At 35.3% G+C, this 72089-nt stretch overlaps 1 protein-coding gene across 5 annotated transcripts; it reads right to left on the bottom strand.

Annotated features, from left to right (window-relative positions):
• Positions 1–420: 420 nt before the first annotated feature.
• Positions 421–41091, bottom strand: LOC149542103 (uncharacterized). 5 transcript variants are annotated; one of them, XM_089797150.1, is made up of 5 exons: positions 40883–41085; positions 40628–40699; positions 14133–14233; positions 13486–13747; positions 421–1409 (listed from the first exon to the last, which is right to left on the bottom strand). In XM_089797150.1, the coding sequence occupies exons 3-5, from the start codon at positions 14220–14222 to the stop codon at positions 1318–1320; spliced, it is 444 nt and encodes a 147-aa protein (XP_089653276.1). In that variant the 5' UTR covers positions 14223–14233; positions 40628–40699; positions 40883–41085; the 3' UTR covers positions 421–1317. The 5 variants fall into 5 exon arrangements, with proteins under 5 accessions (XP_089653276.1, XP_089653273.1, XP_089653272.1 ...); XM_089797147.1 differs by lacking the exon at positions 421–1409 and adding an exon at positions 1690–2054 and having other exon boundaries at positions 14133–14223; positions 40883–41091; XM_089797146.1 differs by lacking the exon at positions 421–1409 and adding an exon at positions 1690–2054 and having other exon boundaries at positions 40883–41091.
• Positions 41092–72089: the final 30998 nt, after the last annotated feature.

Genomic DNA, 72089 nt, shown 5'->3' on the forward strand with positions numbered 1-72089 from the left:
AAGTTGACAAACTATAAAACAATTTTGCACTGCATTTTCATCTACATATAATCTATGAATGCTTTTATGTACTTTGGATTAAGATGATTCTTAAAATCTCAAAATTCTTAATTTTGCAATTTGATCCTCTAATATTCTTTGAGCCTAGGGATTTTCTCTGTCCTTGGATAACCTAATTGACAAATTTACTTTATTGTGCTCCCACTTTTAACAATTGAAAATACTCTATCAATTACTAGTATATTTTAAATTTCTCTTTTGCAATCCATATGCACAAAACATTGTTCAATGATTTCAATGCACTCCTAGTATAAACGTCCTAACTTGATTTTTTTCACAAATTGAAGGATAATTAATCAACCATCAACGAAGCCTTTTTTTTCCTAATAAATCAAGTACGAAATCCCACATTGCTCGTAATTATGATATAAGGTATATTATATTACATGGACCAAAATCTTTTCCAATTGAGAAAGAGTAATCAAGGGTGAATAATCTAATGGATTTTCTAATAATTGGATGAAAAATAGGAATGGCACCAATTCCACAATCATGGATATCAAGCATCAAGCGTCATAAGAATCAAAAGAGTTTTGCAGCGGTAGCAAGAGCTCTAGGTTCAAGTGAATCACTTGTTAAAATAAACAAACTTGGAACCCGTTCTCTAAAGCGTGAGACAGGCATCTATTCAATGATCCATGCAGTTCAACATTTCTTCATGACGCTAACAAATGCTTAGAGGTGGGTATGACTTAATATAAAAATACTTCATATAGTGGAAGATCCCACTATCTATCTAATATATATCCTTCGAATTGAAAGAGCGGTAGCAAAAGGTCGAGGTTCAAGAAAGTCATTCGTTGAAAAGAGAAGTGGTGGAACCCTTTCTTTAATGGTAGGATGCAGGCATCTGTTCAGTGACGATGCACTTCAAAATTCATTCCTGATGCTAAACAATGCTTAGCAGCGGATATAATTTAAATATCAAAATACTCCATTGATGAAAGATCACACACTCAACTTTCATTGAATCGTTGCTTAAATAGCAGGAAGGAAAGGAGGGAAATCATGACTTCCACCATCTACTTTAGGACAATAACAGTCTAAAATCAAAATCAATGCAAGATTACATTTACTCCTGATTTGTGAGACCCCGCAGAGATTGCACTCGGCAAGGTCCCTCTAGTAGACCTTAGAGGCGACCTTCAAAGTACCTGATTGTTCTAATGTCCACCTTTCCATTCTGAACTACTTCTCACCTGTGAGGAGTTCTTAGCTGTTGTTATTCCTTTTCTTGGTTCTTTTGTTGTTTTGCTTTCACGTTCTTTCCGTAGACACTGTTTGGTGCTTCCCCCTACTGGCCTTTGCCCTTTGTACTATTTCCAGTCCCTTAGACCCTCGATGGTCCCCTGTTGGACATTAATAAATTTACCTTATCTTATCTTAAGGCATGCACAAAATTATAAATAGTCCTCTCAAATATCAAAGCAGGTCCACACAACTACAAGGGAAAAAATACGGCATGAAGACATGCTAGTACAGATAAACACAAATGCTAGAAGTAACATTGTTTTAGCTTTATGTTTCAGGCATCAATTATAATCAATTTCTCTAAAAGCCAAGCAAATAATTGAAGGTTGCTAGCAAATAGTTCAGTTTTGTTTTAAGAGCTAAGCAGACAAAGTCATATTTTCAGATAAGATAAATCCATTAACGTAAAACAATTGTAATTCTGATATACAACCAAAATTCTGCCAACCATTTCAATGTTCTGAAGAAAGACTAAGTAATACAGATCATTGCTCGCAGCATTTCCTTTTGGTCGATGTTGTAAAGGAAGCAGCTCTAATACATGGACCTTTCCATTGGACAAAAATTAGAACCTTCAACTTAACAAATGAATTCAAATCACTTAGAATCCTTTAGAGATACCATTGCTCTAAGAACTTGTGGACTTATTACATCGGACAAACCACCTTTCTCTGAAAGCGACAAAGTTTTATCCTTCACATAGCTTTGTAATTTTTTTACATCGAAGTCCAATTTCTCCTGATCTGCATCCACCGAGCATGAAAAAGATATGATATAGCCTCTTGTGTTTCGGTTGCAAGTAATACTACTGATTTCAATAGATACAGTTGACTACAAAAAAGAAAGTGTCTACAATCATGAACTCCACTATTTTTAAACATTTGAACAGAACGGTTCTACTTTTAAGTATCACACATTAAACTCACTAGGCATACTGTACTTTTCCTATGCATTTATGGAGAAAGGCTGTCAGGACATGGCAGCCAAGGGATGATTAGTGTTTCAGGTGACCTAAAAATCTGTTTCAACATACAGGGTGTCACGTGAACCTTGGAAGAAAAAAAAATGGTGGCTTTCTATTGGTCATTGAAGTGTGCAAGAACAGGTTTCTTGATAACCGTCAACAATAGGACCAGGTCTGCTGACCGTCCTAGGGCTGTTGCCAATACAAGAATTGTTAAGGCATATGAATGAATACAATGGAGCTATGGGGCAATGGAAAGGAAAAATTAAGACACGAGAATGAAATTTGTACATTCATTCTTAAGGAAAAAGGAAGAAATTAAGACACAATAAAGAAATTAATTGAAAATTAGCAAGATAGAAAGGTTGTAACATACTAAATACAAGGAATTTCCATGTGGCTGTGAGTAAAATCAGTCAAGGAGGCTTCCTTATAGGAATTTCCAAGGATTGCGAAACTGATTTGAAGGTGAATCATCTCTGTGTGCTTCTGGTTTTTTAAAGTTTTCATCATTAAGTGATTGTATTAGCACATATAATGATTTACACAATAGGTGTGCTATGAAAGAGCAAGCATGTTGGCAAATAAAATTTTAATTATGTAATAAGATTATAAGACTCAAATGATGAACAATGAAAGCTAATACGCACAGTAAAATAACTCACAAGTAACAAATTTTGATAAATTAATAATTTAATTATAAACCAGAATAGAAGCTTCCACACTTCTTTGAAAAATCAACAGCTTTACGAAAAACTGAGTTACCCGCACGTCACTATGATGTTGAGTGATCATGAAGAAAAATTTCAAATTTTGGTGATTGTGTCCTAATATTAAATAACATTAATCACTTAATGATATAGGAATTTCCAAAGATTGTGAAACTGATTTGAAGGTGAATCATCTCTGTGTGCTTCTGGTTTTTAAGTTTTAATCATTAAGTGATTATTGTTATTTAATATTAGGACACAAACACCAAGATTTGAAAATTTCCTTCATGATCACTCAACATCATAGTGACATGCAGGTAACTCTTATTTTCTCAAAGCTGTTGATTTTTCAAAGAAGTGTGGAAGCTTCTATTCTGGTTCATAATTAAATTATTAATTTATCAAAATTTGTTACTTGTGAGTTATTTTACTGTGTATTAGCATTCATTGTTCATCATTTGAGTCTTATAATCTTATTACATTTTTTTAATTTTATTTGCCAACATGCTTGCTCTTTCATAGCACACCTATTGCGTAAATCGTTGTATGTGCTAATACAATTATCCTAGTCTTGGAGACATTTACAAGAATGTAGATGTTTCTGGATTTGATTGTGTTTGAATTTTTTAGCACCAACATTTCAAATCACACTCCTGCTCTCTTCTATCCTGATGATGAATCATGGAGTGTGATTAGAAATATTGGTGCTGAAAAATTCTCACACAATTGAATCCAAAAACATCTACACGATTGTTATGGATTGTGGAAATCTGATAGATTTAAATGGTATTTACAAGACTGTTGACAACATCCTAGGGCAGATGAAAAATGCAATTCATAATAGAGATGCTCATTTTTGGATTTTATAACCAACATATTAAGCCCCTTGAACACAGCAATAGAGCACTGTGAACATCCCACTTCATATGACAAACTATGTTCTAAATTCTGAATGGTATGCACGAAAGGATAGAAAACTAACTACTTGTAAAGATGAAGAGGTGAAAGAAAAGTTAATGAAGGCCCTCTGAAAAATGTATTTAGTTAGGAAGACAATTTTACTTCAAATATAGTAGATTGTCGTTGATTTTATAGGTCTAATATTCAACAAATCAAATGTGAAGATTGAGCTGTGTTAGCTCAATCTGAATCCTATTGGATGGTAGTCATGGCATTGCAAAGGTGCACCAAAGGATACAAAACTAACTCCTTGTAAAGATGACGAGGTGTAAGAAGGGTTAATAAAGGCCCTTTGAAAAATGTTTTTAATTAAGAAGAAAATTTTACTTCAAACATAGTAGATTGTGTTATACTTGATTTGTAATCTAACACTCAACGAACCAAAGGCAAAGATTGAACTGTATTAGCTCAATTCAAACCCTATAGGATGGTGGTCATGGCATCGCAAAGATGCACCAAAGAATAGGAAACTAACTCCTTGTAAAGATGAAAAGGTGAAAGAAGAGTTAATGACGGCCTTTTGGAAAATGTACTTAATTTTGAAGAAAATTTTACTTTAAACATAGCAGTCTGACCTTCAACAAACCAAAGGTGAAGATTTAGCTGTGGTAAAGATGAAGAGGTGAAAGAAGAGTTAATGAAGACCTTTTGGAAAATGTATTTAATTTCGATGCTTCTCTTGGTCTATCAGCATGAGTGTGTGTGTGTGTGTGTGTGTGTATATCAACTCATGAGACATGTCATCAGAGCACGTCTCCACAACGTGAAGCCATGTTCGCTCATGACAAGGCTTTTCATAACCCTAATCCTAATCGGGTTAGTTATTACTTAACCAAGTATCATTTGGCAAGTTGCTGATCTGCAGTTAATTGTTTTTTATCATTGCTCGATCCATAATATGGTTCAATATTATTGCATACGATCATTGCTTGATCTGTTCTATGAATCAATATTCATTATTAATGCATATGATCATTGCTCGATCTATGGCAAGAGAAGATACAATAATTAAGATTAGAATCTGCTGGTACAGATTACAATATACTTGGTGTTGGAAGATTGGAGAGATTGTTGCAAGATTGGTTTGACAATGATATGTTACATTTATGATTGAGTTTGTCATTGATGTCAACATAGCATGTTTGATGTCTTTTGTGGTATCTGACAGAAGAACAACGGAAAGATCAAGTTGATACAGATGGCTAGTTGAGCATGATAGCCACGCGAGGTTATGGGAGATACTTCTGAGTATCTAGCATATGCAGTTAACGTCGGAAGCAGAAAGGATAAGTCTAGAAGAAGTTATGTAAGTTATGGTGATATCTGTTCTGAAATAGAATTTACAGAGGCATGTTCTGGTAAACTTGTTATATCTCTTAGCAAAGTTGATATCTTGAGGATAAAGGTTGAGGACATGGAGAAGACATGTTGAGGATGACGTGGCCAAGCTTGTTCATCATAATTTTGAGTGTACGGAATGTTATTCAAGTTGCAAGGCGAAAGATTTGTGTTATCGCTAAGTGTAACATGTTCTTAATGTGGTCCTATAATAATTAATTGAGAAGGACTAACAGCTGACTCGAGGAATTGTTTGATGGACTTGGTATAAAGGAAGGATATTTTCCTTTATCACAGTATGGATATATGCGAATTGTGAATATTTAGAAAGCAGCAGAGAATGCGAAATGTGAAATTGAGCAAAGCAGTGCGGAAGTGAAGGAAATTTCATTGCCGAGGTTTTGTTGAGTGATCCAAGGTTTGGTATTCGGATCCGAGGTTCGTGACCTGGTCTAGAAGGTCTGACAGTGATTGGTTCGGTTGACAGGACAAAGGAAAGAACAAGGAAAGAAGAAGATAACAATAAATTATTTGTTTGAGCAGTGAGCTCTTCTTGTAATTGAAATTGCATGTTTGGGCAGTGGGCTCTTCTTGCATACATTGTACTACAACTCCTAACAGGGTTGGCACAACTCCTAGCAGGGCTGGAATCTCCTAACAGGGATTCAAAGTCTCCTAACAGGGACTCGTTGGACTAAATGTTGTAATAGACTCCTAACAAGGTTCATCCTCTAATAAGGAATATTTATATTAGTACATCATCTTGTGGGCATCATTCCTCCAGGGGTTTTCCCTCTGATCAAGGGTTTCCCTAGTCAACATATCTGGTGTAAATTGTAATTGTTTATGTGCATCTTTGTATGGTTGCTATTTGCTTTGGTTGAATGGTTAAGTTTGTTTAAAGAAGATAAGTGTTTTAATTGTTGCATAACTAATTCACCCCCCCACTCTCAGTTATCTTTGTGGACTATTGTTTCTAACAATTGGTATCAAAGCATTAGGTCCTTGAAGATAAAGTTTAACAACTTTGGGAGATCATGGCAAGAGAAGATAGTCCTAAGTCAGATAGTGGAACTTTCGACACAGAAGATAGAAACTCTTGGTGAGTTATTCGAAGAAGATATGAAGATCAAGGAAGGTATTGATCTGGTTATGAAAAAAGAAAAAGAAGGTATGAAAAAAAATTCTTGTTGGATATGTAATGAATTTGGTCATTATGCGTCTACATGCCCTAAGAGAATAAGGAAATCTAGAAAGAGTTTGATTTCTGATGAAGATGAAGAATTTAAAGCAAGTGTGGAAAGATTCTTGAATGATTGTGATAATGAACCTGAATTAGTTAAGGAAGAGGAAGTATTAGAAGAGATAGCTTTGGTAACTATTGTTGATCCAAAGGCTAACCATGAAAATGTGGAAGTTATCATTAGCAATGATTTGCAAAATTGGAATCAGATTGAAGAGCAAAGATATGATCCTAGAGCAGAAGAAAGAGTTGAGTTGAGAACCCCTGAACAGAATGGCATTGCAGAGAGAAGGAACAAGTCAGTTACATAAGTTGCAGAAGCTATGTTAGCAGAGAATGATGTATCCAAGACATTTTGGAGAGAAGCTGTGAATACAGCAGTCTACACTATGAATAGAGTGCAAGTTAGGAGGGAGACAAACAAGAAACCTTATGAACTGTGGTTTGGTCACTTGCCTACAGTTAAGTATTTCAGAATATTTGGAAGTAAATGTTACGTAAAGAGAGATGATGATATTGGTAAGTTTGATACTAGAAGTGATGAAGGACGTTTCTTGGTTATTCATTGAAAAGCAAGGCTTATAGATGTTATAATCAGAGAACTAAGACTATTATGGAAAGTGCAAATGTGAAAATTGATGAGTTCAAAATACAAGAGAGAACAGTTGATTACAATTCAGAGAATGATGTTGGTACTAAACCAAGGAATGAAGAGATATTTCTTGAGACTAACAATGATTTGTAGAATGAAGGAGAACCAAGGCAAGAACAAAGCTCAGAACCTTCAATAGAACCAAGAATTGAGATAGCAACTCCTACTTCGGGAAAGAACGTGATAAAGAATCACCCATCCGAACAGATCATCGGACGCGAAGACAAAGGTGCAATGACAAGAAGCAAAGTAAATGAAGAACTATACTTGATATCTCAAGTTGAAACAAAAAATGCAGATGAAGCATGCAAAGATGAATACTATAAACAAACCATGAAAGAGGAATTGGATCAGATAGAAAAGAATGGAACATGGGAATCGGTCCCTAGACCGACAGACAAAAATGTGATAGGAACCAAATGGGTATTCAAGAACAAGATAAATGAACAAGGAGAAGTTGTAAGAAACAAAGAAAGATTAGCATGTAAAGGTTACTCACAGCAAAAAGGAATAGATTATGAGGAGACTTATGCTCTAGTGGCTAGAATAGAAGCAGTAAGACTATTTTTAGCTTATGCAGCACAAAGAAATTCAAAGTATATCAAATGGATGTCAAGTCAGCATTTCTGAATGGAGAACTTGAAGAAGAGGTATACATTGAGCAACCTGAAGGATATCCTTTGACAGATGACAAGGATATTGTATGCAAACTAAGGAAAGCATTGTATGGATTGAAGCAAGCACCTAAAACCTGGTACACAAGGTTAGACAAGCATTTGACAAAGCTTAGATATAGCAAAGGTATGGCAGATAGCAATCTATATTGGAAAGAAATTGATGATGGTTTGATGATTTTGGTAATATTTGTTGATGACGTTATATTTAGAGGCAATGATGAAGAAAGCAAAAAGTTTGCAGAAGAAATGAAGAAAGAATTTGAAATGAGTATGATAGGAGAAATAAAATATTTCCTAAAATTGCAGATAGTACAGAATAAAGAAGGAACCTTTATTTCTCAAACTAAGTACTTAAAAGATTTACTGAAAAGGTTTGGTTTGGAAACATGTAAACCTATTGGAACACCTATGGTAACTAGACACAAGTTATCTACAAAGGATGAGACACCTACTATTGAGCAGAAGAAGTACAGAGCTATGATCGGAGGATTGCAATATCTGATTCACACAAGGCCGGATATAGTAAATGCAATTGGAATTGTTGCAAGATTCCAAGCTGATCCCAAACAAGCACATTATGCAGCAGTAAAAATGATATTTAGATATCTAAAAGGAACTTCAAAATTTGGATTATGGTATGACAGAGCTAATGACTTTACTCTAAGTGCTTATACTGATGTAGATTGGGCAAGAAGTATGGATTACAGAAAGAGCACTAGTGGAGAAGCCTTCTTTCTTGAAGGAAGATTGGTTTCTTGGTTAAGCAAGAAGCGGGATTGTACATCTCAAAGTACAGCAGAAGCAGAGAATGTTGCAACAGCAAATAATTGCAATCAAGTTATTTGGATGAAACAAATGCTAAAGGATATAAGGATAAAAATCAGTGAACCTGTTGTTATACATTGTGACAACACAAGCACAGTAAATATGTTTAGAAATCTAGTGTTGCATTCGAAGACTAAGTACATTTCTATTTAGTATCACACGTTGAGAGAAAAAGTTGCCAAAAAAAAATTAGATTAGAGTATGTAAGCACAAAAGAGCAAATTGTAAATATATTCACTAAGCCTCTTCCCAAAGAGACTTTTGAGTATTTGCGAGGTGTGCTTGGGGTTATGCCCCTTCCTACATCAGAGTAGAAGATGCAAGAATGCATCAGTCCAGGGTAACAAAGCACCATTGTTTGTCCGAACTGGATGTTGATGCTTCCTATATGGGGGAGTATCTGTGATGGACAGAGTCATCTAAGACTCTTGATTGATATTGTTATAAATAGTGTCTTTTGACACTCGAACTGAAAAAGTATCACTTGATTACAGAGTTTGATGCAAAGATATTGGTTGCAGAAACCTTTGACATTGATGTCAATGGGGCAGAAGTTTGGCATGAAAAACATTATGCTAAATCGGGAGAAGTATTATGCTAAGAAGAAAAGTTTGGCAATATGCTGAGGAATATGTTTGGCATAAACAGAATATGCGGAATAACAGTTTGGTATAGAGCACATTGAGGTATATCAATGGGGGAGAATAATTGACGAAAAAGATTTAAAGATAGACGGTCTTTTGTTGGTATTCTTGGAACTAGATGTTTTTCATCTATGTTGTCATCAATGCCAACGGGTGAGATTGTTGGAAGATTGGAGAGATTGTTGAAATATTGGTTTGATGATGATATGTTACATTCATGACTGAGTTTGTCATTGATGTCAACATAGCATGTTTGATGTCTTATGTGGTATTTGATAGAAGAAGAACGGAAAGATAAAGTTGATATGGACGGCTAGTTGAGCATGATAACCACCCGAGGTTATGGAAGATACTTCTAAGTATTTGGCATATGCAGTTAACATCGGAAGCAGAAAGGATAAGTCTAGAAGAAGTTATGTAAGTTTTGATGATATCTATTCTGAGATAGAGTTTACAGAGGCATGTTCTAGTAAACTTGTTATATCTCTTAGCAAAGTTGATATCTTGAGGATCGAGGTTGAGGACATGGAGAAGACATGTTGAGGATGACGTGGCTAAGCTTGCTCGTCATAATTTTGCGTGTACAGAAAGTTATTCAAGTTGCAAGGCGGAAGATTTGTGTTATCGCTAAGTGTAACGTGTTCTTAATGTGGTCCTATAATAATTAATTGAGGACTAACAGCCGACCCAAGGAATTGTTTAATGGACTTGGTATACAGGAAGGATATTTTCCTTTATCATGGTATGGATATATGTGAATTGTGAATATTCGGAAAGCAGCAGAGAGTGCGGAATGCAAAGTTGAGCAGAGCAATGCAGAAGTGAAGGAAACTTCATTGCCGAGGTTTTGTTGAGTGATCCGAGGTTTGGTATTCGGATCCGAAGTTCGTGCCCTGGTCTACAACGTCTGACAATGATTAGTCTAATTGATAGGACAAAGGAAAGAACAAGGAAAGAAGAAAATAACAGTAAACTATTTGATAAGTAGGAGATAATTTCCACAGCTAGTCAAATTGTGATATGAATATCAGGATTTAACTGTGTGATTTTGAGTCAAACTCGATGACCCATGTTTGAGCAGTGAGCTCTTCTTGTAGTTGAAATTGCATGTTTAGGCAGTGGGCTCTTTTTGCATACATTGTACTACAACTCCTAACAGGGTTGGCACAACTCCTAACAAGGTTGGAATCTCCTAACAAAGATTCAAAGTCTCCTAATAGGGACTCATTGTACTAAATGTTGTAATAGACTCCTAACAAGGTCCATCCTCTAACAAGGAATATTTATATTAGTACATCATCTCGTGGGCATCATTCCCACCGGAGTTTTCCCTCTAATCAAGGGTTTCCCTAGTCAACATATCTGGTGTAATTGTTTATGTGCATCTTTGTATGGTTGCTATTTACTTTGGTTGAGTGGTTAAGTTTGTTTCAAGAAGATAAGTGTTTTAATTGTTGGGCTCTTCTTGCATACATTGTACTACAACTCCTAATAGGGTTGGCACAACTCCTAACAAAGTTGGAATCTCCTAACAGAGCTTCAAAGTCTCCTAATAGGGACTCATTGTACTAAATGTTGTAATAGACTCCTAACAGGGTCCATCCTCTAACAAGGAATATTTATATTAGTACATCATCTTGTGGGCATCATTCCCACTGAGGTTTTCCCTCTCATCATTATCTTGGTGGACTCTTTCCCTCTCATCATTATCTTGGTGGACTATTGTTTCTAACACTTGGATCTGTTATGATGTATAGAGTTTCGATTAAATACAAAAATGATATTTTTATCTCCAAATTTTTTGAAATGATTATTCTTATTGAGCACAAGGAATGTGCATGTATGTATGTATGTATGTATGTCAGTTCACATAGTGGACTGACGTACATACATACATGCATATATAATCAAGTCAAACTGTCATTCTTATATCTGACCAAAGCTATAGTATGAATCAACACCAAAGATGCCACACAAACTGATGTGAAGGCAGGGAAAGGATTAAAGGTTGTTCCATTGGATGAGGCAAACCCTCATATTGGCAATAAATCAAATTCAATGTTCGATTTTAATTTAGGCAGGGATGAGGCAAAGGCATAGCAGTAGAAGATATAGTTTAGTACATTCTGTCCTTTTGTACTTGTAACATCCCATTTTGGGATTTACCTGATTTTGCCCAAAAATAACAATTCTAACATATGCAATTTATTTACGAATAGAAGTCAATAAAGAAATTACATAATTGTAATCCCACTTAGAGAAAATCCTGATTTAGGTCTTATAAACAATATTGCTTAACATCATAGCATCAATGTCAAGAATCTATGATGATACACATAGTCTTTATTGAATCAAAGTATCCTAAAATCATCAGGAATCCAATGGAAAATCTTGATAGGACACTGTGTGACTATCTTCCTCAACCAAGCCCATGGGCACAAAATGAAGCTCCAATCCATTCAGCCCCTTGGCCCACAAGTATTGCAGGACCTCCAGTCCATCCATCTCAAGGTGATGTACTTGAAGAGGGAAGAACGATACTGCTGCATTTTCCTATTTGCCAAACATTTCGCATTGATTCCAAACATGGTTGCCAATGGAAATTAGGTAAATAATTATTTATCCTATATTTGAATATTTATGTTCTTAAACTTATCTCACAATATTTATTGCTGATGATTATATTTATTTCTGCCTTTGCATCTTAATTTTCCTTTTTGTTTTTCAGATTACCCTTGATGCCTTCACCAAATTAGGCTTCCTTCTTTTATACCTTATTCTGGACAGAGTTGCAACCTTTCACTGTTATTCCTATTTTACAGAATGCAACCTTCCATCCTTAGTCGTCGTGTTAGTTCTTAATTTAATTTTAACTGAATGCTTTTTAGGTATCACTGCCAGTAGTTAATTTCATTAATTTAAATGCTTTTATTGGTTTTGGACATCTTGGCACCACCATACTCTTTTGCTATTCTTTAAAGGCTGTGATCTCAAACTCTCCGAAGCTACAATCTGTTAATGTCCATTTTAATTTTTTAATGAGGTGTGGTGAATTACAAGGCTGTGATATGAGGACTGGCATCCCTAGTTTGGCTGGGCATGACAGTAATTGTAGCTTTTTTACCTTTTCAATTTGTTGTACATGTGTATTGAAGCTAAATACTAAACTGAAATGATTATACATTGAAAGTTCGTTAATTTGTATGATAACTCATGCTATTTCTTAATATAGCTCTAAAGTTTCATAACATGGTTATATGCTGAATATGGTGAATGCCTTATTGAAATTTTCTATATTTTTTAATCTCCCCTATTTCATAATTTGCTGCCCCTGCCAACCCCTAAAAATAAGGCCTCCCATCCCTTGCCATCATGGTGCATCCTCCTGTTTCCTAACTTTCCCATCCCTAAAACTTGGTAGAACATGGTAATTTTCAAGTTTTATGTTCATTGAACTCATTGTCAAATTCAAACCTTTCACTTAAGCTTTCTAGGCAATGTCATCTATCCAAAATAGAACATCATCAACTATCAAACATGACATCATTGCAAAGTCACCTTTCCATAGATAGTTTCATATTTCAACAGTCATGTCTCTCTCCTGAGACGAGTATCATTTAATGCCCAAATCAGATGCTACTTAGGCTAAAGTGACTTGTGACCCATCAGCACATTATAATTTTTATTAAATCCATGACTATCATTAGCTACTAGAAGCTACTATACAATGAATTACTTGCCAGTTCTCTTGCTTGGAACTAACGTTGAAGGGTGAAGAGAAGAATTGAATACAGTCTATACATCTGGTAATTGCACAGGTTGGACATGCAGTGTTGATCCTACTGGTTGCTTTGACCTTCCTTTGGATCTTGTCAGTGAAATTTTCTGCAGTGACCTACATAGACTTTTGTTTGACAGAATGGAGCAAGAAAAACTACTCTATCAAAATAAGGTAATTCTAGGGCTCAATAAGACAAATGGAAGAAGATAACACTGACCTTGTTAATAAAAACTATTTAAAAAGTAGGTTAAGATGCTTTTAAGTAGGTTAAGATGCTTGCTTGAGAGTGGAGATAATATGAGTCTATAGATGTAAAAACATTTGGTAAATTCTTCTTATCAAGAATAAGAAATGGATGGAGTGCCCTTTCAGTTGTGTACCTTTCTCTAAGCTGACATGAACTGCATGAAATGGTAAGCGTGCAAAAATGTCTCCTCCAGCAAACATCATCCATGTCTTCTCAGTTGAATCATGGTCTCCACAAGTTCTGCAAATTTCCTTGACTTTAGCATCACTTCCCCCTATTTGTTTCATGAGTGATTCATAAGGAGAAGGAACACTACTTTTTGAAGTGCGAGCTTGTTTTCGTAATGCTGTTAGAGCCTCTCGGTTGCTATTCCTGGACCTGTCACACTCAACCAGCTTTTTCCAACTTGAGATAGTCAGATAAGTAAGATGTGATAGAACCAATTTTGATATAACCACATAGAAAAGTTTCATAACAATGAGATTTCAGATGTTTCTACTTTTGAAATAGCTAAACATAATATTCAAAACATTGACAATTAGAGAGCTGAAATCTGGAATGTCAATGTTATGAATCTTTTTCCATGGTTATTTGAAAAACAGATAAAAAAATTTGAGGAGAGATCTAAAATGTCAACGTCATGATTTTTTTCAACACAGTTATTCAGAAGCCTCTCTAAGTAGTATGATAACGGAAAGACCAATATCCTGAGATATGACTGCTTCACAATTGTACATGATTCAAAACCAAGCAAGTTTCAATGGCAAACATGTTATTCACCTGTTGTTTAGCCAAGAGAAGATGCTCAGCCTCAATTTCAACTTCAACAAGTCCTTGTTGCAGGCGTCTAGCTTCCTCGTTCATTTCCATACTGCAACCAACTAGAAAGAACATTTCCTAAGTTCTCCCAAATTTGGATTGTATAAAGGTATGGTTAAAAAGGTATGGTTAAAAACTTTAATCTAAGAAAAAAATTGGGTCTATCTATCCAAAACAAAAGTAACTATGTGAAGGAAAAAAACTTAAATAACTGCTTGGTTTAATTTGGTTCCATTGGTTCAACTTTCTTTTTTGAAAAGATCAAATATTTTATTAAAATTTTAAATAGTATAAATGTTACTGAAAAAACAGCACACTCTGAAGGGCCAAATTATGAAAATAAAGTAGTACAGCTCCAAAAAAATATGTCATCCAGAGTAGTGAAGAAACATAAGAAACAGAAGGGCATACATAGTTCTCAATATAAGAAACAAACATAATGATGTCACTCTCTTGAAAAGCTGATAAATGCTAGATAGATCACGAAGAGAGTAGCATTTTAAACAGAAAGAAAAATGAAATAGCAAGGGCAGGGAAGAAGGTAGACACTTGCAGTGAGCACTAACCCATTTACAATTAATGTACTGTAATGATTTAGCAAAAATGCAATTGGAGAAATTCCAGTGACTCTGTATCTATGCAGCTCTAGTTGAAGACTTTGGATGTCAAATAAATCAGATAGCAGCCCTGTTGTGATTCAAACCAGCTCTCTCAATCAATTCCATTGGCATTGCAGGAGCAGAGCTGAGCGGATGGTTTGTTGAGTCATCCAAATCAATAACTTGTGATAAGGTGGTGCTCAAACTTCAAATTTTAGGGATTTTCATGCCAGAGAAACTTGCAAATATCATGATATTTCAGATCTCAAATGCCTGCAAAATATTTTCCTCAACAATTGTTTGAAAATGTTGTTGTCTTCCATTTTGACTGGTTGCTTGACTGACATTGGCAATAGATGTTATCATCATAATTTATTTTTTCTTACATGAAGGCTGTAAACTGCAATTTTTTTGGACATTTCAATTTAATTCTCCGATGATATTGTTAAAATGATTTAGAATAACTGAGAGTGGAGGTGAATCAGTTATCCTGAGGTCCAGATATACCAATTCAACTTTTAATTACTTCAAATAATTCATAACTAATCATTAAGTAGCTCGGTCTCTATAGCAAATAATCAGCAACATAAAGAAAAGCAGTCCACTGTCCAAGTAGTAACAAACTTGACAGAATGTAAAACAATAACAGTAAAACATCTCAAATAACATTCACACAAGTATGACACCAGGATTTAACGTGGGAACCCAATTTGGGAAAAACCACCAGTAACATGCTAACAATATTTCACTCTTCTAAAGTGAGCTCTGTGAGGAGCCAACCCTATTAAAGGTTACAAAATTCATTGTTAAATGTGATCTTGTTAAAGGATTTAATCACCCTGTTAGGAGTGACCTTGGTAGAGGGCTTTAGAACATTCCATTAGAATGTCACCTTGATTAAAGGACTTTCAAATGATTGATAGGTCAACTTTGATTGAAGGATTTCAATACTGATACAATGGTTAGAAAATAACAATAGGTTGATCTAATAAATACGACTCACTTTGCAAATACAGATCACAATGTAGCTCATATGTTGATTCACTAACTGACCTCCATTATCATCATTGTCTCTAATCTGCTTGGCAATCCTTCAAGTCACACTTCACTTCTTCATAACTCTTCTCAACCTCCTGCTTAAGTTTGTCAGTCAGTGACATCAACAACTGCTCCAACCTTATTAGATTAGCCCTTATGCCTCCTTAGATAGGTAGTTCTGATCTTTTGCTGCTTAGAAATGACCATTGATCTTAGGGTTAGGTCCGATTCATCGAATCTTTCCATCTTTTTGTTTCGCCCTTTCTCTTTTAGAAACTTCTCAAAACTTCTCTTTAAATCCATGCCTAGAAATGCTCAGACATAGTTTGTTATCTTTTAAATGCTCCAGGTCATCCATCCTTATCTTCAGACCGTTTTCCATATTCCAAGAATTCAATTGTGTCGGCTGGAAATCAAGATTTCCTCATAAATTGTCAAATGTTGTCACTCGGCCAACACTGGGTTCTAACGCTCAGTCATCACCGAAATACTTGGTCGATACTAACTGTTCTATTTAGCATACTTTCTAATACTCGGTCGATACTAATGCTCGGTAGACATTGTATTCTACTCGGTTAATACTATCACTTGGTCAACTCTGGCATCACTCAGCATATACTTCTAGTTCCTTAATCTTCTGCTCTTTACTCAGTCAAGCCTATGCATTTGGTCTTCCTTTGATCACTTCTTCTAGGCTTCAATACAATTGTCTTCTCCTCTTAGGTTATGAGTAAACAATCACATTATCTTGCCAAAGTCTAACTAATCAAGTGCCCATTGTAGTTTCTCATAACTAAACCTTTTCTCTAGGTCCTTTTGTTATCTCTTCTTCTCAAATCCTTTTTATCAATCATCTTGATATGGCACTCTACTCAGATAGCAACTGTCTTACCAATAAAGTTTGACATCAATAACAACACAACAATTGTTCCAATTGTAGTTCCAACAATTTCCTGCAAGAAGACAGACTTGTTTTTAGAGCTTCCCAACCATGCTTTTTAGCATACATTCAAGGACTCCTCTTGGATTTGAGGCACATTAATAAGATCAACATCTTCAAAATCGGTATCTAAATCTTCAAACTTTGGTAAAGGACTTGTATGTTTTTACTAGCTCTTTCATTTTTGTATTCATTTTACTAATTAATTAAACTTAAACTAATGTTTTATTATATTTTTATTCACAAACCCTAGCCCTAAACTCTGAAATTAGTCTTCAATATTTAGGATTAGGGTTGTTTTTTAAGGCAATATGTTGTATTCTGTTTGATGCCTAACCATAACACTAACCCCATTTCAGAATTTAGGATAACAATCAGGGCTTTTTTATAACAATATGCTCTTTTTAAGGTTTTCCTAAATATCATAATTTTGTTTTATTCCCTAACCCTACACCCTGAAAAGGATTAGGGAATATGAAACAATCAACATCAATTGCTAATCCTAACTAAATGCTGATTTTTTAAGCAATTTAAGATTAGGGACAAATAAAAATAATGTGTTGATTTAGTATTCCCTAACGCGAACTATAAAACTTAATTTTTTCAGTTTATGACTAGGGTTTAAAATATTTATATTTACCATGTGTAAATGTGTTAGGATCAAGCAACACTGAGAAGGCGAAGGTGAATCAATGTTACAACATTTATATAAATTAAATCTTTTACCACAATTCCATGTAACCACTGAAATGATAAAGCATAAGAGTAAAACATACTCAACAAGAGAATTCATAACACCATGATTTGTTCTTGAGGAAACCCTAGCCAAGGGAAAACCCCGAAGGGGATTGAACCCACAAGATAATGCACTTCTCTGAAAATGTCCTTGTTAGAGGACCTGAACCTGTTAGGAGTCATTACATTATATTTAGTACATGAGTCCCTATTTGGAGACAAAACCTTGTTAAAGGTCTGCAACCCTTTTAGGAGTTAAGAGAATGATGCGGGAGTATCTTGGGTGTAAGCGCAATCTTGCATCACCCAAAAATATTTCTATTTTTACTTTTGCATTTTCAATAAGGGCTATCCCAGTGCAGAGTTGTTATTTGTGGAAGCTTGCTAATTTTAGTAAGTTGGTCTTATGAGCTCAGATTGTTCTAATTTTATATCTGAAGGTTCATCTTAGATGTATCAACCTACTAGATGAGTTTCATTGCCATATCATATCTATTGGTGTAGTTACTGCAGATTTTTGGCATGAATTTTGGCTATCCAAACTTCAGGCTCAACGATGAAGACCTATTAGTAAGTTGGTCTTATGAGCTCAGATTGTTCTAATTTTATATCTGAAGGTTCATCTTAGATGTATCAACCTACTAGATGAGTTTCATTGCCATATCATATCTATTGGTGTAGTTACTGCAGATTTTTGGCATGAATTTTGGCTATCCAAACTTCAGGCTCAACGATGAAGACCTAAATTGCTCCGAAATGAGGTCAAACCTCGGCTATTAGGTGCTTGCATGCTATCAACCGTTGTAGAAATAGAACTTCCATTTCCGAAAAGGGGTTATAATAGCCAATTGGGTCAACATTTTGTTAGTTGTGGTCTCTGAAAGTGGGCCATCCGAAAAATGTAATTTGTAAATTGTCTTGAGCCGATTCTATGTAATAAAGTGTAATAAAATAATATAATATGAGGTTAGTCGGCCTCAAGAGTTAGGGCTTAGTGTCCAGAACTTTCTTGGGCGGTGAAAAATGCCTATACAAGGAAGGCCCGTAGGTTGTCTAGGGCAATTCTAAGTGATAGTTGCAACTCTATCTTGCAAATTGTTGTGAGGAAGGTGCCCATGTGGGTTTGCATATTGTAAATCTGAATTCTATAATTCCACACTTGTGAAGATAATAGGAAGCCCATATTTTGTTCTCTTGAATTGTTGTTGTTTCTTTGTTTTTGTTGTGTGCTTGTGGTATTCAGGGGAGCACCCTTCATCAGAGAACAAAAGAGAGTTCACTGCTTGAGGCTGAAGGTCAAAGACACCTTCTAAACTCAATGTCCAATACACAAAAGGTTATTACATCAAAAGAGTGAACTATAAATAGCATCATAGCGCTTGATTAGTTCCTTTGAACACAATTGCTCAAATACAGCATCAAGGCTCGCACATAGCACCATAACACACTATTATATCTTCTTCTCTCCTCACATAGCAAATAGACTTTCCTTTATACCATTTTGTTTCTTTATTCCAGCTGCTCCAACTAGCCTTTACAAAATGTGTTGATACACTGACCAAAATATAATATTAATCTATGTTATCCAAGAGTTTTGTCCTTGGATGTCATCCCACTATTGCAAAGTAATTGAATTGATAAGGCAATTCAATTTATTAAGCCAAAATATTTGATCTCCATAAACTGTCCTGAAACACTGTCATACTAGACTTGTTCCACTTCGCACCACTGAAACTCACATTGTACTACATTCTAACACAAGCGACCATAATAGTAGCTCACACGCTCATATATATCATATCCTCAAAGTTGTAGCCTTGTCTAACTAATTCTTTTGTCATCATTGATCAAAATTATCCATCTGTGCTATGTATGTCTTTCCTAGACTTAGGCATTTTTCACAAGTGATCATACAATGAAATATGTTGTCATCAATGACAACATCGGATCACTTGCCAACAATCTCCCTCGTTGTCATTGATGGCAACACTTAGTGAAAAATGACTTGAGTGTCTAATGCCAAACACAAAAAGCTCTTAACACTTGATCTGTCAAAACTCTTCCTTACATCATAAACTGGACATGTTATGCTAAAACTCCTTTTATATCAATTTTCACTCTAACTCTCCCCCTTTGACATCAATGACAAAGGCAAGGTGCTATAAACTCTTAAGTATATATATACAGTTGTCAAAACTTTCATCTAGGCAAACATATCTATAGAAGCCTCAAAATGTCTGCAAAATTTACCTTTAGAGTTTGAAAGTTTGTATCCCATGACTTCTTCAAGGTCTCTACTACCTAAATTTCACCACAAGGTCTCTACTACCTAAGTCTCAAGCTATCTCTATTGCCTCAAGATTTGTTGATCTAAAAATGGCATATGACTTCAGAGTAGTCTCCTACAGCTCTAGTTCTCTCTACATGACCTCGTGTTTAGGAGTGAGACGACTCCTTAACTCGGCAAATCTCCTCTTAATTTTGTCCTCCTCATATTGAAGTGTACTAATTTTTATCCAATACCTTACACACTTCCTTATCAAAGTCTGAAACTGTTTGACTAGATGATTCATAGACCTTTGCCAGTTTTTCTAGACTATACTCATCCTCTTTGATGATTTTTTCAATATCTGCTACATAACTAGCTTGATACAGTAAATATACATTTTTCTTCCTTCAAAAATACAAGCTTTTACATTCTTAATGTGTTCATCAACTAACTTGGTGTTACTAGTCATGGAAGCACATACCTTTGAGAATCACTTAGCTTTATACTTCTGTTTACCTTGACTTTTGTTGCTTGCTCTACTGACTGAAAATGGGTATCAAAGTAATTGAGTACCTTATCCAGATTATCCACAATATCACTGCCTTGAAATGTATAAGGACTAGGCAATAGATTGTTCATGGTGTCCAATGTTTTGCTCAACACTCTTGCCTTCTTTTTAGTCTTCTTTTCTGACCTTTCCTTAGCCTTCGCAAAGTCCATCAGAGAAATCTTCATCAACTGGTATTTATCATAAGTTCCAAGATCTTCTCCTTTCTCAACACTTGCAAGTGCCTTGCTAAGGTCACTTGCCAACAATGCTTTTGCTTCAATCTTCTCTAAAATAAGGAGTCTCTAAGAGACTTTCCATTTTCTCTGTCACTTTATCAGATGCAATTTCCTTATCCGTAGGGACACTAGGTTCATCAATCTTAGGAGATTGAGAAGCCAATTGATCAGTATCATGGACTGACTCATCAAGTGTGATTACTGAAGGTTTACCTTCATTAATCACCTCCCTTATCTCTACTTCAGTCATTATGTCTTTTTTTTCTTTCTCCTTCAACTTTTCTTGCTTTTCCTCTTTTTCCTCAACCATGTCCTGCGATTCAGCCATTATTTCTCTAATCTCTTCATTTGAAATGAAGTTACCCATGAAATTATTCTTCTCTTTCCCTTCCTTAGATACATCTACTGTAATTGGTACTCCAATTACAAAGAAATCTGGTTGTTGAACTGTGCTAAAGAACTGATCCCTTATCTCTACTTCAGTCATTATGTCTTTTTTTTCTTTCTCCTTCTCCTTTTCTTGTTTTTCCTCTTGTTCCTCAACTATGTAATGAGATTCAACCATTATTTCTCTAATCTCTTCATTGGAAATGAAGTTACCCATGAAATTATTCTTCTCTCTCTTCCTTAGATGCATCTACTCTAATTGGTACTCCAATTCCAAAGAAATCTGGTTGTTGAACTGTGCTAAAGAACTGATCCCTTATCTCTACTTCAGTCATTATGTCTTCTTTTTCTTTCTCCTTCACCTTTTCTTTCTTTTCCTCCTTTACCTCAACCGTGCCCTGAGATTCAACCATTATTTCTCTAGTCTCTTCATTGGAAATGAAGTTACTCATGAAATTATTCTTCTCTTTCTCTTCCTTAGATGCATCTAATGTAATTGGTACTCCAATTACAAAGAAATCTGGTTGCTGAACTGTGCTAAAGAACAGATCCCTTATCCCTACTTCAGTCATTATGTCTTGTTTTTCTTTCTCCTTCTCCTTTTCTTGCTTTTCCTCTTTTTCCTCAACCATGTCCTGAGATTCAACCATTATTTCTCTAATCTCTTCATTGGAAATGAAAATACCCAGGAAATTATTCTTCTCTTTCTCTTCCTTAGATGCATCTAATGTAATTGGTACTCCAATTACAAAGAAATCTGGTCATTGAACTGTCTTAAAGAACTGGTTAACATCATCAGTTTCATCTTTACCTTACTCAGTAGGTGTCACTGTCTACTCTTTGATGGTGATTCCTTTTGCTTGAAGTGCAGGTGCGTCCTTATAATCAATTTCCATTAATACTTGAGAGATAGCTCTTGCAGTTTCTTCTCCAATTTCCTCATACTTTCCTGCCATGATCTTGATGATTCTCATCTTGGATCTCAGTTTATCCTTAGCCTTCTTGAGAATTCTGTTCATTTCCTCAAAGCTAATCAATGTACAGAAATCATCTAGAGTCTTTGCTCTTATTCTTTGGCCTGCCTCCAAGGCTCTCTGCCTTCTTACATCAAGTTTCTCAAACAAATCATCAATTATACTACCCTGAATCTCAATCATATCCTCTTGAAATTTAACAGATATATAATGATAGAGACCTCTAAGATCTTTTCATCATCAGGATCATACCTGTCATACTACTTATTCAATTGATTGATTAGACCTTGATTCGATTATGTCAATTATCTTCTTCATATCAGGCTTCCACTTTCCTTTGTCTTCCACTCTCTTTTTCTCAGTTTTTTATTTCTCCTAGGTGGGCTCCTCAAGTGGTGACTTAATCACCTTACTCTTCTTAGGACCAAGCTCCTTGCCATAGCTTTGGGTCTAGGTGTCCTAATAGGTCTCACTGATGCTGCAGCACTCGTGGCTGCCTCTTCCTTCTTTCTTCTAACTTCACTGGAGGAGTTCTCCTAGTGGATCTTCTTGTAGCTTTCTGAGGTGCAAGAGTTACCAAAGGTTCAGCGACCATTTCGACAGATGAATCTGACACCTCCATGGCCCAACTTCAACTCTTTCTTCATCAATTGTCTTCGCTAGAGTAGAGGCCTCAATTTGAGCTTGCATAGCTGCCTCACTCACCTTCTTTATTTCTGTCATTTGTTCCTTTGTTATACCTTCCTTATCAGCAATCTTGTCTACGTATTTTTGAGCTTTCCTCTTTCTTGAACTCCTGGTGAGTTCTTCTTGTACCTTATTGTATTTGTCTTTGTAAGAAACACCATCACTCAGTATTAGGATCTTTTTCTAAAGCTAATATAGCATCAACGTGTTGAGTTTCAATGAAACGGTCGACTTCATAACCCATGGAAGAAATCCATGGAACTCTTGGTTCCACGGACTCCATGCAAATGCTGTCAATTTCAACCATAAAACACATTAAATCTGCATATTTATCAACTATTTCCTTGGGGATTCTCATTCTTTGTTTCATCTCTCTTTGAAATCCCTTAAAGAAACCAAATAGATCACTAACCAACTGATTATTTTCTTGCATTCTATAATACTTTGCGATTTGTATTGCAACAGGTACATCTTCTTTCCAAGCACTAGGATGCATACTAGGAAACTTATGAATTATGTGAAAGAACATATGCAAAATGAGGGATCCAAATTTGAAGGTTTTTGACTTGTCGCACTTAATTCTTATGATGTTTTCAAGTAATTGTTATCTTAAGATTTCACATATGTCATAATGTGCATGTTCCACAACCATTTTATATACTACATGTATGATACCCTCTGGATGGAGCATGCTGAGGAGATGGCCCTCCACTCCTTTTCCCTCAAACCCAGATGGTGGACGCAGTATGTTAATGACACTAATGTTTGCTGGCCACATGGGCTTGACAAACTTGAAGAGTTTCATCGACACAACAACACCTTAGCGCCCAACATTTCCTTCGCCAAGGAGATTGAGTATGACAACCAGTTACCCTTCCTAGACGTTCTTCTCATCAAGAAGCCCAATGGTAACTTTGGTCTTTGGGTTTATTGCAAGGCCACCCATACCGATTTATACCTTCACTCGTCTTCCACCACCATCCTGGCCAAAAAGAAAACATCATTAAGATTCTCACTCTTAGGGCCTTTAGAATTTGTGATGATGACAATTTAACCCAAGAACTTGACTACCTTCACTAGGTCTTTGAGTTAAATGGGTATTCACATAAACAAATTTTTAAGGCTCTTAAACATGCCAAAGCCTTCTTTCTTTCCGACTCTCGTCTTAACCTCAATCAGTCTCTTTCTCCCTTGAATGCCTCCCTTCCTTTTGCAAATGGCGTCTCTCAAAAAATTGCCAAAATGTTAAAGTAGAAAGGACCTTCGTGTCGCCTTCAAAACCCTTTCAAAGTTGAGTAATCACCTCCCCTTGCTCAAGGACTCTAAAGACTCATTTCTTGACTCGGGAGTCTATAAGATTGTGTGCTCTTGCGGCATTCCCTATATAGGAGAGATTGGTCAATCATTCCTCACTAGAATCCATAAGCATGAGAAGGTACACAAGTCCGCTTTGGCAGAGCACTCATCAGCTACCAAACATCATATATGTTTGGAGAGTGCCCAAATCCTTTCCAAAGAGGACAACTATTTCAAGAGGAAGCTTAAGGAGGCCATTGAGATTAAACACCATCCCGTTAACCTCAACCGAAACAATGGGTGGGCCATTAGCCTCTCTTGGCAACCTCTATTAGGCACACTCGTTAACCCCCATCATTCTTGATGTCTTCTTTGTCCCCTCTCTCAGGTTTTCTTGTAATTCGTGTACTCTTTCTTGCTCTGGTTTGTTAAGGTTGTAGCTTCAGTCGGATTGATTTGATCATGAATACTTTGTTGTTGGTAAGTCATCATTTAGATTCTACTTATATTATATTATATTATATTATATATATGGTTATATATATTGTTAATATATTATTATCTAAATGATGATTAACCATAGAGACATGTCTCCTCCTCTCATATTTATAAGTTGTTCATATCTGCATTTGGAACACCAATCAATTATGGCAGTGTTATTACATTTGCAGAAATGATCTTTAAAACACAACAATGTATCACAGCAGGATGATTCTGGATTTTATCTCTATGAAGTATTTAATAGCAACGGACTGATAAAGGAGAGAATGATCATTTTCTTGAATCACTGTATAATATGATCCGCCAAATAACAGAGATGTGTAACGCACAAGCTCGCACCCGTTACATTTCATTGTCCCACTCTTTTGTTTGTGGAAGCTGTAATGGAAGAAGTGCAGGAAGTCAATACAGAGTCTGAAGATGTTTGCGAAGGGAGCGATGCCTTTATTTTATCGACATTGTGATTCATATTTCAAAAGCAATGACTATTGTACCCAGAAGAACATTACAGAATTAGATTCTTTTCATTTACATATTTCATCAAACAGAGGGTATTGATCGCTAAATAACATTTGTGTGGGGCCAATCAAAATTGTTTCCAAGGAATAATATTCTGTGAAATTTCATAGCGGCACTTATATTGAATTTATTTGGGACAGCTGATTACATTTGTTTCATTACAACTATACTATAACGGCTGGAGAATTTTTATCAGGGAACATAAAAATATTATCGCTGGGCGATTAAAGTTTTTGGAATAATAATATTTGCTCAGTAAATACGGACCTTAAAGATTTCATTCTCCCTGCAACAAACAGAATGCTGTGACTACATAGAGTTGGAATATTGAGCTTAGAATGCACCTGGCATTATTCATGAAATGCTCAACACTCGGACAATAATTTGCGGGCAGTGAGCAGATATATCTATACTGCCAAAAGACATCTGGTTACTTACTGAAGGTTTTATGAGGTTACAGTCGCACTGTAATAGACATAAAGAGGGTTATTGATTGTTCTTTAAAATGAGTCTGAGCGATCATGGCATTCATTTGAATGAAGCCACTTCCATAATACCGGAAATGAAAGTTGTGACATTTTTCTCAGCGTTCACTTTTAAGAAGATTTAATGTCTGAAGGTCTGAGATTTCACAGATCTCTGAGCTTTGGATTTAACCTGTTTGCTAGTTAGCAGGGCTAGGGATGAATATTGTGATCATAGATGGAGTAACTGCAGTATGTAATTTGACTGCTACAAACAAAGAAGCCAATATTTGCAGAGATCACTGTATTCTTACTATGAAATCAATAATCACCGATGTAAGGTGCCATGATTTTGAGTTGTTTTTAGGTTGAGTCGGACAACTTATCAAACTAAACATCAGATTATGAAAGCCTTAAATGTGTATAGGAGCAGATTCTACTCCTTGTCCTATTACCGTAAGGATTTTACCACAGTCGTGGTAAATATCTGAGAAAAAGTTTCAAAATTGGACAAAAATTCTTTAAACATTCATTAATGTTGCAATTCGCCGCTGGGAAGAAGACCATCATTTTGAAGTCATGCTGGAAGGGAAAATTGGATGAAGTCTGCAAAGTTCTCTATGGGAAATTACATGGGGAGGAGCTCATGATGTTGAAAGTATTTATCAATTTGTTACATATCTTGGACCATCATTGCCTGACAAAGGCAAGACGAGGATACTAGACCAAGTACGACTCCTACAGTCTTGTGTACATGGACAAACAGAGGCATTAAATTAATTGATCAACAAAGATAATAAACATTAACCAAACAATAAGCATGGAGTAGATCGTCCATGCATGGTTAAGAAAGTGTTTATCTGCTGTCACCAATATCTTCAGCTTCAACAATGAACAAATCTTCTGTAACAGAAAGTTATAAACTTCTGGTGAGCACAGGTGATCATTCACAATAGTCAACCTGAAGTTAAATACCAAGATTATAAACCATTGAAAGATCAATTATGATGTGACGTGAATATTGAGGGCAACACAAACAAGCCATTTATTGCTTCATGAGCATTATGGAGGATTGATGCAGACAAGATTTATGGAACACGATTTTTACTACCATAATCTCCAATGAATAACAAATACCAAGTGATCATACTAATAGAAATATATATGATGGCTCAAATCATCGATTATTAGAAAGACGATTAGTTATGATCACTGATGATCACAACAACTATTATGAAAATAGTAATAACTGATAAAAGGGGTATCAAATAAAATGAACAATCATTAATACAAGATGTGCTTAGGAAGAGACCTTAGACTTGTCTTTTGGAGGCATCCTATGTAAGCGTGAGGGAGCAATAATTGGAGTAGTGCCCCTGTTTACTGTAGAATGTATACTTCAAGGATGCGATTTAGAAGACTTGTCATTGTACAATTCTGAACAAAAATATAACTCCAGATTCCTTCAGCAAGGCAATTAATGGTCAAGATTTCATTTTCTCCCTGATATTCATTTCTAGAAGATAGAAACCTTGTTGTGAAGTTATTTAGAAGGAAACTCTGAGATGATAAATGTTCTAAGATTGGAAAATGGCAACATGATATTGAGGTTAATGTAGCATTTCTGAGTAAGCATTATTGCAAGTAAGAACATGTCAGATGGATACAAATTACATGAGGCTAGACGCTGTCAAGAATGAGACATGAGATGACAATAATTAAAAAAAATGAGTGATTAAGAACTCTAAGCTCTATGGACAGATCATCTTAGAAGGGATTTCTACTAGCAATTTTCCACTTTGTTAGAGATGAGAGAACTTGATTCAACTTGGTTGTGGAGAGTGGAAACATTCATATAGTTTTTGCTTTTGTAATAGAGGTTGATGATAAGGAACACTAGCATAAGCTAGGAGTTAAATCCATTGGGCAAGCAGCAACAACGGAGTAGGCTGACTTGTTTCTCATTGGAGCAACTGGATACAATTCCAAGCAAGATATTTTCCATGATAGGACAATTTGATGTATTAAACAGAGAGAAGTTGCCATAGTTGATGCAATGCAAAGTTATTCAATGAATAAGTGGGAATTTACACTATAGGGGAGAATAATAACAAATGTTCCATTCCCACTTGAACCATCTTTAGAAAGGAGATGTTCCATTCTCAAATGTCTATGGACCCTCGTGTGCAGGTAAGTATTCTTATTTTTTACATTTATCTACTCATTATGGTCTCTCTCCTATCTGTATTTCTACTATAAGAGTTGTTTGCCTTGATCTTTTCCTTTATGTCTGAAGATATTCTTGCAGGAAAAGAAGTTTGGTGCTTTACATATGCCACCAAATATTTTGCACACTCAATCTATAATGTCCCCATCTTGTAGCAACTAAGTGGAGTTCTTAGCCTTCACGTTTTCCAAAGGCTAAGAGGAGAAATAAGGGGAAATTGATTAAATTAATTTCCTACCACAGATCAGGGTGCAGACATTCTCACCAAGCCTCTTGGTCCTGATAAGTTTGTCAAATTCAAATGACAGCTTGGTGTTATAGATAGATTAACCATTAAGGGAGGGTATTACGATAATAGATAATCGTCTATCATTAGTTAGTGGTAATCTATTGTATATATTTATTGACTTGTAGCTTTTTTAGCTTTCTTTCAGCTAGAATAGAATGTTTCTATTCCTCGTTTCCTAAGGAAACATCGTTCCATTCTTTTGTATATAATGACCTCTCGGTCTCTGTTAATAATATGCAAGCATTTTACCAATTACTTCATAATACATATTTCATTTCAAAATCTCTATTTCAGTCCGATATTTTAAATGATTTTCAATTTAATCTATTTGATTAAAAGAAATCAGTTGTATGCAAATTGCTGTTAGAATTTTTGTGGAATATTTGGTAAAAATCTGGAACAAATATCCTAGGGAGATATTACATTCATCGAATTGGTAAAGAGAGAGAGAAAAATAAAGGAAATCATATTTTGAAGGATAATTTGATGTAAGCCTAAGTGGCAAACAATTTTATCAATGGTTGCTAGATTAGGTATTTAATTTTGATTGGCCCATGTTTCAATGCCATTTGGTTGGTTGTCACTATGTAATTTTTCTATTGGCTCATTTTGAGGTGCTTGAATCTCATTGGCCGATGGGATGACAACCCTAATTAGACTTTGTAGGAGTTAATCTAGGCCTTCGAGTTTGATTTAGTCTTAGTCATTCATTATACTTGAGCTCCTAATATAGGCTTGCTCCTCTCATTTGTAAAGAGATGTTGGAGATTGGTTGCTACAATATTAGCCAAATTTGCTCTACTTGTCATTGTTATTTTGACATGGTGACTTGTTGTGATCAAGTTTGTGTTATTACATGATGATCTTCATCCTCGCTTAAGAGTAGATTTCATTTCAAGTTGTTAAGATAGAATAGAATTTGTTTTAGCTAACTTAGTTGGATGAAAGAAATTGTGAATGCTTACTTGCTAGAATCGAACATAAAACTAGGCCACAAGCCTCTTGCTGACTAAAAGTGTGTCATGTGCAGCTAGCTAGTGACTAAATGCACTTAACTTCAATTGATATTCAATCTTTAGTTTGCATCCATTGATGGGATTGAAAAGGAGATCACAATTTGAAAAGCATTTGAAAGTACCTTAAAAGCTCACACTAGGTGGATAGAGTCGCTGACAAAATTGCATCTAGTGGAATCCAAGTCAATTCATACTTCCTTGCATCCATAGTTAGTAGTAGTAGTACAAGTTAGAAGTTTAAGTTGAGAGTTCACGGAAAAAATCAAAATATATTTTCATTGCACATTGTGAAGCCAAAACCTTAGAATCTAATTGACCAGTCTTGAGAAACAACAGAAGTCCCCTTGGTGATCCCAACAAATCACATCATTTCAACTAAGCGAGTATCTACAATTGAAGGAACCTTGAAGTCATTTCATGATCTTACTTTGCAAGCTTAGTGTCATGTCCCCTTTTCAAATAATAAAAAAATAATAATCTTTGCTAAGACAGGCAGGCCCAAGAAAGTGAAGTTTCGGAGAAAGGGGAGTTAATCTTTGGAAACCGTTGGACTAATAAATGAAAATTATTATTAAAATATGTTTCATTAACCTCTCTTGGACGTGAGTTACAGTTATGCCCTCTTTTAAGAGGTTTTGGAGGCATTTTGGGCTCATTCCAGAACTTGATTTTGCTGATTTCTTTGTTATTCTTCAGAGGCTGCCAAACCTGTGGAGAAGGAGACCCAAGAACGGGAGTTTGCAGGTTTCCAGGGAGACCCAAGAACGGGAGTTTGCAGGTTTCTAGGAAGGCTAAGGACGGGAGTTTGAAGCCATTCCATGTGCATGCTCATACAGAGTTTGCCTTTGTGCTGAACAGTATAGATTTGTGGGTTTTTGGGTGTGTTTTTTGCATGAGTTTGGTGTTTTCAGTTGAGCATTTCATATCAGTTTTGGTTGCTGCTGTATTTCAGACTTTAAGCTGTTAAAATAGAGCTGAATATATGTATTGGGACGTGATTAAACTTCTGAGATAGTTTATTAGTGTTTTTGTGGTGTTTCCGGGCATTTTTATGTTAATTTCAGGAGCCCGATGAGCATAGTTTTTGTCCTACATTTGTGAGCTGTTGTGTAAAGGCTATATAGATCTGGAAATGTCATTTTGTAGGCTGTTATGCTGCTGAAATTTCTGTAAAAATGTCCATTTTCAGATTTATTAATAATAGGTGAAGCTGTGAAGCTTTTGGCACCATTTCTGGCATACCCGATTTGGGGTTTCTTGAGAAATTTGGTGGATCTTTGTGATAGCAGTTGTTTGATTTTGAAAATCTGATTAGAAGTGTGAAATACCATATCAAATCAGAAAAGGGGACATTTCAGTGGTATCAGAGCCATGATCTTGCCAGCCTGAGGGTTTGTAGAAGTTGCAGTTCTTGGTGAATTTGGTGGTTGTAGAAGTTTGCGTGTCAGTTTTGACAACTACCCAGATCTTGCATGTCAGTTTTGACAACTACCCAGATCTTGCATGTTAATTTTGACAACTACCCAGATCTTGCATGTCAGTTTTGATAACTACCCAAATTTTGCATGTCAAAATTTATAGTTGCATTCTACTTCTAATCATATGCATGTTAGTTCTTGGTGAATTTGGTGGTTGCATGTTGCTTCTAATCAGCTGCATGTCAAAATTTATGGTTGCATGCAACTAAGTGAAAGAGAAAAAAGATATTTGCAGCGAGAAAAGAATAAAGAAATTTTGATCAAACCTCCAGTTGAAAGTAAAAGTACAAAATCCAAGGAAGGGAAAAGTATGGCTGATCCAGATGAGATGGCAAAGAAATTCTTCCAAGACATCCAAAATACTCAGAAGCAAACAGTGGATAGTTTGGCAGAAACTAGAGAGGCTTTGCGAATATTGACAGAAAAACTACAAGGAGTTGCATCTATTAATGAGAAAGGGAGCACTTCAGAGGAGCCAAGAAATCTGAAATCCACACCATCTAAATCAACCAAAACTATTTTCTTGCCTGCAGATGAGCCACCAGTACCAAATCCAGCCATTAATCCTATGGAAGAGGTTACAGGTAACTTGATTACATTAAGAGCTACTTATAATGGCTTAGATGATGACTTTCGTAGTTCAGTTCCTTTTAGAGAATATGTGGATATGATGAACACTTTGATGCCTAAGAAAGAGTACAGAAGGGAGCATGACATAAGTGGAAGAGAGCTCAAAAATAAAATAAGCAAGTTTACAGCACCTACTTTTGATGGAACAAATAAAATTTCAGCTAGAGCATGGCTACAAAAATTACAGACCTTCTTCACACTTAACCCCATGAAGGAGAGTGATGTTGTTCAAATTGCAAGTCTAAACTTGGAAGATGTAGCCTATGATTGGTGGTATCATGGAATGACTACTCAAGGTCATGATCAGGTAACTACATTTGATGATTTTAGTCAAAGAGTGATAGATAGATTTGACCTCAAGGATGATGATTATGAGGATGTTGTTGTGCATGATGGTGAGATACCTGGTGTAGATGAGCAGACATTGAGCATTCATGACTTTTCTGAGAGAGAGTACCAGGCACAGTTAGATGCTTCGTCACATGAGGTTGAGGCTAGTAGTACTTCACATGATTTATCCCGCCAGCTCAAGGTGTGTGAAGACAGTATTGTCACTACATTATCTCATCATGACAGGTATGTGGAGTTAGTTGGTATTGGTCATATTACTCAAGTCAGGATTTTGCTTGAGTTACCAGCTAATTCTAGTTTACAGATATGGACTCGAGATTCTTATATTGGCATTTAGGGTTCAGTTGACTGTAAATCATTAACACTTTTTGGTAGCAGTGATTGTTTGGGTGCTACCATGGATTTGATTAGCAGATTGCACGGTGTTGTCTTTTCTTGTGCCAGGAGCTTATCCGATGTTTGTATTAGTTTTTATACACCGGTGTTGGGCTTTGTTCATATATCTAGTCGACCATACTTGCTGGAATGTGTTGATGATATTTCATATTTGGCAGTGTGTACAAATGAGTCCCAGGATCATATTGGCATTGATGACATCCAGGAGGATGTAGTGGGCAGTTTTGAAGACTTAGTTTCCTTGGGTACAGAGGAGTTGGACAGCAGTGCTAATGTTTTTGATACTCCGTATGTTGATATGAGCTTTAGATTTAATTCACAGGGTATGGATTGTAATACTCTAGAGACTACTGACTTTGAGGATACTCCTTTAGACAGTGCATCAGAGGAGGTTTGTAGGAGACAGTCAAGCCAGTGCCATCATGTGCCTAATCAGTTAAGAGTTAGTGACCGAGACATTGCTATCACTTGCCAGCATTTTGATGCTGCTCGTCAGTTGTTAGCAGTTTATGGATGGGGTTCTCCTACTAGTGATGAGCAGGAAGGCAGTTATCTTTCCTTGACAGAGATCCACTCTTTATGGGAGGCTATTCAGATTTTGAGACAGAATTATATGCAGTTGGTAGCTGACAGAGATTATCTTATGGAGTGGGGCAGTACAGCATATGATGCATTGTTGGCCAAGGAAGATGAGGTGAGTGAGCTTATTGAGCAACTTGAGGTGACTTCTGAGATTCTTGAGAGTACAGAGTTGGCTTTCAAGGAGTCACAGTTTCAATTGGCTAAGGCGACCATGGAGTTAGAGTGGCTACAGTCTTTACCTGATTCTATACAGTCACAAGCTATGGTGTTTGGTGATCCGAGGATGTCCATGGCCGAGATTTTCAGAGACAGTGGAGATGGGGATGCATCCATCCTTGATACTAACATTGGCATATCAGGTTCATTCCCACTAGAGTCAGGTTCAGTTGAGTTGGGTTTTGTAGCAGATTGTTGTATGCCTGACATGGTGGTGGCCTCTAGTACTGATGGCACAGAGACTAGAGATGTATCAAAGAGCATGTGTGATGTTGGTGAGTCGACAATTGGCATGGTTCCTACTAGTAATACTACTCCCTTGGTGATATCTTCAGAGATAGTAGTCAATTCCAACATGGTTAATGATCAATTGCAGTTAGTTTCGTCTGGATTACAGTCTGAGCCACTGACTGAGATTGGCGCATTCTATCGGCATTACACTGTGAGGTACGCTCATCAATTTACCTTTGATGACCATGTTAATGAGATTATGATACAGAGATGTACTTTGGTTCCTAGTGCTTATCATCAGTTATGGAATAGTTTGATGCCTCGGGATGAGAGTTGTGATGGGCACGACATGGTGATAGGTCCTGCAGTTGATAGCTTGATAATACATGACTTAGAGCAGGAGTTTTGGAGTGATGCTTCAGCAGGGTATGTACATCAGTTAGCAATTGATCCTTGTGTTGAGGAGTTGATGGTAGGAAAATTTGGTTTGGGTTCCATTTCTTGTTGTTCATCTTGTGATGGCTTTTCACCATTAGGGGTGCATGGGAGTTATGGTTATGAGACAGTGGCCGATGATCTACAGAGTTGTGTTGATTGCAGGAGTTGTACAGTGTGTGGATTCTCCATACTTGGTATAGTTTCATATGAGAGCATTCACCATTGTTGCAGAGTTGGATTGTACATTTCGTATAGGCCAGTGGGATGCGTTGATGGTATTTATTGTGTTGGCAGTTTGATTTGTCCACTTTACTTGGGTTCTGATGTTCTAAGAGTTTGTGTCTCATGGGTTTTTGACTATGGTGGTGGTGATTTTGGAGTTGGGTTGAGCTATAATTGTCAGTTTGATTATGGATTCCTCTTGGTCATATTGCAGAGGATATTGCAGGAGCCTGTGTTAATTGGTAGTAGTATAGTTCATGACTACATTTGGGATCCAGGTGGATTGATTGGTTTATTGTTTAGCCATTGCTTGAGGACAAGCAATGTTTGGGGAGGGGAGGACTTGTCATGTCCCCTTTTCAAATAATAAAAAAATAATAATCTTTGCTAAGACAGGCAAGCCCAAGAAAGTGAAGTTTCGGAAAAAGGGGGGTTAATCTTTGGAAACCGTTGGACTAATAAATGAAAATTATTATTAAAATATGTTTCATTAACCTCTCTTGGACGTGAGTTACAGTTATGACCTCTTTTAAGGGGTTTTGGAGGCATTTTGGGCTCATTCCAGAACTTGATTTTGCTGATTTCTTTGTTATTCTTCAGAGGCTGCCAAACCTGTGGAGAAGGAGACCCAAGAACGGGAGTTTGCAGGTTTCCAGGAAGACCCAAGAACGGGAGTTTGCAGGTTTCTAGGAAGGCTAAGGACGGGAGTTTGAAGCCATTCCATGTGCATGCTCATACAGAGTTTGCCTTTGTGCTGAACAGTATAGATTTGTGGGTTTTTGGGTGTGTTTTTTTCATGAGTTTGGTGTTTTCAGTTGAGCATTTCATATCAGTTTTGGTTGCTGCTGTATTTCAGACTTTAAGCTGTTAAAATAGAGCTGAATATATGTATTGGGACGTGATTAAACTTCTGAGATAGTTTATTAGTGTTTTTGTGGTGTTTCCGGGCATTTTTGTGTTAATTTCGGGAGCTCGATGAGCATAGTTTTTGTCCTACATTTGTGAGCTGTTGTGTAAAGGCTATATAGATCTGGAAATGTCATTTTGTAGGCTGTTATGCTGCTGAAATTTCTGTAAAAATGTCCATTTTCAGATTTATTAATAATAGGTGAAGCTGTGAAGCTTTTGGCACCATTTCTGGCATACCCGATTTGGGGTTTCTTGAGAAATTTGGTGGATCTTTGTGATAGCAGTTGTTTGATTTTGAAAATCTGATTAGAAGTGTGAAATACCATATCAAATCAGAAAAGGGGACATTTCACTTAGCATAAGAAGTGACCTTATCAAGAGAGGATTGAGTATTTAATGTTTCGCATATCGAGTGTTGATTCTGTATGTTGTGGTCGAACAAAACTAACATCAATGGGAGGGTTTTGTCATTTTTTTCCACAAAAATTGTGGTTTCATGCAGATGTTCTAGATCGCACCTAGAGTTTCTAGAGAATGATCTGCACAAGGGTTTTCCAAAAAAAAAAATCAAAATCGTTGTTTCAATTTGAGAAGATGTTCTTGGTATCTCTGGCTACAAGGAGTCATATCTTTGATTCCCAACATTAGATTGGATAGTTTGTGGTTATCATGGTTATTTCTAGATGTTCTATAGATTCAGGGACGATCTCGATAGCAGGCGCATATCATAGTGTGTTCTGGTGAGAAGGGGGTAGCCTTCTATGCATCCTTGATCAAACAACCCTGCAGATTGTCTTTTGTAGGGTAGTTAGTACAATGAATTAAGGAAAGGTATTAAGATAATAATGTAATATTTCTAATGGTCATCTTTAGTGAGTTAGGTTTTATTAGTTAGCTTCTTATTTTGTATTCAATTAAAGATTGTATCGTTTAGAAACACTATCTTATGCTTTTCTCTTTATTCACCTCCTTCTTTTAATATCAAACAATAAAGTTTTATAACAATCCTTTGGGCTGAAAAAAGGTACAATGGGGTTGTTGGTTCCCAAAACCACAGATTGGAAATCAAAGAGCCTGCCACTTCTCCGATAGGACTTCTCAATCAATTTTGGCCAACGAACAGGAATACTTCTCGATTCCCCCGCACTTCAGGCTCCGCTACACCCAAATAGGTAAACCTTCACCTTAACACTAACTGTCTGGTTCAAGGCTTTTCTACAACGAATTTAAACTTCTGGAGTTCTTCGGCTGGCAAGGTCCTCGAACTCAATCATAATGAAATTGGATGCTGGATAACAGTTGAATGCTTTGTATAAGGTTTTAAATAATTGATTTGATGTTTGCAAGAAGGAAATTATAAATTTTTTGACTTCAATAAAAAGACCAGTGCCTCTGCTCATCCGGGCATTAGAGTCAACTTCAGTGAATTATCATGTACAACTTCATAATGCTTTACACACCTTACTACCAACAATTAAATAATCAAGATGCGACAGACCAAAAATTATCCAATCTTAAATTAGTCCAGATTGAATTTTAACTCCTCTAGCAGGGAGACAAACTGGATACAAATACAGAAATGATTTAATATTTCACAATATCTGTAATGATCAAATTCAAAATGCTAAATGATCATGTCCACTTATCTGACATTTAAATTGTATACAGAATTCCAAAAATATTTACAAAAGACGATTCACCTGTAGTTTATATCTCCACACCTTTAATAATAAACAAAGAACATTTTATTTTATTTATTGATATTTTATTTATTGAAATAAAATAATAGAAATTTTATTACAAAGTCATAATGAACTCCTTATTCCTCCATACAATAAATAAATATAAAATACTTGTGAGAGTGTATGAATGTAATTGTCTGAATATGTCTCCTCTTTATTCCTTTTCAAATGCTTTCTTATTTATATCTTACTCATGACTTTTCGTAATAGAATATGACTCTTCAAAAAGTCACGGTTTTATATAATACAAATTACATTTCTTAATCGTACCTTTTCATTTAAATCCTTTTGTTTTAAAGTAATAGTTGCTTGATATCTTTAATCGGGATCTTTAATAATCTCAATGGGATATCTTATGCCTCTAATTTTTCGAGAGCATATGGAAATCCATAGTTGATGTTTAATACTCTAACAATGATACCATATGGTTCGCGGTGAATTATTCTTGCAAAGTGACGATTCCATTGGTGGAAAATAACATGTTCGCCATTCTTTATAGGTTAGTCACCAGCATCAATTTTCCTTCAGAACGATATGAGTACATCCACGCATGCTTCTACACAAGATCTGCAACTAACCACGACACCTATATATACTCCTCTCAAACGCTAATGTTCTACAGCGTTGATGTTTATTAGACCAACGTCTTCTTCGAATCCTTTATTTATCTTTCAAACTGGATATTTATCATGCCATTTCATGCTCAGGGATATTCGTAAATTTCTTGGCTTCGTTTATTGTCTTAAAGTTGACAATAGGTAAGTCTGTATATTACTTAACTTCATTGCCATCGGGATTTAGAATATGTCCCTCAATTGTAATGTCTGAAATCTCCTTATTGTTTCCGTCAGTAGGTTCCATACACCCTCAACACAGTTAACCTACAATTCATCGCAAGTTGTCATGCTTCACATGCTATCATATTCTTCCTTTCACCATGAGGCTGCTCAAAAGAAAACATTTATGGAGTTGTCCATCTCCATCATTGGTTTGGGAACCAATTTGTTTTCCAATCTATATCGCTCCTTCATACACGAATCCTTACAACTAGGAAATTGAAGCTTCAATTTGCAAAAATTTGGGCTCCATCAATGGCTCTTTCTAGGGACATATGCTCCTTGTCGGCATAGCGAGATTTCAGCTATCTCTAGAAGAGCAGACCAAGCATTCATGCTTTAACATGATGCAATGTGAGATTGAGTGTCCCTAGGCCCCCCAAAAATGAACATAAATTCTTCCCTCTATCAAACACAAAGTTCTGATCATGTAACACTTTTAACCTGTTGATCAAGATGCCATCATTCCTATAAACAATACATATTGCTTCTACATCACCAATGCATTCTTTGATATCCGTCTCATGTTTAGCCTTCACAAAATCATTAGGTGCCCTATGATTTTTGCTGAATGGAGGATCCTTATAGTCACAGTATGCTTTGTTCCCATACTCCGGATATTGCTTATCCTCACAATAGGACATTGAAAATGGTTTACATTCAAAAAATGCTGCCTCTCCCTCATCAGGAACTCCATTAGTTATGATACTTGGAAAATTTTCAGAACTATTCTCCAATATATCCTCCCCATTATGCATGGCTGATTCCACTTCACCTTCACATGTTTGCTGCAACTCCTGCTCATAGGATGGATTGAAAGAAGTCTCATCTTCTGAATATACTTCATGAGTTTCATCAATTTCAAAATCAGATCTGCTATCTTCATCAGGACGCTGATGGATTTGGCTGCATGGAAAATCTTCTTCGTACAATGGATTTGAGAATATATTGAATTCAGAGCTATCTTCAATTACTTCTTCTTCAAACAATGGATTTAGGTACATGGAGAATCCAGACATACTGTCATTAGAGTCTTCATCCGGATCATCAAATGTTTCATCTAGAAGACTAATGTCTTCATCAACATTATCTTTTGAAATTTCCCCTTGTTCATACACCATATGATGTTCTACTTCAACCTCACTATATGATTCCTCAGAATGATCATCTCTTTCATCAAGTACCTCCTGAGAATGTGCTGAACCGTCACCTTGCTCACCATAGTGAATTGAGAAAAAATTTGGACTGTTTCTTTCAACATGTTTCTGATATTCCAGCTCTAACAAGGTTGAAATTTCTTCCACGCTGAGAGAATCCTCTTCTTCATTTTTATATTCACTATCATCTGTAGGCATATAAGTATCATCATGGGCTGATTCTCCTTTAGAATGTTCCAACTTTTTATCTCCATTTGAATCTGAAATTTCATTTGACTCATATGTTACTTTAGAATCGCATTCATTTTCCTCTACAACCAGCTCATTATCCATAAGTTTGAGAAAATTAATAAATTGATGATCATATAAGAGGCCTAATTCCCGCATCCTGTAGAGAAGATCAGATGTTGGAGGTTTGTATTCTGAAGGTATTTCTTGATAAGCATTAAACATTCTCATGAAGAATTCTATTGCAGATTCACCTTCTTCCTTTTCTAAATTCAAATATGCATCCAAAGGAGATATATAACTTGGACTTTCATCCAATATTTGGAAGAGAAGCATCAAATCAGGATCTTTTGGTGAGATTCCCAACTCACGAAACTTTATTATCAATTCCTTGCGTGAAGGCATGATGTTTGAAGGTACTTCCCGAAAAATATCCACCATCCTTATAAACAAGTGCGCTGATGTCTAACCTTCATATCTTTCCAAATTGAAAAATGCATCCAGGGGGTGTATGTCTTCTTCCTCCATGGTGTAACATAGATCCGCCTCCTGATTGTAGTATACTTTCTCCATGTTAGGCAATCAAATCATCTCCTTCTAAGTCCTCTCCCTCAGCAGAGTTACCAACTGAAACTTTATTGAATAGAGTCGCCACCTCCTTCGAGGAATGTATTGATCTTTCAAGTTCTTACTTCTAGCAGAGTACACTTCTAATCAAACTAATACAACTGCTTTTTGATACTGATCTACGAACTTAAAAATCCTGGGTAACTTCGCAATATGTATTGCGAGCAACTCTCCCCAGCAAAGTCGTCAATCTATTGGTTCCCAAAACTACAGATTGGAAATCGAATAACCTACCACTTCTCTGATAGGACTTCTCAATCAGTTTTGGCCAATGAATGGGAATACTTCTCGATTCCCCTGCACTTCAAGCTCTGCTACACCCAGGCGGGTAAACCTTCACCTTAACACTAACTGTCTAGTTCTAGGGACATATGCTCCTAAAGATTAAAATAGGCCTTTGAGAAAAGTAAGTTTGTCTCATACTTTCAAGAGACATTCCAGCAGTGTGATCAGGTAGCCAGATGAGATATTGATTATCAAGCTCTGCATAAAGGTTGAGGATATATTCAGTTCTATGTCACATCAATGAAAATCACAAAAAATGGAAGAATTTCAGAGGAATGTAGGAAGATATATTCAAATGCCATACTAGACTATGTTCCGCAAGGATTGGGAAAAGCAGCATTAGGTTAGCAGGGGAACATTTTTTACATATATAAGATGACATAACACCTCGGCTTCCATTCTCAGCAGCATTGGCATTTATGCTGCTCTTAAAAATTGCTTCTGTGGTATTGCTACCTCAGGTTTCACACTTGAGTATTCAAAAAACTAACGGAATGGTAAATATACTTACAATAGGAAAATGAGGTTAGGCAAGTTTTTTCCTCAAAAAGAATAAGGTAAAACAAATCATTCAAAGTGAGTTCTCTCCTAGGCTCAAAGGAAACCAAGCGGTGGTTACAAGTTCTCGTACAATGTACTGTTGAAGTTGGTGTGAATAACATTAGCTTAGAAGCAATGTGAAGAGTTTATGGAAGGACTTCTAAATTCAAGAGATTTGCAATGATGGTCAAAATCCAAGGAAGACGAACACTAAAGATGCATGATGCATTGACTGAGAATAATCCAAATATTATAGAAAATGGCCTACCTCCATATGATATAAGTTTTAAGGAAATTGATTAGACCCAGTTGGTGTCTACTATTTTACGTAGTTGGTACATAGTCAAAAATTACTGACAAAATTCTTAATTTTTGCCTCTGTGACACCATGTATGTTAGCTAATTGTATTAATTTGGTTAGTAATTTGCAAACACTTACAATTAGCTAACATATATGCTAACATACTATTGCTTGTTAGCAATATATTTTTTACTAAGGTGCAAATACATTGCTGCATAGACAGTGACTTACTTTTGTACCCTAGATGTCTATGGCATTTAAAAATGGCAAATAATAATAAAAACAGCCCATTCAAATATATGAAATGGATGCACATTCTATTCTGTGATTCGTAATATGGAAAAAGACTTTGCCTGTACCATAACTAACCTTTATCTCCATTAAAAATAACTTTTTAATACAAACCAATCCTACATACTCTCCACCATGCGGTGTTACTTTAACAACAAAACTGAATAAAGGGAATAAAGCGCAACTTCATTAACCCTAAAAATTTAAAATCTAAAAACTATTTAAATAGATAGCAATTATCTATGTAGGGTTTGATTGTTTTTCCCAACCTGTCAAACGAAATAGAAACGTAGTGGGCCTTGCACCAGCACAATTAGCTTACACCATAAGAAAAGTTATCCCTGAAAAAATCAAGTGATCAACACTGAAACTTTCCACCTCGAACAAAATTATGTAACAGAAAATAATAAATAATTCGAAACAAACACCAACCCTACTACAAACGATGTTAAAACACCGTCGAATAAAGTTAATGCAACATTTCAAATTCCTTGTTAATAACAATAACAATTATCTGCACTTACACAGACGAGAGAAGAGTCCTTCAGAGCAACGCAACAAAACAAAGCAAAGCAAAATTGAAATTTGTTTCACAACATATAAATCTGTAAAACAATCCTATGTTTAGGCAACAGATGGAAAAAGCGAATACGAGGAGGAAAACAAGGCATACGAGGAGGAAAACAAGGCATACAAGACATGCATCATAGTTCCTCTAACTCATAATGGTTGTAGAGATGTAGATGAGTGAGAATAAGGTTAAATAGTTCTAAATTAACATTGTGAATGCATTAATTTTTTCTCTAGAAATGCACTTATGATCTGATAGGATGACTCATATTTTGTTATTAAGTTTGCGTGTTATATTATTATATATTTGAGTATTTAAGTCCAAGAATAAGAGGCCAAAATACCCAATATGGCATTAACTACCTAATATCATACTACAATAAATACATATGCTTTAGACAAATTTGCACCTTCTACATTGACAACTTAAAATATGTGCAATGAGGAAAGTTATCCATACCAATATCTGAATTATAGAACTTGAAGAAGTGATGAAGCATTTGGAGTATCACATTATATGTTTAAGCATGTTATGCATGCTACTAGAGAACCATAAGTAGTTGGAAAAACTCCCTCAACAATCAGCGATCAATACATATAAATTTGATGTTGATGAATAAATATGATGTAATAAATAAGAAATAGAATATAACTATTTAATTTTAATACATAGTTTATAAAAACTTAATAATAATTTACATATCTTTTAGAATTGAATTATTTCTTTTTTGTAGTTATTTCCTTTAGTATGTTTTTTTGATGTAAAATATAATTATTAATTTAATATCAAAATATATATTTAAGTTTTAAATATATTTAAACTAAATGATAAATTGTTGAAATATAAAAATTAAAAAAACTTTGATTGGTAAAATGGCAAGGCCATTATGATATATAGATAAAATTAAATAGTTACAATAGTGTTCCTCCGTTCAAACGGGCATTGGTAGGAAAGAACGGAGAAAGAAAACCTCCAGTCTAGCTCGAGACCTCAGTCCTATATTATTACACATGCAAAGAGGCATACCCCAGTTAGAATATCCTGATTAAAATTCTCATTTGGTACTAATTTACATTGAAAAAATTTTACATTGCTTTGTAAATCCAGCAACTCCTTTTAGAGAGCTTCATGTATTCTTTAATCTAGGCGAGATGATCATAAGCTTGCATCCCTATTTGATTACCTTTCCATTGAAGAGTTTAGTAGTATTGCTTAAATAATCTCCCAACATAGCTATCAGTGTTGAATCAAATAATATGAAAAAAGGAGGCCTTTAACTAAAATAATACTTTCTAGTCAGAGATAGACATAAACTCTAAAAAGCTCCCACAAAACAAAAGGACCAAAAGGAGAAAGAGGGAACAAAAAACAAACAGAGGCCAAACTGATCTTGAGATCGAACCTCTACCAAACTAAAAACACACCAAAAACAAAGGAAGGAAAAACAACGAAAAGACAAAGACAAGAACCAGACCAAGGAGACACAGATAGGGTCACGAAAACCAAGGCTAGAACAAAACAGAGCAGAGAGGAAAAGAGACCAAAAAAGAGAAAAAACAGAACCGGCCGAAACAAACAACAAAGAAACACAACACCAAAAACCAAGAGCTCACTAAAGCTATCAGAGAAGGGAAAAGAGGGAAAGCAAGAAAAAGCCCAACCAACTACATTAGGACTATCTGAACTCAGAATAACCCGATGAAGCAACCCGGCCACCTCTCAGGAAAACCAACAAAAGAGAAGGAAACAACACCAAGCACAAAACAGAGAAAAAAGAAAATCTATACTAAGGCTAACAAACAAAAAGGAAAAAGAGAAACCAAAGGACAGAAGACAAAGAAAACCAAGGATAAAATACCAAAAAAGCTTAAAGAGAGAAACATGGGGAGGGAAGAAGATGGAAAGCTAAGAAGCTCAAAAAAAGACTAAAAAATCTCTCCAGACCCCTGCTATCAAGAGAAGCACAGCCACACTTTAAAGCTAGCATCGAAAACAACCCATGCTAAAATGTCATGCAGAAGCTTAATAGAAGAAACTTGACAGACATTACTCATATCCCAGCATCTAGAGGCTATTAAGGAAAAAGAGAGAAGACCAAAGGACAAACCCGAGAATCCAGACTTAACATAGAATTCTAATCCAGAGTAGGAGTTCAGATGGATAGCCCTCTCCTTAAAATAGAGACTTAATTCAATGTAGGGATCCATACAATCTGTGTATTTCGAAAAAGAGAACCTTCTGAATTACAGCTAAAGCGCTAAGGAAACTCTAGCTTTAATACCATAACATTACATAAGAGAATAAGTATGGGCTATCGAGCTAAAGACTACAAAATTATCAGAAAAAAGGAACATTTTCATCCCTATTGGGGACCATATACAAATTGAAAGGAACTTAACTTAAACAATATGTAGAAAGACCAATTAGCGAACAGATCAGAGGAATGAAAACTAGCTACTTAAGCAAAGAGGGAAAACACGAACAGAGGGCATAAGCCAAATTCTTATCAACACATTTTCAAAGCAAAGAAGATAAGAAACCCTTATACGAAAAGAGATCTAAATTAAGAGATGAGAGCCTACCTGATCATTGCTCATGAATAATAAATCAAACTACTGTCATTTAGAGAATGCAAAGGAGGAATACTTAAAAGCCAAAACTCCATAGCCCTGAATTATGATTATCCTAATAGGTAGCCATATATTCTATAAAAACTTAGAGGTACTTAAACACAAAGCTACGAGAGTGAGATTAGCTATAACATCTATACATATGTATCAAACTAAGTTATTAAACTAGAGAGTCGACAACATACTAACAAAATTTCTTGCTTTGTGTGGAAACCTTACTAATATGATACTAATCCTAAGTGAGGATCATATTTCAACCGAACCTATGCCTTCCTTCCACTAGACTGTGATAACATCCTCAATGTCACTGAACTGTTCCACCTAGTAATTCGATAGGATCTCAAACTCGAATCTCCTTCTGCTCGTTCTTTCTGCATTTGGTGTGCTGAAGTTTAGATCATTCAGATTCTCGAATGTCACCCCAGGTTAGATGTAGGCTTTGAAGAGCTAGAGATAGCTAATTATCCATTCCATATTTTCTTCTAGAATGATGTCCCTCTAGCGTAGAAGAAAATTCAAACTGGCCTCCATCTTTGTCCACTCACGGTAAAATGTACAGTGCTCTCGTATGAGCAGAGATTGGCGGCGGGGAGCTGTGTCAAGATCCGGATAGCCCAGTGGAAGATTCATGTATCTCTCAGGGAAAGGAATCTGGAATTTGTTGTCTATACTATAGACCGCTTGTTCAAGCCCCTTTCTCCAAGAAGGGACAAACAAGTCACAACAAAGCCTAACTATGTTATCAGCTTGAACTTTAGCTCTTACCAGACAGCCTATGAACGACCCAATGATGTCACTATTTGTTCTCCAGGTATATTCATAATCAAAAACCCCTTCACCCATGGCTTTGTTAAGAGCAAACTGTGTCATGTCATCTACTGGGTGTAAAATACGATTCCATCTTTTGGGTTTCACTGCTCTACAAAAGGCCATAGTGCACTTCTCTAAAGAATGGAAGAGAGCAATATTGGATTCCATGCTCAACGATGGCAGAGCAAAGCCAAGTCCGACTGAAAACCCTTGTGAGATGCGAAGGGAAATTTCTGGAAGACAACAATTAAACTGCAGGGGGGAATGTAAAGAAGAGGGTAAATAATGAAAATAAATGCTGGGCTGAAACTCGTGATCAACCATGATTAGAAAGATAATTACGCGATTCTCCTAACATTCACACATATGAAGCTGGTGTCAGGATGATGTGAATAGTATCGCAGCCATCCATTTCGACTAATGATTATAAATGATATGCCATAGGGTATCAAATAACTAAAGTAGAAGAGAAAGGAATAAATTAATGAAGATACAAAAGTACTCGATCTACCATGACATAGTAAAGAGGAAGGTTTAAAGAAAAGCTAAAAAGGATAGGAAGAGAATTAAACAGGCTCAAAGAAAAGTCTATCTAATATGAAAGAAAAATAAAAAAAATATACTAATGAGCCAGAGAGTAACCATCGTTTGTAAGTAATGAGTTAATTCCATCCGCTCCTAAGTTGGCAAGATGATCTACAAGTTGATTACCTTCCCTATAGATATGGTCGATCCTAAAGTCAACAAGCTTGTCTATAAGGGACAGAGCCACTTTTAGTTGAGAATTTAGTGCCCAAATGGGAGTGGACCATTTCCTTATAGCATTCACAATAATCTGAGAATCGCCTTCGATGAAGACTTTATGTAAATTAAGCTGAAGACATAACTGGATTCCTTGGAGGAGGGCTTCAAGTTCAGCTAAATTATTGGATGTTGGCATAATCGACTGAGCTTTTTTGGCTATCTATAATCCATCCTCATTATGAATGATACAACCAATCCCAGCTATGCCCAGATTTCCCTAAGATGCCCCATCAAAATTTAGTTTAACCCATCTAGGGGGAGGAGGCTCCCATTTGCAATTCTTCCTAGCCTCTTTACTAGCCTTAGAGTAGTACAGGGGGGGATTAATTAGTTTAGGCCAAGATTTCTTCATGAGGCCATCCCAATTGGAGAATGATCCTTCTTCTAGGTTCACTTTTCTTAAGTAAGTGTTAAGAGTTTCTACTATACATGCTTCTATTTTGGATATAAGAATCTCAGGTTTGAGATCAAGATTGCGAAAGATACGGCGATTCCTTCCCTTCTAGATTTCCCAAATCATGATGGAAGGTGAAATGTTCCAAAGTTTACTATAGACACCTAAGCCAGTAAAAGATGGCCATCCCTTAATCAAATCAGTAAATGATATGGGAAAGGGGGCTAACCACCCTAACATCAATCTAAGCCATTCCCAACATTTTTGGGAGTAGGGACAAAGAAAAAGAAGATGATCCACATTCTCAGAACTTTGGTAGCAGAGAGCACATCTTGAAGGGCCCTGAAAACCTACAACATTTAATTTGTCCATAGTGAGGATCCTATTCTGAATAGCAAGCCAAAGAAAGAATCTGACTTTCGGGAGGCTAGAGGGGTCCCAACAGAGCTTAGTAGGGATGTCCATGGAGACAGGTTTATTAGCATCTAGAATGACCTTGTAACCATCTTTGACATTATATTTCCCATTGTTAGATGCTACCCACATAAGGGAGTCTCTTTTGTTAGGCTGAATAGGTTTCCTGCCTTCCACAAACTTCTCAAATTGGTCAATTGATTCTTCATCAAAATCAAGACCTCGAAGAGATTTTCATTTCCAAGATGGATAGCCTTCAGAGTCCACCAAACAACAATAGTTTCTCACTTTATTGCCCCACGGCTTAGTTATCCTATTCTTAAGAGTCAGGGGCACTTTGCAAGAGGAGAGTGGTGGTTTACCTTCCTAGGAATCTTTCCAGAATAATGCTTCTTCCCCAGATCCAACATCCCAAGATAGGCATTTATTGATCAAATGGCGGCACTTTAACATAAAGTTCCAACATTCGAACCCTTTAGGAGGGGAGCAGATTCTAAAAATTGAGAGCAGATCCTCAATGATAAGATATTTATTATAGAGGATCTTAGCCCATTTACGGTTGTATTCATGATATAGCCTCCAAATGAGTTTTGTCCCTAAGGCTTCATTTTGCCATTGCAAGTTTTTGATCCCTAAACCCCCAAGGGTCTTAGGTTTGCAAATATTTTCCCATTTGATAAGAGCTAATTTATTGTCATTGGCCCGATCATTCCAAAGAAAGTTCCTTATCTTGGAATTAAGTTTCTTAAGGTTTTGATTCGATATAGGGAGGTAGGACAGGGGGTAAGTTGGGATAGCTGAAAGAACTGCATGGATTTTAGAGCATTTTCCAGCCTTGGTGAGCCATCTATCTTTCCAGGAGCATAACTTTAAGTCCAGTTTAACGAGAGTGTTATCCCAAACCTTTCTAGATTTTGAGCCTTTTTCTAAAGTTATACCCAGATATTTGCAAGGGAAGGTTCCTTTCCTGAATCCCATAATCCGACAAATTTGAGATTCCATATCTGGGGAGGTATTTAAGAAGAAAATTTCCGATTTCATAGCATTGACCTTTTGACCTGAGGCTTCCATATATAAGTCCAAGATACCTTTGAGGGAGCAAGCTTTAGAGATCTTACTCTTGCCAGGGAGAATGGTGTCATCAACGAATTGTTGATGTGTAATATTAGGCATGTTTTTTGTGACAGTAATACCTAATATTCTCTACTTATTATAAGCATCTGTCACCACTCTCCCAAAAGCTTCTACCATAATGATGAAAAGAGAGGGAGACAGAGGATCCCCTTGCCGAATGCCTCTCAAAATATCAAACTAGCCTTCAGGAGTACCATTGACAAGGATCGAGATCTTAGGTGTCGAAATGAATTTGAATATTAGATTAACCCATTGACGAGAGAATCCAAATGCTTCTAGCATTTTACATAGGAATCTCCAATCCACCATATCATAGGCTTTTTGGATATCCAGTTTCATGAGCATACATGCTTCCTTATTGAGGCCTTGCAGAATGAATCGTCTCTTGGATTGTGATGATGCCATCAAGGATGGATCTGCCTAGCATGAAACCAGTTTGTTCCTCAAAAATAATCTTGGGGAGAATCTCTTTAAACCTGTTCGCTAGAATTTTTGAGAAGATTTTATAGACAGTATTGCACAAGTCTATTGGTCTGAAATTGCCTGGAGATTCAGGGTCACATTTCTTTGGAATCAGCGTAATGAAGGAATGATTGATCTCAGCTAGGATAGAGCCCCCATTTTTGGAAGCTTTGATAGCTTTCCAAAGATCCTGACCTATAATATCCTAGCACTTTTGGAAGAAGAAGGCCTGAAATCCGTTTGGGCCCGGTGATTTATCCAAATTCATATCAAAAACTACTTTCTTGACTTCTTCTAAAGTAATAGGTCTATTAAGGTTTTTATTGTCATCTTGGTTAACAATCTTGGGGATAACTTTTAAAAGACTAGATTGCACACTATAATTTGAGCAATGTTGGTTATTCAGTAGATCCTGAAAGAAATCAACAAAGGTGTCTACAATTTCTACAAGATTTTCAAAGAAGTTTCCTAGCCGATCTTTAATGCATGTGATTCTACTCTTGGCTCTGTTATATAAGGTAGAATTGTGAAAAAAATTTGTATTGCGGTCCCCCTCAACCAACCATCTTTCTCTTGATTTCTGTCTCTAGAAGTTTCTTCTTTGGATAGAATTGACTCTTGCTTTGCTAGCAATTCCTTTTCGAGGAGATAGCTACTATTATCCATGCCTTTTCTAATGACCTCTGAATTTAAATTTTTAAGTTGATTTTCTATATCCAGCTTTTCTTTAAATATGTTATTAAATTGTTCTCTATTCCATTTAAAGATGCGCTCTTTTAGCATCTTTAGTTTCTGGATAAAGATAAACATTTTTTCTCCTACATAGTTGTCTTGTTCCCACCATAATTTGACGTTATGGAGGAAGTTTGGGTCTAGGAACCACATCTTTTCACATTTGAAGGGATTCTTGGAAGGCTTGAGAAGCTCAGTAAATTCAAATCTGACCGGGAAGTGGTCTGATCCAGAAATGGGAAGAATTGGAGACTGAAAATTTAAGTTGTTAATGTCTAATTCACCTCTGATTAGAAATTTGTCAAGCTTCTCTACTATAAAGGCAAAGTCCTTTCTTTTGTTGTTCCATGTATAGGTCCCATTACTGGTAGGAACATCAATTAAGTTGTTCAGCGTGCACCATTCTTTAAAGTCTCTAGATGCTTGTGAAAGCACTTGTGAGCCTCCTATCTTTTTCTTGAAATCTAGTATCATATTAAAGTCACCCCCTAATATACAGAGTTCGTTATCTAGACTATCCAAAAGATGACCAATCTCATTCCGAACTAGAAGTTTATTGGTCTTATTAACCGGACCATACAAATTAATGATTGTAAAGGTTAAATTAGATTTTAAGCTTTGTACTTTTCCACTAATCCAATTTCTATTACTGTTATGAATATTAATGTTGACCTTCCTAGGGTCCTAGAGGATACCCAAACCTCTTGAGGCCCCTACCGATTCTACAAACGCAGAACACCATACCCTAAGCATTTTGCTAAATTTATCTATTTCTATTGAATTTAATTTAGATTCCTGAATGAGAATAATATCAAAATTAAAGGATTTGAGGTTATGCTTAAGTAACCCCTTTTTGCTAGGGGCATTGAGACCCCTAGCATTCCAAGTGGTGAGTTTCATACCTGAGCGGGAAGGCACTTCCCCTTTCCATTGTGAAACAGTTGGTCTATCTTCTATTGGTCCTTGTTGAGACTCTCTGTTTCTCTAAGTTCTTTTAGGGACTTTCTTCCTCTTTTGCCTTTTGTTTTACCACAACAAGGAGACTTAGGCCCAATTTGTGTCATATGAATCCCAAGTTGTCCAATGTTCATCTCTGCTACCTGTACCGTGACTGCCTTACTTGCTTGCAGTTGTTCTTGTTGCTCTGAATTGTTGTCTTCAACAATCTGGTTATCTATTTCAGATTGTTTGGAAAATGCTAAGGCCAGTTCTTTCCTTTGAATGTTCAAAATGTCTCTTCTGAGATTTTCACCAGAATAGTTTTCACCTCCAAATTTGAGGACCCTCCAAATAAGTTCCTCCTTTTGTGTTACTGAAGACTTATCAAGCTTTTCTGGACTAAAAATTTGAATTAGCTCCTCAGTGAGCTAGTCGATCATTGCAGCATCCTCCTTTGCCATATCTTCTTTATATGGGGGTTTTGAGAAGCATTCCTCATTCAAAAATTCTTGGAACTCCAATATTGGTAGATCCTCTTCTTGGATCTCTCCCTTTTGTGACTGTTGAGTCGGGTTGTTACACAAAAATGGTGAGCTAAAGCTAGCAAGGGGAGTCTACCAGAATTTACTAAATGTTTTGGGTGGGTTCATCCTGTTGATTGAGGCCAAGGGCAGAGTTGATAGAGAGGTGATAGTGTCCTTTTGTAGCTCTTTATTGTTGCTTTTTCTTCCTGAAGAAACCATTAATAGATTTTCTCTTTCCTCTAATAGACTTGCTTCATTATCCTCTATGTGGCCTATTTGATAAGGAGTAGAAACTTCTTCCCTATGAGGATCGTAATACTCTAAACTATTTGATTCTATTATTGCCCTCTCTTTGTCCCATGAATTTGGTTGATCCTTTTCTAAAGTGAAGGGGGAAGAAGGGTACTCATTTGGGGTCTGCCAAAATTTGGATACTCCTTTGATTTGATTACTGCTGAGTTTCACTAATTTTGGTTCAACCTCTCTTTGTGAATGTGACCACTTCTGATCCTGATTCTCTACTATAAGTGAGGTGTTGTTCCTTCCCCTCTCCTCTGTAGTGAATAGAAGAGAATTTTCTTCTTCTAATATGTTTAAATTTAAATTCTTATTTCCATCTCTGTCTAGATCAATTCCAAATACCTCATTGCTTCTGAATAACTCTCCTGTTCTGCAAAGGAGCATTTTAGAGAGACCTTCTTTTTTGTTGTTTCCTATTGTAGGTGTAGTTAGTACTAGGCCTTCCTTATCATTCTTATCTATGTCTTTATGAACTTCCTTTTCAAATTATCTTGCAATCATATCTATATCTGTATTGAGTTGATCTGGGCCACCCCAATCTTCCTTACTAGTATAGACATTCTGATTACCCACATCTGCTAAAGCTGAAACAAGGCACTTTCCTTGCTCTTTATCATTGATAGTATCTTTGATATGTACAGAAGCAGGTTCTTCTCCGGTTTCAGCATTATTCTCCTTTTTGTTTTGTTGCAGAACTTTGATAGATTCATCTCCACTTATTGTATTATCATTTCTTATTTCCTTTGATGTTTTTTTCTTATGTTTTTTTAATCTCTTTGGGGATCTCCCAACCTTCTCCATTTTAGATTTTGTCGAGATATCTATGCTTGGGGTAGGTGAGGAATCTATTACTTTTCCTGTTATGATGCTTTTTAGAGAGGACCCCAGCCTATTTTGAGCATTCTAGACATTCTGGTTCTCTGAACAGGAGGTTTCCTTACCTTGTTCCTGGTTCCTACTATTTATTATCTAGCTCACCCTGGGAAAAATCCTTTTGAAATCTAAGGTAAGGGGGAGGATCTTGGGTTTGATTATGTGTATCTCATCAGATCTCAAGATATCAATGATTTCCCCTTTATACAAGTGAAATTTAATGTCATAAGAATCTTTACCTGTTTCAACTCTCTTCTGAACTTCTAAAGGGTGTTTAATGTTAACATTAATGAGGATTTTAACATTGTTACAATAGAAAAAAGATGCATCAATAGCAATGACTTCACCAATTACAGAACCTACATAATTAATGATGTCTATATTGCACAACTCAGGAGGGAGAGCACTCAGGGAGAACCATGTGGAAATCATGCAATCGTCCATTTCTAAGTGAAAATTATGGAACCATTCTAAAAATTTGACATAGTAACCTCTAAAAAAACATTCAGAAACAGAGATGAGTTCTTTCTTAACAAATTCTTCCTCACATTTTAAGAACAAAGTATTGTCTTAATGGTGAAAAATACTTACCTGATCTTAGCAGTTGTCTTTTAGCCAATCTATTAAGAGCGAGATTTCTTCTAACGGACCATTCTAGATAGCAAAAATCCCCTTCTTAAGACAATTAAACCAGGGGTCATCTGCTGCTTTAATGGAAATCTTAATAGGAAGATCTTGGGGTTTCTTTGGGGAAAATCTTGCGGATGGTATAAGGTTAGATGACTGGTTGATATTGATTTGTCTGCGATGAGGGGGAATGTAGGAAGAAGGGGAAACGGACTTGAAGGGAATCTTAGCTTCTGGGGTTGCGACCACCTGGGATTTGCTCCTTGGATCAGATAGAGAATCAATAAGCTTGGGCTGCGCATATCTAGTCAGATTGAAAACATGAATTTGATCATCTAGTTGTTCGACGGTGAAAACTAGGAGAAGGACACAGGATTCAAATCTTTTTGAGGATTTAGAAGAGGCATCTGTAATGTTTACTTGAAACCCTTCTATCCGGCATAGGCGTTGATTTCATCCAGTTTGTTCTTCCAAAATCGAAAAACCTATTTGTCGTCTGAATCTTAAACCTATTATTTGCTTTCCCAAGCTTGTTATGGATTTTGTTATGGTTGGTTATCAAACTGTCTCTCCTATAGTGATCTCTGGGATGTTTCTTTCTGTTTCGTTGCCTCCACTTTTGCCCTAGATTTCTCGCAAGATTCATGTTCGAATTCATCATTTTCGCAAAGCAGAGCAGTTGAAATATAAAATATTAATATTAATAATAATAAATGATATAATTTACAAATTGTAACACTTATCAATTATACATATTACAAACACTATTATAAAATATAATTAAAAAATAATATTGCTTAATTTATTTTTACAAAAGTAAAATAATAGTAATAATTTAACTACTTTTATTAAAAAATCAAAGTTTTAAAAAAATTTAAAATTCAAATACAAAGATATAACATATTGAAATTATATTGTTATGAGAATTAATATTGATTAGACATATTGTGTGAGGTGGAAGATAAAATGATTGAAAAAAAAATCTTATCAACAAATGTGGAAAAGATAAAGTTGTAATTAATGCATTCATTAATGCAAGATGCAAGATGAAGTTATAAAATATTTGTATTTTTGTGGAAGAAAATTAATTTTCTTCCCCGCCAAAAATAGTATGGACCAATAGAATGGATGAAAAATGTGATTTATAAAATAATGAAAAATTAGAAAATGATATAAACATTTGAAGTTTCATATAATGTTTTAAATTCTTTGATTTGATTGGTCAGTGTTAATGTCATATTAGAAGTGACATGAATGCATAAGTATTCCTTCCTATGACAGGAACTAATAAATTCAATTCAATAATTGCAGGCATGTACAAATATTTTGATATGAGATATTAAAATATAAGAATCTGGATTTTGTGAGATGAGGCATGTAATGTCTATGAAGCTTGTTTATTAGAAAGTGTATATTCAGATGTGAAAGATGAATAGAAAGGTCGAGCATTAATGTATAACTCATTTTTTAGTCTTGATTTGATTGGAGTTTATGTTTTTATTATTTTGAATCTAACCTATGGTTTATTATTTTGGTATATTTATTTAAGATTTAATTTATTACTTAAAATTGGTAATGTACTCTTTGAAAGAGGATATAGAATAAAATCTTTCATATTATATTGAATAAGTTAAAGTTATAATTTTAATATATTTCAACATTGTATAACTAATTATATACTAAGAAATGTGATATAAATATAATAATAGAATAGAATATATAACTTTTTGATAAATGCTTTGTTTGAGAGGGATGGTTCTTAGTGGGAAGAGGAGCGAGGGTGGGTTTTCAAATTTTGAGTTTTATGGAAAGGAGGATGTTGAAGAGGAGGATGATTCAAGAGGATTTGGGGAGGAGTTTGTACAATGGGTGATTTGTCTTACCCCTCCTTTGTTGTATTTGGAGGTTTCCACTAGGATTAGTGTTTATAAGGTCCCTTTGGCCTCTATGGATTCCTAAAAGTGGGTCATTGATCTTTTGGCATACTTGGGTCACTTTATTCCTTGTTTAAATGTTTGGTTCCCTGTCTTGGTGGATTTCTTTGGTCGTATGCCCTTTTTATGGGTTACCCTTCTCTTTGGTTTCATGCTCGTGATGGTGAAGGACTGGTTTGGACCTATTTGGAGACATCTTCCCTGTGTCGAGACTTGCATTCAGAGCCGTTTGCTCCTAAAGGTATGTCTTCTTTTAATGATGGTGTGGGAGCTTCTAGTTTTTGGTGGCTTCTTGGGTTTTATAGCAGTTGGGGTTTGATGAAGTGGGCTTTTCTACTTCTCGTATTTGGTTTCTGCTAACCCATTAGGTTGGTTTGTGGTGGGCAACTTGCAAAGTTCATGTTGGGAGTTGTAGACATGGCTCTTGATTTTCTTTATTAGTGGCTTCAGTCTGTTCTGACACTATGTGTGTGCTTGCTTCCAGTCGATGTTGATGGGGTGCATTCTCCCCTTTGACAGTGGTTGTCATGTAGTATTCTAGTTGGGGGATTTATGCATGCTTTATGCTCTTTTTTCCATTGTTGCCTCTTTTACACTTATATGCGGTGATTGGAGCTTGGTTTGGCAAAGGTTTAAGCTTGCTATTGGGGTTTTGACCCAAATTTCTACCCATGGCTTAGTTTTGGCCTTGGGTAACATTTCTTTGCAAAGGACTATGGAGAATGTTGGGAAGATTTTTTATTGGCTAGTTGCTAATTCTAGAGGAAGGTTTGGGGGCTCAAGATTTGATTCCCCAATGATAAATGCTCAAGGTTCAATGTTTGACACTTCACTAAAGGGATCTCCCTTGCTATTTGGAGAGTCATTGTGTTCCTTACTTTGGGTGACTCTTATATAGTTTGGCATAAGCAAAGATGGAGGCCAACAAAGGGATTTTCTCCCTCTGTTGGTGATACAAATAGTATTGGGATTTACTTACTACTTAGGAGATGGTGGCAACATTATGGTGTTGTTGTTTTACAAATTTTTTATGTGAGTGTTATGGAAAGGACTTGGAGTGTCCAAGTTTTTTTTTACTACCTCTATGTGAGATCTATTGTTGAAGAAGCTAGGTGGAACTGGATACATGGCAATCTCTTTGTTGTTGAGAATGGTATGGGTTCCTACTCCACATTTTGGTTTGATCTGCAACTCTCTTGGGCCAAGTCTTCTCAGACTGGATGTGTCATTGTTGCCCCCACATTTTTGGGGGATGGCTCTCAATGTGTTTTTTGGGTATCTCATTGGATTTTTGTTCTAGTTTGTGCGGTTTAGACGAGAGGTCAAGTTATGAGACGAAGCCAAGATTTTTTATGAGGAAGAATGTTGACTTCTTATATACATGTTTATGTGTCTTTGAGCCTTTGGTTCAGGCTTGGTTTCCCCATTTACTAGGCAATCTATTCCTTGTTTAGAGGGCTTCACTATGCCCTTGGTTATGAGAAAAATATTCTCACCCAAGTGGTGGGATTGGATTTTTTTGTTTTCCCCTTCATGGTTTATTTGATGGTGCAATTGTATGTTATCGAGAAGGAGTTCAAGCTTTTGATTTTGGAGGTGGGGGAGATCCCTATTGAAGGGGAGGTAGTTGGGCTAGCCTTGATGGTAGTGTTGATGATTGGAAGTGTCACTTCCTCAACCTTGGTATTGTTATCTTTCCTCTCCCTGCTTCTATTGAGGTGGATCCTCTCACTATAGAGGTGGGAAGGGAGTTTGTAGTGAGGTGGAAGATCTTTGGGAATGTTGACCCAAACTAGTGGTCTTGTTGCCTTTGGACCTTTGGTTATGACAGTGAAAGAGCAACATGATATGTGATGCCTACATATAGGTATTGAGCCTTTTAAGGATGAGAGTGTCTCCCCCTCTTTGTTTCTTTTCTTCTTGTGACTAGGTGTTTGATGTTAGCTTTCAAGGGCTCACCTAGGCCCTTTGTTGGTGTTTTTGGTTAAAGTGTGCAACTTTTATGGGGGCTTGTCCCATGATGATCTTTAACAATGTAGACTATGGTTGGTGGTTGTGTCATATTTGGACCTTTGTTTTTGACAAAGGTAGACCTATGATATATTTTTTACTTGGTGTTTGTCACTAGATATTGTTAATGTTCTGTTAAATGTGTCTAGTATCTACCCTTTGATCTTGTCCTCATTTTTTTCCATGGGCCATCACCCTCTTGTTTCCTTTATATAAAATAAATAAATTGATAAATATAAATACAATATAATGCATAATAAGAAAAATATTATAATGTATTTACATGTAATCATATTTTATTGATAATTTTTTTATTTTATCGATAATCATCATGTTTTAGTCTATCCCAAACCAAGGGTGGTTATAGAGGGTACCACCTCCCCAATACCCTTTGTGTAGCATGAGGTCCAAACATTCAAATAGCCAAACCTCCCTTATGAATCCACCTTTGGAATGTGAGGGAATGATCATGCCAAAAGTTCATCTTTACAAGATTTCTTATCCTTCTCCCCTCACAAACTGTCATCCCTCCATATTTATTGTTTCTTTTTCCACTGCAAAAAGGCTTCACCTAGATTTTTCTTGTCCCTTCCATGATCAAAATAATCAACTTTCATTATTCTATAACATTGGGTCTAAAATTAGAGGTGACATCTTCACTCTAGTATTTATTCCTCTAGAAACTAAATAAGGGGAAGCAACCTTATCCTCCTAAATAATATGATATGTTTCTTGACTTATCCTTTATCCCTCAACTTTTTGCCTCAAAAAATTGTTGCTAACTTTTTTGTGTGTTTTAGTCCCCAAAGCCTATTGACAAATTTTGATTGTCTATTCCAAAGTTGAGTTTACGATATTTTCAAGATCCTTTTTCCCTCCTCATCTCAAGGGAAACCTTAGATGTCTCAAGATTTGCTTTCTTCACATTATACAACTGAGAGGGACATTATTTCTTCCAAGAAGCTTTTTATGAGAATAATTTTATGTGCAATTGGTTACAACATGATTATTTTAATAATATTTTATGCACCTAAATTAGATTCCTTTATAGTCAAAATACTACACCCAAGCCTCTTCAAATATTTTATGGAAGATATCAGCATGAGGGCTTTACAAAAAAATCCATCTCAACCAAACTATAAGTGAAGGTCATATGCAATAACTCTTGTGAATCCTCATCAACACCTAAGTATCCCCCCAAATTATTTCCAATAACCTCAAAGCAAGACTCGCACCAAAACTAAAGTCATAGGTTAGGAAGGCTTACCCAAGCCATAATTTTATCAAAGGATCCAAAAACTAGATTGAAATTCAAATATCAAGGCTTTAACAACAAAATTATTTATTCTCCCAGCACCGATATTCGTGCAAGATTGTCTTCTTGTCTTTCTTGTTGTCAAGAGTCATGATGACAAAGAATCCTCATGCACCTGGATGTATCCATATATCTCCATCTAAAATGGAGCTCCAATTTATTAGTACCCATCTATGAAGCTCACCTAAACTAGGCCAAAAACCCTTGATTCTTCTAGTCAATCCCATTTCTTTAATAAACTTCTCATTTTCATTTGTCATGCACCACTAATCTCTCTTCAAGAGGTTCAACCGCCCTTTTCTCAAACTATTGATGCCCTTTTCATATGTATTCACCTCTCGAGAAAAATTCTAGAGCTCATCTCTATTTCCATCACAATATTTTTTATATAATTCTCTTCTTGCCAAAAATTCTCTACTCCCTTTGTAGACGCCTCACCCCTTTCAACAACTTTGAAAGTACTCCTCTGCATCCTCAGAACCATACATGCATCCATGCAGTCACCATTAGTTGAAAGCCACCTAGAGCATGAAATGTTAGCAAAGGAGATAATTGTGCCAACTTGTCTGCTATCCTCCTTATGTGTCACACTCCTCCCTCAATTATTTTTGACCCCATACTAGGAATGAATGCAAGAATGAAAAGTTGAGCTCTCATTTCCTTGCAAAATGGTAGTTTTATATAGTGAATAATTCATAGATTAGAATTGTCATGTATATACTCGTAGCTAGAAACCCCAACTCTACAAAACTTATCGCCTCTATGATATAGATATCCCTCATTGTAATTCTTTCTCCAAATCGCTTTTGGTGCCTCTCTATGTAGATGTGCCTAACTATAGGCCTTGAAGTCATTACCACTTTAAAAACGTCAACCACCATTGGAAATTTAACACCTTTAAGTGCTAATAGTAGAGAGTGCAATCAACCCAAAAGAAACCCTAGCCCCTTGGAACTATAATGTCCCCTTTCTCGAATAGAATTTAATAATAAATTATATACCAATAAATGAATACATAATAATAAATTTTAATACAATTTATTATTAGATTAAGAATAGCTATTAATATGATAGAAAAATAATATAATATTAATTAAAATAGAATAATATATAATATGTGTCTATCGAATATAACAATATAATAATGATAAGAAAATATTACAATACAACCTTTAAAAAGTTTTTTTTTTCTGGAAATTCATTAAGCTAATAATAATAACTATAACAATCACTTCTAAAATCTATATAAAGATACAAGAATAAACTCGATAGTAACTCTCCCTAAGCCTAGCATCAAGTAAAATATTAATCTAGGCTAGGTCAATGCTACCAAGATATTATTGAGGACAGTTTAAAGGTTTAATAAGGATGCAACAAAGGTTACAATCATTTCTGAATCCTAAATATTATATGGTCTTGACTTTTTGCGTATTTACTTCTATGATAATTCAAGGGTGATATTTGTTCAAATTAAATCTTACCAGGATAATTAAAAGTCTATCAAATAAGTAATCTAACAACGTTTTAGGTCAAGAAGTATTGTATGTAGTCCATTGTATGAAGATAAGTAAGGAGGTATGTAGCAAGAAAAGGAAGCTATAACCATAAAGAGAATTTACCAAAAAGGTCATGATCAAATAAAAAATGCAATTGATAATCTCTCAACAATATAAATAAGGGAATGCCCCTAAATTATTTAATGGAATATGTAATTGCTTTAAAATTCCCTGACTGATCGAAAACAACTTTAATTAATAAAACTTTTTCTTTAGGCCTTTACCAAGTAAAAATAATAATAAGAAAATAAATATAAATTATCAAAATATACAATATAATATATATTCTTAAATAATTAATATAAAATAACTCTATATAAAGTCAATAAATGAATTGTATAATATCTATTAATACTTATAAAATAATGTTCATTAAATCTTGTGCTAACAAGGATTATAGCACAAGATTATATCTAGCTATTGACATCATCGTGAGTGATAAATAAGCTGTTAACATTTATTTTTAAATGGTGACAAGTTAGAACTATTCACAATGCAACCAATGATATCTAATGTTAGTTAACATACTGAAGGAGAAAGGATTGCAGAGGATAGGAAATATATCATTACATATTCAACATAGAATTAAGCCTAAACAATACCTGAGATGTCCACCCGTGATAACAGAGGAAAGGAGTTCATAGCTGGCAATCATTGAAGAAGAATATTTCATATCTCAGAATTTTGTATATTTATATCTCATATATTTATTCCATATTCTCCAATAAACAATGAATGAATGAACAATATTTGAATACAAGTCAAAGGAATTAATAGGAAGATATATATTTCAATCCTTAAATAGTGAAGATAGAAAATAACAATCCCAATCAGTATACTAATGACACTAGTCGTCACACAAAATTATATTATTGTGGATTTATAATTCAAACATTTATGTTCGCAAATAGTGAAGCCAATTGGAATAAAGATAACACCAATGAACAAATAATTTCTTATAAAGATCGAAAGATAGATAATTAGTAATCAATGCTAATGACTATATTGTACATCAATAGAATGACTAATATGTGTCAATAAATATAAGGTTCGAGGAAATGATTAAGATGTTTGCAAGCAACATAAAAAAGAGAAATTATTAGTCTTTGTCGTAAGGCAAGAGACTTAAGTTTTCAGCCAACATTTATCTATTAATTTGGGTTCTGGGAGTTGTGGATAATCAGCTTAACCTAATTTTTTTTTCTTATTAAAATAAATTTAAGATTTTTTATTTCTTTATTTCTATTGGTTGAGTGTAATTTTTTTGGCAATCTTTTATATTTTTTTAATTAAAAAATCAATAATAAATTAGACTAGGTGACATATGATTTGTCAACATATGGCTTTTAAGTTTGGAACACCTAGCAACTCAAACCCACATGCCTTCAGTATTCTGTGTCATTTGGCATGCATATAATTTGCATTCATTTTAACGATGTGAAAAGTGTCATGACAAACAAAGTACTACCAACCTCTTGTAAATAGGTGTCCTGACACTTTTTCCCAAGGCAACATGTCGTTGATGCCTTGTTTGGGTTATGTTTAGCAGGAAATTGGAAATTAATATTTTTCATTGAATGATGGATTAATATCCAACTAAAGCTCCAAGTCTCATTATAGTTTTAGAGATTATTTCATTTTGTGAGGAAACATTCATGAAAATTTCATGCATGCCCAAGGAAGAACCAAAGACATAAAATGTGGTGAAGACAAAAAAATATTTTTGTGTCTAATCCTCTCACCCAAAGGAATAGAAGAGATTAAAGGAAGTAGGTGAAATGTGAGCCTAAATATTTTTGGTCCAATTGGCCACTAGATATACAAAAAGTGGAGTGAAACAAGGGTTTTTCCTTTGTTTGGTGTCTTTTCTCTATGCTTTTGCATTGTAAATCCAATAGTATGTAGTCAAAGCGTTATCGTGAAGGTAGATAGAAGGGGAACTTATTTTGTCTAAATGCCTACCTCCTTCGGTTTAATGAAGCTTATGGGGAGAGGAATGTACACAATCTTGGGTAATAATAAAAATATGTAAAATTTCATATTTTGAAAGAAGTCAACATTAGTCTCATCCATTTCACTTGTTCATTTAATTATTTCATTGAAGTTTAGACACAAACAATTGGGATTGAAAGTTATGTTTACTTTTTCAAATATAAATTGAAATCATGAAGGGAAAAATTGGTTACCTATTTAAACAACTAGATTTTATGGAAATGAAAATATGGGTCTGGGTCAATTTTCAATTTCGTTCCCTATTTGAAATTTTGGATATAATGGAAATGAAAATGGAGTTATGAGATGATTTTCATATGAAGTTTGTTTGTTAGTTTAATAAGTGCATCCTACAAAATGAGGCAAGGCTTTTCCAATCCAAAGAAACCCATGCTGATTTATTTTTTAAAGACACAGATGGCTCTTAAGGTTATGAGAAAAATAATGTTGGACTTGCCTCGTATAAAGGCAATGAAAGATATTTATAAGGCATTTCATAAATTTACAGAAGTGATTGTATCCCTGCCTCTTAGTATTCTTGAAACCAATTATTATAGCGGAATTTAGGTGTCACTGTCAAATAGTATTTTGGGGTATTTAATAAGTTTTGGATTTTTATATAATGTATAAAAAAACTTAAGTGATTCTAAATGTGCCTACCAAACTTTTAGGATTTAATAAAGGCTAATTTCTTTACATTATGAGGTCAAATTGTTCAACAAATTAGGTACAATGCATACTTCAAACTTTAACTCTTAGTCAAAAGTATTCTACACAAGTTTTAGATTGTCTTCAACATCATTTTGACATAATGGATATTAATTCTTTCTTTTTTAGTCACACAAAGTCTAGTCCAAAAGTTTATATTTTTATAAAGGAAAGATTTTAATACAAAATTTTATGCTTCCACGTTCAATTACCAAAGTTATTTTCTATAACAATTGTAAAATCCTTATACAAAGAAGGGTTTATATGACCCTTTTAATTCCATCTTGAACAATCTTAGTGGATAAGCTATATTAAATTTTGGATGCATTTCTGACCATAAAACATGATTTGTAGGTGAGAAAATTTCTTTAAAAATATGAGTATATGGAGGAGTGGAGAAGCCACCTAGAGATGAAACGTAATGATCTCATGACCAAGCTTTTGAAAGAGAGTAGTTTTGGATTACCTGGTTGTGGTTATAATAATTTTGTTGTTCTTTGCTACTTTTGGGGTTTCCCACTCAACTATGGCATTTTTTGTAATGTTTATTAGTGAGAATCCAAGAGCATTGGAGCAGCTCAAGGTAAGTGTCCTAATCTAACCCTAAATATGGTTAAAATATCAACCTTTGAGTGAGTGCAATATGTAGGGAAAATAAGAGCATGTTACATCATTGTTGATTAGCATTTCAATTATGGATGAAACAACATGGGCATGATTATATCATAAAGTCCAAAGGAAAACTCTATAAAAAGATGACATGGGATGACCATGAATCTATGAAATTCACTCATTGTGTGAGTAGATCTAATCATATATACTATTTTTCTTTCTTTATTTAGGTATTTAGTTGTAAAAGGAACATACAATTTCTTTCATAGATCAGGTAATAGATGAAACACTCCAATTGGCTAGCACTTCCCATGTATTTTCAAAAAAAACATACAAGATATTAAAGTGAAATGGTATGCTCCTATCTTATTCCCTCTTATTCATTTTGCTTGTTTGATTTTAATAAATGGGATCCATTGATTTCTGATGACACCCTATTATACAGGAAGTGTATTGCAAGTTTCCAAAGCCAATTCCCCCCAAATATGTGTCGAAGAGGCCAGGTTATTGTGGTCTAAGGTCAAATGTCTTATCTATGCTTTGTTTCCAAAATTTTATTATTTTCCCTTTAGACTGTCACTTCTTTTGTGTCATTTCTTAGCTATTAAAATTGTAAGAAAGGAAAAATAATATGGTAGCCTAGTTTTGTTTCAATTGTTATTGCATTTAATAGTGTATTTTTATCTAAATGTTCACACATGGAAGAAACATAGACAATATGTAGTACAAATTGTCGAGCTTTTATTTTTATGTAGATTTGGCTAATAATATTTTTAAAATGGTCCTTAGTTGAAATTATTTGAGTGGATCTATATTATGTTTTGCAAGGACTAGGTGTGTCTAGTACATCATTATTAGAATTTGTTTACCTGCTTCTTCATGCTCCCTATGCGACATGAAAATGACACAGATTTTGGGTATGAATGTCTAATAGTGCAATGGTTAAACCTGTAATATGTTGCAATTATAGTTAAATGTAAAGGCATATTAATATCACCATAAGGAGATAGTCAAATTATATTCAATCAATGAAAGGCTTGCATACATATACTCAAGTTACAATACCATATATTAGAGGACTTGTTTATGTTGTTCGTGACATCACCTCAAAATGGATATGGAATAAAGAAATTGTGTATGATCAGGGCAAGCCACATCTTCATACCTTAATCAAAATCTTGTGAATTGGATTTGGAAAAAATAAATGTGAATTCATAAAATTACAAGTACATTGGCATAAAATATTAAGCTAAAATCACATAGAATGACTACTTTGTGATGAATTATGCTAGAAACTTGGTGAATTATGTGAAGAATGTAGAGATAAAATTTCAAATTTAGAAGAGAAATAAGGAACCACAAAATATTCCAACTAAACATGAAATAGGTGTTGCACTTGGGTGAGATTATATATAATCTGTAACAAATGGAATGGACCTTCATCTCACAAAAACCCCTTTTCATTTTGAAATCAAAACATTTAAAGCTTCTAAAACAAGGGTTGACCAGTATCAAAGAATAACTATAATAATATAACCATAATGAGGGATTATGTGAAAATGTATCTAATAAGATGTAGGTTGAAAATGAATTTTTCACTAACCTAGAAGCTCAGTAGATACCCAATATGTGTGCAAAAGATTTGAATCCTAAAAATTGTATCAATAAGAATTGAAGTGGACTTTGTACAAAACAAATTGACATGGAAATTTCCCATAGTGGGAAAATTTTCTCCAATTATATGTTAGCAAATTCTAGCCTTGATTTAACCTTTTATTTATAGTCATGACTACAACCCAAGTAGTCTTTGGGACATAAGAACATCACATGATTCTTCATGCCAATAAGAAGTAGAGTTCTATAATTTTCTCCAATATCAAATCCAAATCGTTTTTTCAAAGTTTGAAACATTTTGTTAAGCGCATGTAAACTAAATGTCCATAGATGGAGTTAACCCAATGATGAAAGCAATGTATAGTGTTTTGATAAATCCAATCAAATCAAATAATCTAGATAATCTTGTCTAGTTTTGGTTTAATAGTCTGTTAGAGAAGATGATGAAATGGACATTTTTTGACAACTTTGTGAGTAATTGATCTATTTTAATTGCATTTATTAAAAAATGATTCAAAATTCAAGATAGAGATTTATTTTTCCAAATCCATTTCACAATAGTTTGGTAGAGTTTTGAAGATGTGGGTTGCTGGGGTCATACACAATTTATTTTATTCCATATGTTGTTAGTGTGATATATTTATTTAATCACCACAAAAACCATTTTGAGGCAAGAGAGTAGCCCAAATACAACCCTCTTAATGCAAAATCTCCAAATATTTAAGAGTTGTATTCCATTGATCCATAGTGAATATTCTAGTTCATTATTTGGTTTATGGACTAGGATCTTTTCTTAGCATCATGCATGTAGTACAACACTACCAACTTCAGAGCATATACTTTGATTGACAATTGATCATAGACCACACCCATTAATTTTCCTATATACTTTGATTGCTTAAGGAAAACAATTTGGAGAAAAGGATATGCGAAGGCCTAGAGCATCAAGAGCATTGTAGTGCATATGATATGAAAACAACTAATATTACATTCAAAGAAAAAAATAATGTGAGTGTAATTCAGTTGAAAATAATGTGAGTGTAACTCAAATGCAAACAATGACCTATGTTGTGATGTGGATCCTAATTAGACTCATAGGTTAATTTTTCCCCACTATATTCAGTGTAGATTCCCCCCTGACTTTAGTAGGAGGGTTTGGAGGCAATGCCCCTTGTGGGGTCTAGGAGCAGAGCCCCAGGTGTGCATTCTATCGTAGTATAGGGTAGGGTCAAGGGGAAATGCCTCCATGGGGTTTTTTAGGGATGTTGCCCCTAAAAGCTCAACCAACTTTATTATTGTAAAAGACATCGACTACTATTTTTCTATTGGATGACTTATTCTAGTCCTAATTTCATAAGCAACAAAAAGCTTTTATAAAATGGCTTGGGGTTAGGAATTTCATAATGTATCATGAGATTGTAGCTTCTTGTGGTGGTATTGAATTGTAAGGGATTACAGATTGTAATCATTGGATAATAATAATATTGGACATATTGTTGGTGGATTTAGCCCAAGGATTGGGTGAACCACATTAAATCTTTGTGTCTTGTGTTCTCTTTTATGCAATTTATTATTTTCTGATATTGGTTATATTTGCATGTAATTGTTATTTTTGTTTGTGGTTAATTGTAACAACCTATTAAATCTTATGCAATACTAAAAGATGACATGTAGAAAATTCATAAACCTAAATTGTTGTATGTTGGGAAGCATAGCTTCAAACTAATGGCCACATATAAAAGAACCCTTGTGATGACTATTGTCATTTTTGGTAGTGTAGATATAATAAATTTTAAAGTCTCTATCTATTCTACATATAGATTTAATGTTGATCACAAATGTGATTTTCAACAATAATACATCATTCCATTGTGTATTGCAAGAAGACTATGCTATTTCATTCAAACTTTAAAATTGTTCATAGAGTCAAGTGTAGATATCAATAGTGTGTTATGATTAAACCTCAAACAAAAGTAAAAATTACATACAAATATCAAAAATATCAAAAAATAATAGATCACACAGAAAAGAACACAAGACACCAAGATTTAACATGGTTCACCCAATCCTTGGGCTATGTCCACCAAATAGCAAGTGCAATATTATTACGATCCAGTGATTACAATTTTATTACAATCCATAATCCCTTACAACTCAATTCTGCCGCAAGAAGCAATTTTTGCATCACACCTTATGAAACAATCCCTAACCCTAAGCCCTTGTATGCAAATATTTTTGCCGCTTTAGGGTTAAAATTAGTTACAACATGTCAGTCATAAATTGGAAAATAAATAATAGCCAATTGGTGAACATTAGCCATTGGTGAGTATTAGCCATTAGCAAATAGTATAGTATTTCCCTGATCAGTCACCACAAACTAACAATCTCCCACTTGGAGACTAAATCAAACCACCTTGGACTCTACTATTCTTTTATCCTGTCTAGTCTAAAAGACCAACCAAAGCTAAAGAGGAATTCAACTTCTCCCTTGTCACTACCTTTGTAAACATATCTATTGGATTGTCATCTATATATATTGTCTAGCTTTAACTATCCATCATCCAAAACTGACTGAATGAAATGGTACTACAACTATATGTGTTTTGTCTTTGAATGCAAAGCAGAATTCTTTGCAAGATGAATGACACTCTAACTATCTATAAACAAATAATTATCCCTTTGAGGGTTTTCCAATTCTTTGAAGATGAACTAAAGCCATACCATCTCCTTGGATGCTTCTGTAGCATCAACATACTCTTCCTTTGTAGTTGATAAAGCATTAACCTTCTGTAACCTAGAAACCCAGCTCACTGCTATCCCACCAATAATAAATGCATAACCTATAGTACTCTGCCTGGTATCAATATCACCTACCAAATCTGAGTCAACATAACCCTGTAAAGTAGTAGTAGAGTCCCCCAAAGTGTAAACACTTACTGGGTGTTCCTCTCAAATATTTGAGAATCCATTTGACTGCATTCCAATGCTCAATTCCTAGATGACTCATATACTTGCTAACGACTCCCACTACATGTGCAATATCTAGCCTTGTATATACCATAACATACACTGAGCTTTATACAAATGAAGAATAGGGTACCTTGGACATCTTATCCTCCTCTTCTTTTGTCTTTGGACACATCTCCTTAGTCAACTTCAAATGACCAGGTAAAGGTGTGTTGACAGCTTTAGGATTCTCCATAGAGAAATGTTGTAACACCTTCACAATATAATTAGCCTAAGATATTGTCAATTTCCTATTCTTTCTATCTATGCAAATCTTCATATCAAGGATTTTTTTGGTGTCCCCAAATCCTTCATATCAAATGCATGTGCTAATTAGCATTTCAACCCTTTAATATGATCTATGTTAGACCTATCTACAAGCATATCACTGACATATAAACATAAAATAATGTAGTTGTTATCATCTAAACTCTTAAAATAAATGCAATGATCTAAATGACACCTACTATATCAATGCTCAAGCATAAAACTGTCAAATTTTAGATACAATTGCTGAGGTGCTTGCTTCAAGCCATATAAACTTTTCTTCAATCTGGACACTAAGCTTTCCTTACCTTTGACCTCAAATCCCTATGGCTGAGCCATATATATCTCTTCATCCAAATCACCATGAAGGAAAGTTATTTTAACATCAAGCTGCTCCAAATGAAAATCTTCAGTAACCATAATACTTAATACAATACGAATAGAAGTCATTTTAACAATAGGAGAAAATATCTCATCAAAATCAATGCCTTTTTTTTGTGTAAATCCTTTTACGAATAACTTGGCTTTAAATATTTTCTTACCTTCATTGTCTTGTTTCAATCTATAAAACCACTTATTCTATAAAGCCCTTTTACCTGTAGGCAACTTACATAAATCCCATGTCTTATTTTTCAGCAAAGAGTCCATTTTGTCTTTCATTGCAGACTCTCACTAAATCTTTATATCCATCTGCACAACTTCATCATAACATTTAGGTTCACCAGCATTAGTAAGCAAAATAGAATACAAGGAAAGAGAAAATCTTTCTGGAGGTCTACTTAGCCTTATTGACTTTCTAATATTCACTGGGGTGTGTGGTATTTGTTTTTGCAGTTTTTGTAGATCATGAGGAATTGCTGAAATGTTAGCTTTTGGAGTATCATCCAACACTACATAATCATTGTCTTTCTTCTCATGTTGTTGCAATAGATCTTTGTATGACACTTTCTCATTGAATATGACATCCTTGCTTCTTACAATTTTGCAATTTTCAAAATCCCAAAGCCTATAACCAAATTCATTAATGTCATATCCAACAAATACACATTTCTTCGACTTAGCTTCAAGCTTGGTTCTACTTTTAGAATCTATATGAGCAAATACTTTACAATCAAAGGTTTTGACAAAAGAATTATTCACCTTCTTACTAGTCCATACTTCCTCTGGAATACCACAACCCAAAGGAGTAGATGGACCTCTATTAATCAAATATAAAGTAGTATTAACAACCTCTGCCCACATGTTTAAGGGAAACCTAGTATGCAACCCCATGCTCCTTGCATGCTCCATTATAGTCCTATTCATATGTTTAGCGACTCCATTTTTGTGTGGAGTCCTTGGAACAAGTTTTTATCTACGAATAACATTAGTGGAGCAATAATCTTCAAATTCATGATTGCAATACTCACCACCATTATCAGATCTGAGACATTTTAATTTCTTACCAGTCTGATTTTTAACCAAGAATTTCCATTTCTTAAAAGTTTAAAATACATCAAATTTCTGTCTAAGGAAATAAACCCATACTTTTCTAGTTGCATCATCAATAAATGTAACATAATAATGAGAGCCACCGAGGGAAGATAGCTAAGTTAGTCCTCATACATTTGCATGCACAAGCTATAATTTCTCCCTTTTATTTTCCTTCCTAGTCTTCACAAAACTCACTCTCTTTTGTTTTCCATACACACAACTTTCACAAATATATATATTAACACATTTCAGAGCTAGTAAAAATTTCTTTAAATGAAGCACTTCCATACCTTTCTCACTCATGTGCCCAAGTCTATTGTGCCATAGTGTTGTATCAGAATCTACAAAAGCTATTTGTTCTCCCTACTCAACTGCAACAACTGTTCCTGAACATTCATGTTTCTCTAAAAAAATTAAAGTAGAAGGAACAATATGACCTATACAAAGATATAAGGTGCCTACTTTCACACCTTTTGCTACTACAAGGGAACCAGTTGAAACCTTCCAATTTTTATAATTAAAAGTAACTACACAACCCTCATCACCGAGTTGCCCTACTGAAATTAGATCCAGCAATGGTGGCAAAGGTAGATATGGTAACAATAGAGGATCCAATTTTAGCAATATGAAATGTTATAATTATAGCAAGGTAGTGCATCCTGCTTATAGATGTCTTGATAAGGCATCAAGGTCTTATGGAGAAAAGAAGATAGCCTATTTGCATGAGGAAGATAATTAGAAACAAGGTGAAGTGGACCTTGATTTGGAAAAGTGTGAAAACCTCATGCTAAGGAGGGCTTTGGTGAAGGAGCTAGTAAAGGAAGAATGCAAGTAGACAAAGGCACTATTAATAACTAATTGCAAGATATTGGGCAAGGTCTACAAGGTAATCATAGACTCAGGGTCCATTGACAATGTTATGTCAGAGGAGGTAGTGCAAAAAATTGGACTAACAAAATTACCACATGTATGTCAACATTGGGTGACTTCGTTGAACAAAGGGAAAAACATCCTAGTTAATGAACAAGTTTGGGCAGACATCACAATTGGGAAGTATCATGACATGGTCCTATGTGATGTACTCCATATGGATGCTTGTCATTTGTTGCTAGGGAGACCTTGGTAGTTTGATAAAGAAGAAATACATCATGGGAAGGAGAATAAATATTATTTTAAGAAAGATGGGGTCACCTATAGGATACAATCCATAATAGAGGAAGACAAAGTAGAGAAGGTTGCTGCTAAGACCTTGTTAATGAGTGGTAAAGAGTTTTTCAAGGACTTGAAGGAGAATGAAGGAGTAAGGTATGCCATTATGGTGAAACCCAAGGAAGAGGAGGCATCTTCATCAACACCTATCCAAACTGAAGTACATAGTTTGTTGGATTAGTTTAAGGAGATTATTTGTGATGGGGCACCTCCTACACTAGCACCTAAGAGGACCATACGTCATCAAATTGACTTAATACTAGGGGCATCATTGCCTAATAATGGCAAGAATCCTTTCAAACTCCTCTCTTGAAAAGCTAATTTGGGATCAACTACAAGGTTCTGGGTGATCTTGCGACCTACTGGAATCCACTCAGTAGAAGATAAATGTGAGTTTTCATGACGAGGCCTTTGTTGGTTCAACTAATTTTGGATAAGATGATGAATCTTCTTGATATCTCAAAAAAATAACCACACTAAAAGAAATATGTTTTTGTATTTTTCTGTTTATAATGAATGCAGTTTTAACTATGCAACTATATGAATTCCTAAATTAGCCAAGTGTTTGTAAAGCAAATAACAAAGATAGGGTTCAAGAAGTTTAAGAAAATGACTTGAAAAGAAAATCCCTAATAGACATAAGCCACAGGGATAACATGTCTATGAATTAAGTCTTTGAAAAGATTGGTAGGTATCCAATGAAAATAGGAGCAACACTTCCTTAATTCTACTGATGCAATCGCCAATGGGAATTCAGTAACTATAAGATGTTTTACTTCTCATCAAGTCACAAGGCCATAGAAAGTGCACTCATGCGAGACAAAAAGCTATGTATGAGCAGTAGGTGATCTCTTCTCCAACTAAGTACATTAGCGAAATTTGTAAACATGCAACAAACATTAGAATTAAAAGATCGCTCAATTAAAATAACACAAAAAAACCATTGGTTCCATTACACTTTATGAACATACATCCACAAAATATAACACACTCTGGCAAGAATAACTACACTCAGAATGAGAGCACCAATAGCATATATTGTTGCATCAAAATAACGACCTGGAATACATATTTAATTCCTCAATTTATAGACAATCTTCTCCTTAGTTTTTGTTGAGAGTAAGAGATTCCTTTATGCAAATATATGCTTAAAACTAATAAAAACAAATCTATAAATATACAAACTGACTCTCTAGGAGGTGCTAAGTAGGACTCCACCCTTGTTTATATCATTTAATGGGTGCATGAGCCTTTACATGTATTAAAACAAACAAAGCATGAGAAAATAAGAAGAAGGAAGCCAAGAGATGATGTAGGAGTCTCTAGAGATGCCAAAAAAATAAGCTTAACCTTCTTTGGATGTTTGTAGGAGTTGAACTACCATTAGAATGTGTTTCTGGTGCATGGAGAGCTCTAAATTTGGAACTGTCTATGCACTTTTGACTTCTTCAAAAACTTTCAATGCAGCTTTGGAGAAGTGCACCCTTGGAGAGGTGCACCTTGTGCACCTTGGGAGAAGTGCACCTTGGTGATAGGTCCAAAAAATGCAAAATTTTCCCAAGTGTCAAAACTAAAATTCTAGCTTCTAGGTTTTCTTCCTCTTCATACTAGAGCTATGATTTGGATGTTTTCTCTCAAATTTCTCAATGATATCCATCACTTGAGCTACATCTAGTAAATCCAAAGCATCATACTTATTCTTTACTATTTGTCGGTAGTTTCCTACTTTGACTATGCGAGTCTACGCAAAGTGTTCCAGCTTTACATCCAACTCTAGCAATACCTCCTCTATCTTAAATTCTTGTCTAATGTCTTCATCAGTCGAAGCTTCTTCAAAGGTCTTCTCAAACTATTCAACAACTATTTGTACAAATAGGAGTTTATCCCTTGACTCATCTTCAAAAATGTCAAGGCAAGCATCGCTGTAATACTTCTCAGCTTGCAAAATATGCTCTTGGGTTTGATCCTTGAGCCTATGAATATCCACATGTAATGTCTCCATTACTTTATTACTAGTTGCAATCTTCTCAATCCAATTATCTATCTTATCTAACTCATCCCCCATATATACATTCATCAACATACAATACCTCTGACCTTTTATTGATTGCAATGCTTGAAGGTCTTTTTCCCCAAGTATGTACCTCGTCCATCAATCCAAAATCCAAGTTCAATATAGCAACTAGCTTCTCTACATTATTCTGCATATGGTGCAATAATTTAAGGTTCCCTTGTATTATCTACACACCCTTTTCCTCAAAACTTTCTCACCATAAAAAACAAGCCTTCAAAAATGGATCTACCTGTATAACTACCTGCTCTTTATCTCTCTTCTTTAAATTTGCTTCAAGGGTGGCCTCTAGATTATCTAGGTCAATAGGACTGACTAACTCATGCAAAAATCCCCTCATGATTTCATTCTACTTTCTCAACTTGACCAATTCAGCCTCATATTTGTCTAAGTGGTCAAACACTTCTTTAATTCCTATGATGACCATCAATTTAGCCATGTCAATAGTTGGCTTTCCCAGCAAAACTTCTTTAATCTAATAATCATTTGTGGTCAGATCTCTAGAATTTGCATGTAGAGGAGGGATAGAAATGTGAGCAAATAGGTCCTAATTTTGGTTCCTCATAATAAAGGCCAGTGCACACGCATCACCCTTAGGTAACTCAGGCTTCTTGAGGGCTTCAACTAATTCTCTCGTTCCCTCTTCCTCACTACAATACAATTGCCTTTTATGCCTAACCATCACCTCTTTTCTCAACCATCTTGGAGTAGTTTCCATTAGAGACTTATACTTAGATGAAGAGGGGGTTT

This window comes from Cupressus sempervirens, chromosome 8 (assembly GCF_028749045.1).
Source record: "Cupressus sempervirens isolate cs-2001-9-10 chromosome 8, ASM2874904v1, whole genome shotgun sequence".
NCBI classification, from domain to species: Eukaryota; Viridiplantae; Streptophyta; class Pinopsida; order Cupressales; family Cupressaceae; genus Cupressus; species Cupressus sempervirens.

Bases quoted from the DNA above. Each gene is read 5' to 3' on its own strand.
- LOC149542103 (XM_089797147.1), bottom strand. From the start codon at position 14,222: ATGGAAATGAACGAGGAAGCTAGACGCCTGCAACAAGGACTTGTTGAA. The intron at 13,748-14,132 runs GTGAATAACATG...AGTTGGAAAAAG, and splicing joins TTCTCTTGGCTAAACAACAG to CTGGTTGAGTGTGACAGGTC. The intron at 2,055-13,485 runs GTACACAACTGA...CGGTGGATGCAG, and splicing joins TCATGTCAGCTTAGAGAAAG to ATCAGGAGAAATTGGACTTC.